We start from the raw sequence: 72,089 nt of genomic DNA on the forward strand, positions 1-72,089 counted from the left end.
AGCTGACTTGGCCGTTACTTGTTTGAGATGATATGTCTATGTTATTGTTTTTTTAGGTGATCAGATCACACAACTTTTAATCTTGGTTAGTACCAATATTTGAGTTTTACTTTTGTTTATGTAGATTGAGCTTTTCTTCAAGTGTGATGCTTTTTTGGAACGACACGCATGCACAAGGATGACTTCCCTGCGGTTTCGCTTGTAAGTTAAGTTTCCTTCACAATATATCATTTCTTTTTTTGTTGCACAGATTATTTCTTTCCCTTGTGACTGTTTCGTGTACCTGACCGGTTGAAGTCAGCCAAAGCTGACTTGGCCGTTACTTGTTTGAGCTGATAGGTCTATGTTATTGTTTTTTTAGGTGGTCAGATCGCACAACCTTTACTCTTGATTAGTACCAACATTTGAGTTTTACTTTTGTTTATGTAGATGGAGTTTTTCTTGGAGTGTGATCATTTCTTTTAACGGCACGCATGCAACAAACATTACTTCTCTGCGGTTTTTCGCTTGTAAGTTTAGTTTCCTTCACAATATATCATTTCCTTTTTTGTTGCACAACTTATTTCTTTCCCTTATGACTGTTTCGTGTACCTGACCGGTTGAAGTCAGCCAAAGCTGACTTGCCGTTACTTGTTTGAGCTGATAGGTCTATGTTATAGGTTTTTTAGTTGGTCAGATCTCACAACCTTCACTTTTGGTTAGTACCAATATTTAAGTTTTACTTTTGTTTATGTAGATGAAGCTTTTCTTCAAGTGGGATGCTTTCTTGGAACGACACGCATGTAACAAACATGACTTCCCTGCAGTTTCGTTTGTAAGATAAGTTTTCTTCTCAATATATATACTATCTTTTTTTGTTGCACAGCTTATTTCTTTCCGTTGTACCTGTTTCGTGTACATGACCGGTTGAAGTCAGCCAAAGCTGACTTGGCCGTTACTTGTCTGACCTGATAGGTCTATGTTATAGTTTTTTTAGGTGGTCAGATCGCACTACATTCACTCTTGGTTGATACCAACAGTTGAGTTTTACTTTTGTTTATGTAGATTGAGTTTTTCTTCAAGTAGGATGCTTTCTTAGAACGGCACGCATGCAACAAACATGACTTCTCTGCAGTTTTTCGCTTGTAAGTTAAGTTTCCATCACAATATATACTTTCTTTTGTTGTTGCACAGCTTATTTGTCTTTCCCTTGTGACTGTTTCGTGTACCTGACCGGTTGAAGTCAGTCAAAGCTAACTTGGCCGTTACTTGTTTGAGCTGATAGGTCTATGTTATTGTTTTTTTAGGTGATCAGATCACACAACTTTTACTCTTGGTTAATACCAATATTTGAGTTTTACTTTTATTTATGTAGATGGAGCTTATCTTCAAGTGGGATGCTTTCTTGGAACGACACGCATGCACAAGGATGACTTACCTGCGGTTTCGCTTGTAAGATAAGTTTTCTTCAGAATATATATTTTCTTTTTTGGTTGCACAGCTTATTTCATTAACTTGTACCTGTTTCGTGTACCTGACCGGTTGAAGGCAGCCAAAGCTGACTTGGCCGTTACTTGTTTGAGCTGATAGGTCTATGTTATTTTTTTTTTAGGTGGTCAGATCGCACAACCTTCACTCTTGGTTAGTACCAACATTTGAGTTTTACTTTTGTGTATGTAGATGGAGCTTTTCTTGGAGTGTGATACTTTCTTGGAACGGCACGCATTCAAGAAACATGACTTCCCTGCGGTTTTTCGCTTGTAAGTTAAGTTTCCTTCACAATATATACTTTTTTTTGTTGTGGCACACCTTATGTTTCTTTCCCTTCTGACTGTTTCGTGTACCTGTCCGGTTGAAGTCAGCCAAAGCTGACTTGGCCGTTACTTGTTTGAGCTGATAGGTCTATGTTATAGTGTTTTTAGGTGGTCAGATCGCACAACCTTCACTCTTGGTTAGTACTAACATTTGAGTTTTACTTTTCTTTATGTAGATGAACCTTTTATTGGAGTGTGATGCTTTCTTGGAACGGCACGCATGCAAGAAACATGACTTCCCTGCGGTTTTTCGTTTGTAAGATAAGTTTTCTTCAGAATATATACTTTCTTTTTTTGTTTGCACAGCTTATTTCTTTCCCTTGTACCTGTTTCGTGTACCTGACCGGTTGAAGTCAGCCAAAGCTGACTTGGCCGTTACTTGTTTGAGTTGATAGGTCTGTGTTATTGTTTTTTTAGGTGATCAGATCCCACAACTTTTACTATTGGTTAGTACCAATATTTGAGTTTTACTTTTGTTTATGTAGATTGAGTTTTTCTTTAAGTGTGATGTTTTTTTGGAACGACACGCATGCACAAGGATGACTTCCCTGCGGTTTCGCTTGTAAGTTAAGTTTCCTTCACAATATATCAATTCCTTTTTTGTTGCACAGATTATTTCTTTCCCTTGTGACTGTTTCGTGTACCTGACCGGTTGAAGTCAGCCAAAGCTGACTTGGCCGTTACTTGTTTGAGCTGATAGGTCTATGTTATTGTTTTTTTAGGTGGTCAGATCGCACAACCTTCACTCTTGATTAGTACCAACATTTGAGTTTCACTTTTGTTTATGTAGATGGAGCTTTTCTTGGAGTGTGATCCTTTCTTTTAACGGAACGCATGCAACAAACATTACTTCTCTGCGGTTTTTCGCTTGTAAGTTTAGTTTCCTTCACAATATATTATTTCCTTTTTGTTGCACAACTTATTTCTTTCCCTTATGACTGTTTCGTGTACCTGACCGGTTGAAGTCAGCCAAAGCTGACTTGGCCGTTACTTGTTTGAGCTGATAGGTCTATGTTATAGGTTTTTTAGTTGGTCAGATCTCACAACCTTCACTCTTGGTTAGTACCAATATTTAAGTTTTACTTTTGTTTATGTAGATGAAGCTTTTCTTCAAGTGGGATACTTTCTTGGAACGACACGCATGTAACAAACATGACTTCCCTGCAGTTTCGTTTGTAAGATAAGTTTTCTTCTCAATATATATACTATCTTTATTTGTTGCACAGCTTATTTCTTTCCATTGTACCTGTTTCGTGTACATGACCGTTTGAAGTCAGCCAAAGCTGACTTGGCCGTTACTTGTTTGAGCTGATAGGTCTATGTTTTAGTTTTTTTAGGTAGTCAAATCGCACAACATTCACTCTTGTTTGATACCAACATTTGAGTTTTACTTTTGTTTATGTAGATTGAGTTTTCCTTCAAGTAGGATGCTTTCTTAGAACGGCACGCATGCTACAAACATGACGTCTCTGCAGTTTTTCGCTTGTAAGTTAAGTTTCCATCACAATATATACTTTCTTTTGTTGTTGCACAGCTTATTTTTCTTTCCCTTGTGACTGTTTCGTGTACCTGACCGGTTGAAGTCAGCCAAAGCTAACTTGGCCGTTACTTGTTTGAGCTGATAGGTCTATGTTATTGTTTTTTTTAGGTGATCAGATCACACAACTTTTACTCTTGGTTAGTACCAGTATTTGAGTTTTACTTTTGTTTATGTAGATTGAGCTTTTTTTCAAGTGTGATGCTTTCTTGGAACGACACGCATGCACAAGGATGACTTCCCTGCGGTTTCGCTTGTAAGATAAGTTTTCTTCAGAATATATATTTTCTTTTTTTGTTGCACAGCTTATTTCATTAACTTGTACCTGTTTCGTGTACCTGACCGGTTGAAGGCAGCCAAAGCTGACTTGGCCGTTACTTGTTTGAGCTGATAGGTCTATGTTATAGTTTTTTTAGGTGGTCAGACCGCACAACCTTCACTCTTGGTTAGTACCAATACTTGAGTTTTACTTTTGTTTATGTAGATGGAGCTTTTATTGGAGTGTGATGCTTTCTTGGAACGGCACGCATACAAGAAACATGATTTCCCTGCGGTTTTTCGCTTGTAAGTTAAGTTTCCATCATAATATATACCTTCTTTTGTTGTTGCACAGCTTATTTTTCTTTCCCTTGTGACTGTTTCGTGTACCTGACCGGTTGAAGTCAGCCAAAGCTGACTTGGCCGTTACTTGTTTGAGCTGATAGTTCTATGTTATTATTTTTTTAGGTGATCAGATCACACAACTTTCACTCTTGGTTAGTACCAATATTTGAGTTTTACTTTTGTTTATTTAGATGGAGCTTTTCTTCAAGTGTGATGCTTTTTGGAACGGCACGCATGCACAAGGATGACTTCCCTGCGGTTTTTCGCTTGTAAGTTAAGTTTCCTTTACAATATATACTTTCTTTTGTTGTTGCACAGCTTATTTTTCTTTCCCTTGTGCCTGTTTCGTGTACATATCCGGTTGAAGTCAGGCAAAGCTGACTTGGCCGTTACTTGTTTTAGCTGATAGGTCTATGTTATAGTTTTTTTAGGTGGTCAGATCTCACAACCTTCACTCTTGGTTAGTACCAACATTTGAGTTTTACTTTTGTTTATGTAGATGGACCTTTTATTGGAGTGTGATGCTTTCTTGGAACGGCACGCATGCAAGAAACATGACTTCCCTGCGGTTTTTCGCTTGTAAGTTAAGTGTCCTTCACAATATATACTTTCTTTTGTTGTTGCACACCTTATTTTTCTTTCTCTTATGCCTGTTTCGTGTACCTGACCGGTTGAAGTCAGCCAATGCTGATTTGGCCGTTACCTGTTTGAGCTGATAGATCTATGTTTTTGTTTTTTCAGGTGGTTAGATGTCACAACGTTTACTTTTGGTTAGTACCAATATTTGAGTTTTACTTTTATTTATGCAGATGGAGCTTTTCTTGGAGTGTGATGCTTTCTTGGAACGGCACGCATGCAACAAACATGACTACCCTGCGGTTTTTCGCTTGTAAGTTAAGTTTTCTTCAAGATATATACTTTCTTTTTTTATTGCACAGCTTATTTCTTTCCCTGGTGCCTGTTTCGTGTACCTGACCGGTTGAAGTCAGGTAAAGCCGACTTGGCCGTAACTTGTTTGAGCTGATAGGTCTATGTTATACTTTTTTTAGGTGGTCGGATCTCACAACGTTTACTATTAGTTAGTACCAATATTTTAGTTTTAGTTTTGTTTATGTAGATAGAGCTTTTCTTGTAGTGGGAAGATTTCGTGGAACGGCACGCATGTACAAACATGACTTTCCTGCAGTTTCGCTTGTAAATTAAGTTTGTTTCACAATATATCATTTCCTTGTTTGTTGCACAGCTTATTTCCTTCACTTGTGGTTGTTTCATGTACCTGTCCGGTTGAAGTCAGCCAAAGCTGACTTGGACGTTACTTGTTTGAGCTGATAGGTCTATGTTATAGTTTTTTAGGTGGTCAGATCTCACAACCTTCACTCTTGGTTAGTATTAATATTTGAGTTTTACTTTTGTTTATGTAGATGAAGCTTTTCTTCAAGTGTGATGCTTTCTTGGAACGGCACGCATGCAACAAACATGACTTCCCTGCGGTTTTTCGCTTATAAGTAAAGTTTCTTTCACAATATATATACCTTCTTTTTTTGTTGCACAGCTTTTTTTTTTTTTCCCTTGTGGCTGTTTCGTGTACCTGACCTGTTGAAGTCAGCCAAAGCTGACTTGGCCGTTAGTTGTTTGAGCTAATAGGTCTATGTTATACTTTTTTTAGGTGGTCAGATCTCACAACGTTTACTCTTGGTTTGTACCAATATTTGTGTTTTACTTTTGTTTATGTACATGAAGCTTTTGTTGAAGTGGGATGCTTTCTTAGAACGGCACACATGTACAAGCATTATCTCCCTACGGTTTCGCTTGTAAGTTATGTTGCCTTCACAATATATACTTTCTTTTTTTGTTGCACATCTTATTTTTTTTTCCCTTGTGCCTCTTTCGTGTACCTGACCGGTTGAACTCAGCCAAAGCTGACTTGGCCGTTACTTATTTGAGCTGATAGGTCTATGTTATAGTTTTTTTAGGTGGTCAGATCGCACAACCTTCACTCTTGGTTAGTACCAACATTTGAGTTTTACATTTGTTTATGTAGATGGAGCTTTTATTGGAGTGTGATGCTTTCTTGGAACGGCACGCATGCAAGAAACATGACTTCCCTGCGGTGTTTCGCTTGTAAGTTAAGTTTCCTTCACAATATATATTTTCTTTTGTTGTTGCACAGCTTATGTTTCTTTCCCTTCTGACTGTTTCGTGTACCTGTCCGGTTGAAGTCAGCTAAAGCTGACTTGGCCGTTACTTGTTTGAGCTGATAGGTCTATGTTATAGTTTTTTTAGGTGGTCAGATCGCACAACGTTTACTTTTGGTTAGTACCAATATTTGAGTTTTACTTTTGTTTATGTAGATGGAGCTTTTCTTGGAGTGTGATGCTTTCTTGGAACGGCACGCAAGCAACAAACATGACTACCCTGCGGTTTTTCGCTTGTAACTTAAGTTTTCTTCAAGATATATACTTTCTTTTTTTGTTGCACAGCTTATTTATTTCCCTTGTGCCTGTTTCGTGTACCTGACCGGTTGAAGTCAGCCAAAGCTGACTTGGCCGTTACTTGTTTGAGCTGATAGGTCTATGTTATTGTTTTTTTTAGCTGATAGGTCTATGTTATTTTAGACTTATGTATACTAAATTTAAAATGAGGATTCAAATATATATGTATGTATTTTAATTTATTTGCATATAAATTCATGCAACAAATATAATGCCACAAAACATAAGATGTGTGTGTATCGTTCAGTGACTTTAGTACTTCACAATATATTTATATATGTTTTAAATGAATATAAAGTGCAACCAATTTATTTCTAAGGTCTTTTGTTTTAGGACTTTAAAAAATTACAAAAAGTGACTAATGAATAAGTTGTGCATTACCAAAATACATTGCATTTGATAGTGCGTTACAACTCAGTGAGATGATGATGTGGCATTAAAGCTTCTTTAGTCCGACGGTATAATGAAGATACTTTAGTCCCACATAGGGGTGAGTAAATCGCTCATAACTCGTGAGCCGCTCATAACTCACTCATTAAAAGTTCGCCTAAACTCGCTCATTTATCCGCTCATTTAAACTCGCTCATTAACAACTCGCTCATTTACTTAATGAGCGAGCATGAGCATGACCCAACTCGCTCATAACTCGCTCATTAAGAATTTTTCCACATCTAATCCCTGTCACATTTAATCCTATGTAATTATGTGTAACATCAACCTTGTCTCATTAAGATTGATAGATAGTGAGCATAGTTTCATATTTAATCCTGTGTAATATAGTGAGCATAATATAACATTTAATCTTGTGTAATATACTAATATTCATAGTTTCATATTCATTTCTTTTTGTAAATTGACATAACCAAAACCTCCGCATAAAGCCCAAAACAAGTAATAGTCATAATCACTCGCTCATTTAAATGAATTATGACAATTTGTTGGATTTTTTTATGATGACTTTTAACAAATTTTGTTATGTGTGGGCACACTATATAATTTTGTTATGAGTTATAAGTCATAACTCGTGAGCCGCTCATAACTCGCTCATTAAAAGCTCGCTCATTTACAACTCGCTCATTTATCCGCTCATTTAAACTCGCTCATTAACAACTCGCTCATTTACTTAATGAGCGAGCATTAGCATACCCTAACTCGCTCATGCTCGCTCATTAATCACCCCTAGTCCCACAGCACTAATAAATAAAATGGAACTGTTTGAGAGCCTATAAAAGGCGCTGGGAACTAATGAAAAAATTACTTGACCGGACCAAGTCTGGATGAGTAATTTATGGGTTTTGGATCAGATCCGACATGGTTGGTCTGATTTTGATCCAAAATTTTATTTAATAATTAATAAATATTTTTAAATGGATTGCATAATACAGCGGACCGAATAGCCATATCTTATGTGGTTGCTTACCGGATATGTAGGGGGTGGCAATGAGTTGACAATGAGCTGCTAAAGAGTAAACTAAGTCTCACTCATAATTAGTTTTAAGTCTCATTCATAATTAGTTTGTTTGTGAATCAAATAATTAGTTTGCTTATGAATCAAGTCTCACTCATAATTAGTTTGTTTGTGAATCAAACTGAGAACTAAGTCTCACTCGTAATTAGATTGTTTATGAATCAAACTGAGAGAGCGAGTTGAGATTTTAGATCTCGAGCTAGAAAGAAATGTTATTTATTGTTGCCACGTGCACAACACATGATTTATAAGGGGACAGTACAGCTTGGGTTTTTCATTTGAAATGGTCGAATTGTTCGATCAAAGCTGTTCCATTCTTATCTTTCGAGTGAATGAAGCACATGATATGTTATCGTGGGTTTAATTAAGTTGCACGGATAATTTCATGATTTGTTTGGATTTAGTGCATATGAATTTTGGTTCTGTATCCTTTCAAATCATCTGACTCAAGCAAATTGAAACGGATGACCATTGGCCTAGAAAAATCCCAGTCGGGATAACTTCATTCCGGTGCCTATAGAGACTGTACAAATCTGTTTTGAGATTTGCACCAGGTTAAAAGAATCATCTGATCGTAATTGTCTCTCATTTCTCCTCACTTCATTCCTCTAACGTAAAGATCATGTTAGCTCTTTGGCAAGTTTCTGTTTGGTGGCAGGTATGTGGGCCCATGGTTTGAAGAAATTGTACTTGATTTTTCGAAGGACCTACCTATATACGGACTGAGTTTCATTTAGCTGCTTCATTTCAGGTCCTTTTATATATATAATGAAATTATGTGGTATGGCAAATATGGTACTTGTACTAGCTTGGTTATACTAATCTTTGTCCAAATACCTCGGGTTGTTAGCTGTGGATTTGCACATTGAGGTTGCATTAAGGCGTAGTTGGTCAATTCTAAAATAACACAAAATTGGTCAAGTTAAGAATAATTGATCATTAATTTCCCAATTGTTGCTATGATACAAATTTTGTCGAATCAAGGCTTAATTTAATTCAATTTAGAAAAAATGGTAATGTCATTGTGCTAAACTGGATTTGCAGAAAGCAATTAAGCTTTATTGCACACTTGAGATGTGGTTACATATAGTTAAATAAACTATTCTATTATTAACTTACACATAAACAATAACAATAATTGGTTTAGGGCATCAGTAAGCGTGTGTGATATTGATTGTTACGTTGGTCGCGACAGCCATACCTGTGAGGGCCATAATGCCTTGATTTTGAGTGTACAGTCTTGCCATATGCCGTTCTTGTTGCTAGGAAGGCCCCCCCTCCCCTTTGAGAGTTCTGTATGCAGACGCATCACTTATCACCATCGTTCTCTTTGCTTTCTTGTGCTATTCTATCTCCATAAGGTTCTACGGACAGTTTGGTTTCCTCGAGGAAATGACGATAATAACCCCATGACGGTTGAGTATGTTTGTGGGCTTTTGGGAAAAGGGTTTGATCTGAATACTATTGGAAATAGACTGTTTTTTGTTGCCATGCCCCTTTTGTTCTGGATTGTGGGTCCCATTTTGGTGTTCTTGTGCTATGTTTGCTTGATGGTTATATTGTATAATGTTGATGTGGTCACAGACAATAAAGGGGAAAACTAGGGCTAGAGCCTAGAGGAGAGTTCATGGAGAAAAATTGCTTCACAGGTGCTGTGTCATGTGTGATTATTATACACTTGCAATATTTTAATTTTACAATTTCTTGCAATTGGATCAAATTAATTTAAGACAGGTTTGGAATTTTTCTTTTTCTTTTTCTGAGGATATAAAAGTAATGGAAAAATTTTCATTAGGTGTCTAGTGTGTGGGGCCCACATTGTAAATTTCATACGCTATTCTATTATTAACTTACACATAAACAAGAAAATACTCAAATTTAATTTTCTCGTTCATAATAAATGCAATTACAGAAACATAATTAATTGTATATATTTATGTCACAAAATGTATTCAATAATTCAATTACATTATCATAATTGAATTATTTTAACTGAGCAGTTTTTTAACAAAGCAGTTTAACATAATTGTTTTAACAGAGCAGTTTTTTTACTTCATGCAGCGCTCGAACCATATGCAGCTATGTTTTTATTCTACAGTATGTGCGCTGCATGAAGCCAAAACTGGTCTATTAAAATCTTTACCCAAATATGAGCATTATCTTGATCTCATATTATAGCAACTCAAATCAACTAAATTATCATAATTAAATCCATAAGCCGTAATTACAGGATACCTCCAGTTTTTTATTGATAAATTTATTATTGAGATCAAGATAATGCTCGATCGTGCCCGATTTTTGTGGTTTTGGACGGATCTCCATGAGAAATGAGAAAGGTGTCTGTGACATCTTCTATAGACCTCCTTTACTCAATGCTTTTGCCTCTCATCTAATTTTATTTACTTTATGTCAGCATTCTTGAGAAAAGCCTGTACGTATCTCTCCACCTTCTCATCGACACGTACCGTATAGGAATAAAACCTCCTTAACTACAACATCAGCCATCTCAGCTTAATACTCTTCCTTAATACCCGTGCAGTGCGGAGCTGGAGCACTGCCTACAGCCTATTGCTTTCCAATTTGCAATTTGTGCTGGAAGCTCACGTGGCAGGAGAGGATACGAATTGCCTAATACAATTAAAGCCTGGTAATTAAGGTCATGGATTTGGCCTGGAATAATGATCAAGTCTGTCTCAGGCCTAGCTATATACTTGTTAGATACAACAAAAGACCTCAACAGCTCATAAGTCATAATGCAGAAAAAAAAATTTAATATAATCGTTTCAGAAATATTTTATTCTCATTCTGTTATGCCTAGGGGTGTTCAAACTGTTCGGTTTGTTCGATTTTTAACTAAACTGAAAAGTTTCGGTTTAAATGGTTCGGTTGAATTTTTGAATTATTTCGGTTTAAATAGATCAGTTCGGTTTAGACTTTTCAATACTGACTAAACCTAACCGACTAAATTATATTGGTTCAAGTATGATTTATATTTTAATTGGTTCAATCATCATTTTAGTTTAAATATTTTATAATATCTATATATTTTGTATAGAATTGAACAACTTGTGTATAAACATGTGTAATTTTTGTTAATAATGACACTAATATGATTACTTTGGTTTGAACCAAGCAAACTGAAATTTGTTTCGATTTGTTCAGTTCGGTTCTTAATCGGTTTATAAGTTTAATCGATTTAGTTCAGATTTATTTTTGAAAACTGAAAAAATTTAATTTGATTATTTTAGTTCAGTTTCAACTGAACCGATCGTTTGAACACCCCTAGTTATACCTACCTCATCGGATGACGTAACGTATTTAATAATGCAAAAATGTTATTTTTTATGAATATAATGCAAAATTGTAAAGACTCCATCAAAGTCAAAAATTTTCCGTCAGAACTGGTCGAAATGGAAAGACACGTAATGCGGTTGATCCGATTGATGTCTGGTGATCGGGTCAACCAAGAAAATAAGGACTATCACTAGGACAGATACCAATCAAATCACATAAAAAGAAAAAGTATTTCCGAGAAATGTATACATTTAATTATTTGCTTATTCCAAGTATTTTCGGTTTGCATGCTGTGTATATTTCTAAAATATTAAAAATTGTGTGGCTTTTGTTTTATTTACATTTTCCTTTGTTTTATTTTTAGGGTAGATCTTACTGCTTTTCGTTTTCTTTGGTTATTTTGGAAGCTCATTATCATGAGCTAAAAATTGCTTTTTAAATTTTCATTTGTTACAAACCTTATGCATGTAATGGATATTATATCAATAAATGAGGGCTTCGACCTTACTTATCATAAATAAATAAAAAATATTAAAATTTTGCAAAGCATGTTTAAGGGGTAATATCGGGATGTAAAACATCATGCTGTGATCAGATACATCACGGTACGATATGGCATGTGTGCTGGTTATGTATTGTGATTTTCGTGTTCTATGTTGTGATTATTCGTATCATGTGATTATCTTTTTTTGTTTTTAAATTAATACGTCACAACATATAAACTGGTCTAAACATCATCATTTATATACGCGACTAACGTGTTGGGACCATTTCTCTAAACTCAATCGCAGCATGACATATAATAATCTGACTTGATCACAACACGACACGTGCCTCAAATCGCAACATAGGTACGAAAATTTACATCCTAAATCAATAAGTAAGATATTTTTCACTCATAAAATTAAGAAAAAAATATCTATACCCTCAAATCTTTCAAATCTCATTTCATACTCTCCAAACGAATGCCTGAATAATTCTGAATTACCTTTTTTTTAGCGAAAATACTAAATTACTTTAGGACTTCAGGTTTTGAGATGAAACATTCAGCGTTTCCACCTCTAAAGCTGTGCTCCAATTGAGGAGAAAAAGGGCTCATTAAAGGGAAGGAACGGGAGAAGAGGGAAAAAGCCAACAGACCGGATTTGCCTAAGATCGTTACCTTGCTCTAGAAGAATAAAATCAGAGAGAGAAAGGAGGGAAGACGCTACTGTAGCAAGAGTAACACTCAATACAAATCTTTCAACTTTATATCTCCCAAATCAGGGTATAAAAATCACTGTAACGAGAGGAACCGCGGCTATCTCCTTCCTTTTCCTTTTTGTTCCTCTCCGTGTGAGTTTTGTGAAACACAGCCTAAAAGAAAATGTCGAATAATTCATATTAGTGATATAATCATTACGAAGAAAGAGGCAAATACAGAATAAATTTACGGTAATGAAATGCAAAGTAGATGGGACAACCGGCGGGGAGCTTATTATGGGGTAGCAATTGATGGTGGTGATTGTCTAATCGAAACAGGTTACCTTTTTATGGGCTAATGATAACATCTATTCGGTCCTTGAAAATTTCCAAATTTGTTCAAGTGTCTTCTAACTAAATGTCACTTTTATTCATCAATAAATCCATCAATTTCATGCTCAGTTAGGGCTAGGGGGAAAGAGCAGAATTATTGAACGTTTTTTCTTGAAGGGCGAAAATGCTGAAAAATTAATATATTCACTTAAAAAAAATCTAAAATGCTGAATATATATATAATATTTAATATTGCAAAATAAAATCAGAGTAGTGTAAGAGTTGGGTGGAAGTGTTTTTGTTTTTGTATTCGTACTCGTATGAATTAATCTTACTTGTATTCTATCATTTACCTTTATTAACGGATGTCAAAACAATAACGAAAGTTAGTAATAAAATTGATGAGTTTATATAATTTAATAAAAAATATAACAAATAAATAATATATGAGGAGGGTTAAAATGTCTTATGAATTTTGTGTCCATTATGTTCCAACATCATTATTTCTATTTTTAAAATTTAAACAGTCGATCCGAACCACTCAATATGATCTTCATATTAAAATGTACTTGGAATGTCTTGGATACAAAATATTATATTTATATTGAAAATATTTTTGCTATTTTTTAATATAGATATAATATCACTATGTTTATGAGAGTCTGGACCATTTATTTTGTATCTCTCTAAACAATTAGTTCATATTCATATTCTTATCCGGACTTTTCTTATTTATACTCTTATCAATAAATTAATGATTATTTTCAAATTAATTCTCAACATCCTGAGAACTAGCCTTTGGTCTAGTAGCAAAGACACATGGTCTCTATTTGAGATGTCATGGGTTCGAAACCCAAATGGGGGAAATCTTTTGTTGTATTACAAGGATATTAAATAGTTGATTGACTTGACCTCCAATCTTTACTCAAAAAAAAAAATTCTCAACATCCCTAATCAAAGACCTTAGGACTATATTTGCTAGTCTCCTCCTAATTATACTGGAAACTCTGTCCATGTTCCTTTTCTGTCCTCTCTAATTTTTTTTCTTCTGAATTTCAATTGTTTTTCTTTCTTGATTTCATATGCTGAAAGCTAGTGTATTTATTAAATCTGGGCAGGTCAAACCCAGTCCGGTCTGCCCGTGCCCGTTACCCGATCGGACCGTGCCTGTGCCCCGGGTATGCATGGGTATGAGTTTGCAACGGGCTGGTCACGAAATTTAAGGAACAAACCCGTGGGAACCCGAACCGAACTACACCCGTGCCCGCCCGGACTGGTCCAACCCGGCAGGGTTTACCCGTGAACCCATGCCCGTGCCCGGGTACCCCTCACTACCTGTGACCCTTTTTTTTAGATTTTTTTTGTAAAATTCAAATTTCATACCCCATTTCCCCATAACAAAAGCCTACCCGGACCCCTACCCGGACCCCTACCCGGATTTGACCCGTACCCTACCCGATTTGACCTTTTTTTCAAAAAAAATTTCAATTTAAATTTCAATCCCTCCAAACAAAACTCTATAAATAAACCTATCATCCCTCACAAATTTTCACATCTCTATCTCAATATTTTCATCTCTCATTTTCTCAATCTCAATCTCAATATTTTCATTATTCTCTAATTTTCTCAATCTCAATCTCAATATTTTCATTATTCTCTAATTTTAATTTTATTGTTAAAAAAATATAGTTGTTAATTTAATTCATTTTACAAATACGCAAACGAAAACGGAATTACGAAGGCATTCTCCAAGATTTTTCCGTGAGATTAAAGATCACATTTATTTCATGTTACATTAAATTTTGTTAGATTAAATTTTGCTAGATTAAATTTTGTTAGATTGAAATATTGAATGTTAGATTTATTTTTGTAGAGTAATTTAAAATTTAAATTTGATGTTAGATTTATTTTTGTAGAGAAATTTATAATTTAAATTGAATGTTAGATTTAGTTTATGTTAGATTTATTGAATGTTAGTGGATTGCTAAAAATGTTAGATTTAAATTTTTGAATATGTTAATTAGATTTATTTTTGAATATGTTAGATTTTATTTTTTAAATCAAATTTATTTTTAATAGGTTAAATAAATAGGTTAGATTTATTTTTTGAATATGTTAAGTAACTACATTTATTTTTGAATAAGTTAGATTTTATTTTTAAAATTTGAATTTATTTTTAATAGGTTAAAAAATAGGTTAAATTAGGCTAAATTAGGCTAATATGCAAAAAAAAGGTTATTCGGGTAAAATATACTCAAATATGCTCAAATAGGCTAATTGCGATAAAAATTTGCTAAAAAAAGGTTAATATGCACAAAAAAACATGTTACTCAGGTAAAATATGCTAAAACAAGCAAAAATATACTTAAATTTGCAAAAATACTCTAATTGCGGTAATAATGTTCTAAATTAGACTAATATGAAAAAAAAAAGGTTACTCGGGTAAAATAGGCTAAAACAAGCAAAAATATACTCAAATATGCAAAAATATGCTAAAATGCGATAATTACGGAAAAAATTTGGACTAAAAAATTCAAAAAAAAATTAAAACTAATTGGTACCTTAATTATCACAACTTCCAACTAATTTGGTACCTATATTAGCACTAATTTTGGTACCTTAATTAATTTATCCTAATTATAACTAATTAACACTAATTACGGTAAAATTTTGGCCTAAACAATTCAAAATAAAAATATAACTAACTTTAGTACCTTAATTATCACTAATTACAAATAATTTTGGTACCTACATCAACACTAATTACTATTATTCGGTACCGTAATTAATTAACCCTAATTATAACTAATTAACACTAATTAACACTAATTAACCCGTAACATATCTAAACTAAACATCTATTTAAGCAATCAACAATTTGATCGAGTTAGGAAAATCAACAACCCGACTTGATAACTAATCAATTTGATCAAACACAAGAAATTTCGAGAGAAGGGTTACCTTTATCCGAGAGAGAGGAAAATCACAAGGAAGGCAGCCCAAACGCGCGGGGAAGAGAGAGCTCGAGTGCTTTCTTCCTTCTCCAAGAAGAGACGAGAGAGAGGGGAAGGATTTTGGAATGGAGGGGGCGGGTTAGGGTTTTGGAATAGAGGGGAAGGAGGCAGAGCAAGAGAGGAGGCGGCTGGGGTTTCGGTGGGGGCTGCGGGTCAGTGAGCAAGAGAGATGGCGGGTTTGCACTTGGAACGGTAAAAATCGGTTTGGCTTGCACTTGGAACGGCTGGGTTTTCACGGACAGAGAAGGCAGAGCGGACGGGTGGGGAAGAAGAAGGGATCGCTTCAAGATCCGTGCTGGGCGTGACTCTTGGCCGTGGATTTAATTTAAACCCTGGGGCGTAGAAAAAATCTGCGGAGCAGAATTTTAATTCCCGGGTGCAGATATTATCTGCGGGGGAATAAAAATTTCCGAGCGCGAATATTTTCTGCAGGGGGTATTTTTAAAATTTTAGTTGGAACATGGATATTTTTAATAAAATAATTTCTTTTTTAGGTATTTTTAAAAAAATCAGCAAAAACCAAATGGTTTGATCACCACTCTTGGACTGAATTTGAAAGAAGGAAGAAGGAATGGTGGGGTCTGAATTTTGAATATTCGGTTCAAGAGGGAGTGATCGAATCAATAGTTCGGTCACTTCATTTTTTCAGTTTACGGTATTGTCATTAGTGTAAAGGTGTAACAAAGGGTGTACCGAATAATTGATTTGATTATCTCACACTGAACTGAATTAATAGTTTGATCCTTATTATTTTTTAAGATAAAATATCGTCAAAAAATTGTTTTTACAACCAATTTCTTAATTTCTAAAAAAATATGCAAGAAACGGATACCGGATCCAAGTACATGAATTTCCTCTTCTAGGAAAGTATATGAAACTTGTAGAGATATTTGGTTTGTTGGGTCCGTTGTCAATCTATCCGACACAATACGCAATGTGGTGGCAGTCTCCATCCCCCACGACAAAGAAAAATGTGATCAGAATCCGCGTCGGATCCTCTGCGGCGGTACTGATTCTCATATCCTGTAGCTAGTCAGCGACCATTCAAGGATCTTCCCATCCTTATAAACCCTACAATTCAGAAACTTGCCACAGCATGTAATTTATATCGGCCACAGACTAGAGGAGACTGAGAGTATGTCCAATTGTTGATTGTGGAGCACTTATATTTAGTGTGGGAAAAATGGGATGGCGGAGCCGGTTCTGTCACGGAACGGCACAGCACGTGTTACTGTTTCGTGCGGTGATTCGCGTGTTGTGTGTCATGTTTATTCGCGTGCTGTGACCACCCCTTGACATTTTGGTCACGGCACGGCACGCGAAAGATCCAGGCACAGCATGGCATGTAATCACGCGAGTCACGTGTAATTAGAACCGTTAGGTCTTAATCAAATGATGAACCTTGAAGAAACTAACTTAAATTATGAAAAAATAGTTAAACGTGAGAAACGTGATTAGTTACGTTTGGACACGGCACGTGAATAGTCACAGCACGCGAGTCACGGCGTGACTCGCGTACCATGACCACCTCTTGACATTTTTGTCATGGCACAGCACAGGCCACTGTTCACTTGGTCACAGCACAGCACGGCATGACACGTTTTTTCCACTCTACTTATATTAAACTTTGCTATGGATTTATAAACACAGGAATTCATACTCGGGGAACTCGCCGGTACCGGACAAGGAAATCTTATAGAATCAGTGAATTTGGACCATTCTTTTAAGTTCTGCACGAATCTTAAAGCACAAATAATATTGGCTTCCTTGAGTTAATATGTAAAATTACGAGTCCCACTGTCCAATATATATACTTGTCCTGAACACAATGCCTTAATTACAACAAACTAATTAAAAATGTACAAAGAAAAAGTTTCAATGGCGCAAGGTGTTTGGTGTTAAAGTAAGATGCTAACTCAAAGGGAACCACAATAGTTAAGAGTTACAAACCAGGCCCTTACTAAACATAGATATGACCTGTAAATTACACTTTTGTTTTTTCTTTCCTCTTTGATATTTTTTGATAAAATAAATTCAATATGTGAACTTTTTTATATTGCAAGAATTGTCGATTAGAATATTGTATTTCTTTAACATACCTTAGAATATTATCCCATTAAATCATTACATTTGAATATTTACCAAGCTAATTTCAAATTTATAAATATTTCTCCAAAATTAGCTTGAAGCTAGTTATGTCACATTAAAATCTCATTATAAGTGTATTGAACATAATTGCTTTGTGCTCTTTTTCTTTAATATTGCAAACACTCTCCTTTGTCACTTTCATGTCAGACCTTGCACAGCTTTGTGATGATTATATATTTTTGTTGGAATTATTTCTATAGTTGTTCTGTCATTAAATAACTGAAAATACATCATTACAGCACAAAAATACATCTCTACCTCAATTATGTAGTTTTTGGCGTCCAGACAATATGAGAGGCATTTGGAAATTAAATTCTATGTCCGATTTCAACATTTTTTTTTATTCTGAAAAAATATTTAGTAAATTTAATACAAGTTCTTTGGTGAACCTAAGACAATGTTTGATGCTGATCTTTCAAATGAATCTAGCCAAGAACTTTGGATTGAGCGGTCCTTGATTGGTTCAAGGTATATGCTTTTCTTAATTTATATTATTTCCATTTTAAGATAAGAGGTATGGGAGCTGTTTGAGGGAAATAAATGATGAATAATATGGTCTAGTATCCAATGTAATTAAATTTGATTGTCAACTTAACAAAATTTTATTTGTTGGATTACTATTTAAATATTCTCCCATCAAATCTTTAAATTTGAATATTTACCCAGCTGAATTTCATTTTTTAAAATATTTCTCAATAATTAGTGTGAAGCTAGTTATTATCATTTTTAAAAAAAGGGCTATAAGCCGTTTGAAGCTAGTTATGTCGACATTAAAATCTCATTATAAGTGTACTGAACATAATTGCTTTGTGATGATTATATATTTTTATTGAAAATACTTTAAAGCAGTTGTTCTGTCATTAAATAACTGAAAATACATCATACAGATTTACAGCACAAAATACATCTCTGACCTCAATTTGAGAGTGGATATATGTTTTGGATCCTAAAGTAAGTCAATTTTTTTAGTTTTGATACGGACTGTTCATTCTGCTTGAACACGAATATTAAAGGGGCACGTGCATTCACCACGGACCGATCGAATTGGTTGAGTTACTTTAGGAGATTCGGACTCGGTATATATTAGTTATTTTGAATTTTGAAACTTAATTTCTAGATTAGATGTCATCCTATAATAGAATTATATATTTTATATAACTAAAGTGATTAAATTAATGGAGACAAATTAAATTTATTAAGCACAGCTAGTTATATTTCGGCCAATTCAACTATTATACTAAAGAAAAATAAAACCAAAATTATAAGAATTAATTGCAAACAAATGTAAGCCAACCACCGGACGACTTTGTGCTTAATTAGCTAGGAATTCTCAAAAAAAAAAAAAAAAAAAACATGTTCAACATTAAATTTTTAATCTTGCTCTTTAGACGTTGCAAAAGATGGGTTTCTAATTTCTTACTTTCCAATCAATATTCAATACAACATATGTAATGGTATGTAACGTGCAGAAGTTGAATTATTTTCTTATTAATAGAAATGCATTGGAGCTCTCCATTCCAGAACCTACTGGACAACCGATTCAACAAAGAGAAGCAGCATGCAGTACTAGCTGGTTCTATTATGATTAAATTGATATCTCTTTAATTATCACAGGATTAATAATGTTACCATCATTAATCTACATACTAATTTTATATTGATTAATTAGTGTTCCTTCTAATTATCAAGTTTAGAGAATTTTTAGAGCATTTATTAATTTTATAAGAGTTTATAAGAGTTTCACAATTGAAGTCCTCAACTCAAATAATTATATATTTAATGATACGATACTTAAGAAAGAAATATTTTATTCACATCGATCCCTTTCTTAATTGTTTAATAAAAAATGATTGATCTACTCCAATGACTTTAGATCAGATCGAATGTGCACCATATTAAAAATGTATTTAATTTTAAGCGCATCTGAATGAACGAAGCTGGCTCAAATCATGTCTATTATTAGATAATTAATAATGAATAGGAACAATTTATTTTGAATTTTACAACCTTCATTACGTAATTCTCTATTAGAACTATATATTTAGAAGATATTTATTGTATATAACTAATTAAGGTGATTAAATTAATGGAACCAACTCATTGTTAAAAGGAAGAGCTAGTAATTTTTGGGCCAATTGATAGATCAATAGCACATATTAATTGGTCTGTACTATAGATCAATAGCATATGGTCTTGATCATGCACACTCCACAATATATCTCCACTCAGTATTTTTTATTATTGTTTGGTAAAGTGCCCATTATGAATTAAATAAGACAATATGCAAGGTGAATATTGGGCCCCGAAACAAATTAAGCCCATAATTAGGTCCAATAAAATTTTAAGCAGTGCTCACTAATTGTTAGTAAAAACTTCATTTTCAATTTCATAGGATCGATGATCCGTTAAACACCATTTGGCCCAAGCAAATTGCCAACACCTAATTTCGTTAGAGTACAATAATAAATTTATTATAAGTTTGTTTTTTATTTTTATTGCAAGAACTTCAGCAAAATGCGAACTTCATGCGGACGGATCCAATCTGAATCCTTTATTTACATTTTGTTGAAGGTAGCTAGATGTTGATTGGCTTCCCTTTCTTCTAACATTATTATTAAATGTTTCCATGACAAGCATCAACTACAAGTGATACAATTTGTGTGATGTATCTATTTTCTGGGAAATTCCTTTTATCTCTTGGAAGAGTCTTCAACTCGGGCAACCAATACGATACATAATCCCCATCTTCATCATACGTCTTTGCCTATATATATAACAGCAATTAATTAAATCCTTAATTAGTTACTATAATTCTACCATATCTCATCGCTTTTATCTCAAAAAAGCTTGATAACATATAAGAAGCCTCTTGTTGCCTGCTTAGGGATGCTGAAATAATGATTTTCTCTTGGGTCATTACCATAGAAGGAAAAATTGGTATTGGTATCGGGATCGATCCCGGCCTATACCGATTCTGAATCGGTGTACCGGCCGGTACCGGCCGATTTGGCTCGAAAAATAGGACTTTTTGGCCACAAGCTTGTTTTACAATATAAAAATAGAAAAAAATTGATAATAAAAATAATTTGTCAATAATTTATGTTTAGATAAATGATTACAATCAATTAATCCACTAATACAATATAATACAAGCACTAAAACTATAAACACACTCTTTCACTGCCAAAAACTATGTTGTGCTGGCTGGATCACTTCATCGTCGTCTATATTATGATAAAAATGGAAATATTATTATCCGGAACCAAAAAAAGAAGACATTGTAGACCAAAATGAAGGATTGTTAATATCTTCATATCTATATGCATATGGTGGCTGATTATACCCCCCACTAAACCCTATGTACTCAACATCTCATCATAAGAACTAACATTTTAACGTCTCGTTAGTTCATTAATATTTTAAATCGCATTTCTCTTAGTTCAATTCTTGAGGTAGGGCCCTGTGGTTGTTCTCTGTGCTGATTAATCATGAGTTTTCCTCTATTTAATCACGGGTTCTCCACTATTTAATCATGGGTACACAGTGGATGTGCATAGTTCATTCTGTTTAAGTCGAATAATAACCAATATCAGACCAGAATGGCAGAAATTGGACGAAAAACGCAGAATTCGCAGTATCGGGCCAGTATCGGATCGGTCACGGCCGATACCGATACTTCTCCCCAGGAAACCATAGAGGGGAAGGAATTCTCTTATGTAATCCCAATGAAGCCAATCAAAAGCTTTCGCTAGATTCACTTTCAAGCAAAATTCCGAGTTATAATATTTTTGCTTAAAAGAGTGAAGCACCTCCTTGAAGAGAATCACATTCTCAGAGATATCAGCGATGAGATGAAAGCGCATTGAGAGTCAGAGATCAGTGATGAGATGAAAGGTCTCATTCGGTTTGACAGAAATTTAGAGATAGCTTGTAGGTCACATTATAGACAGAAATTGGCTTGAAATGGGAGACTTGCAATGCACTCTCGGTTTTGGGTATTAAGATCAAATTAGATCTAGCTACAAGTGAACTCTTTGAGCCTCTTTGAAAAAAAGCTGTTACTTCGGCCCTAATAGCTGGCCCAAAATCCTTCCACCTATCTTGCAGCAATTTCCCATTGAACCCGTTTTGGTATTCTAAATATGTCAAATATGTTTACATGTTTCAAAAGCAAACAAATATAAAAATTAGCATATTTTTTCCAAATTGAGATAACCAATTGATCTTTGAAAAAACTTGTATGATTACATGATAACTAGAAATATAGAATTAATGTTAAAAAAATTACCTCATATTTGACATATTTAGAGGATCAGAACATGCCAAACTATATATTTGTCAGCTTCTGATCAGCCTATTCACATAAGAAAACAAATACCTGTTTATGTTACAAATGAAATACTTGAATCCCCATATCTTCAAATCAAACGAAAGACATGGTATTAATTTATACTCAAAGCGAGAAAATTTTCATTAAAAACCTCCAAACGATAGTTTTTTTTATATTCGGCCGAATATATTTTTCCGCATATTATCTATTCAGCCGAATATTTTCAAATAGAGAATAAGAATCCGAATAAAAACCGAATATAAACCGAATATTTTCGAATAGAGAATAATAATCTGAATAAGAACCGAATAAGTTATAATTTCATTTATTTAAATTTGAACTTATATTTTATTTATGTTTATTTGTAGTTTTGTAATTTGTACTGTGGATTGTTAACTTATTCTAACTTTTGTTATGTTTTATTTATGTTTATTTGTAATGTTTATCTATGTTTATTAGAGTTAATGCCTATGATTTTTCATTTGAAAATCCAAATATCTGGCCGCATACTGTATATTCAATATTCGGTGGCTTTCCGAATATCAAATAAGAACCGAATATTAAAACACTGCTCCAAACGATAACATATAAGTCGTCTGTGAGACAATTTAAGAAAAATGTAAAACAACAAACACGAAAACCAAATATTGCAACTTTTAGAATTCACATCTAAAGCAAACAATAAATTTCAAAATGAAAACCTTGTCTTTTCACCAGTGGAAAACTTAGAATTAGTGTCGGCTGTTTATGGGTATTAGTGTCGGACATTGGGCGACACTAATGGAGCTGATACTAATACTTTGTAAATGACCGACACTAAAAGTAAGGCATTAGTGTCGGCTATTTAATAAAAAGCCCACACTAAATGTTTTTTAAAAAAAAATTTAATATTTTGCCAGCATCTCCACTAGGCTTTCTATCTCTGATTTCTTTGCAGATTTAATCAGAGTACAAATAAGCTAATAAACAAACTATCAAAAATTCTTAAATTATCTTAACAAATATCTGGAACTGTACCAGTATAGTTTTTACAAACCAAATATACCTGACAGTACGCAAATCAGCCCCTAAACTTTACCAAAACAGCCTGACACTAAGCAAATCAGCAAACTATATGTATGTCATATTGTCGTACAAAACAATTATAAAATACCTTTGGATATATGCCATGTTCATTCTGGGGACAGTTCTTGCTCAAGGGCCCTGATTGTTTGCAGATAAAGCAGCTCGCAAATTTTGTACCACCTAGAAACAGACCATTGCATCATTACACAGCAATCAAACCTCTTAATAATAACAATTTTAACACAAACCTTATTTCTCTCCCACTGTCCTTCTTGGGGCAGAGCTTGGTGTCGCCAGATAGAGGGGCGGAGGTGCAATGCGCTTGGTGTCGCGAGAGAGAGAGGCTGAGGTGCGATGCCTGGTGTAGTCACTCGGAGTGGGCACGAGAGAGAGACGGAGAGGGAACCCTAAGTGAGCGGCGCAAAATGAGAGAGAGAGATGGAGAGGTAATTTATTCGCGTAGGAATGGAGGGAAGGAGAATTTGACTTATTAGTGTCGGCTGTTTATAAGGAGCTGACACTAATAACTGACAATTAGTGTGGGCTCTTTATAAACAGCCGACACTAAAGATTAGTGTCGGCTGTTTATAAAGAGCCCACACTAATTGTCTGTTATTAGTGTCAGTTCTTTATAAACAGCCCACACTAAAGTATTAGTGTCAGCACGAGCCAGCTCGGTCGTTAACGAGCTATTTAATATACATAGTTTAATAGTTTAATCGGATCCGTTCACTTCAGATTGGGGATATTATGGTCTATGAATGTTATAGCCAATATTATGGCAATTGCACTTTGGACTGTGTTTAAGTTGATTGGTAATTTTGTATGGAATGTGTGTGAATTAATTATAAGCAATTAAGTTACTTTATATGAATTTGTTTGATTTGGTATGCATGAATTTAATCTGTAAATATGTTTGTATGAATTTAAAATTTTGATATATTTGTATGTATGAATTTAGCTGTAAAGTTAATTTATAGTAGTTGATTTGTATAATTACAATTTAATTAAGAGTATTCCTCAGTAATTAGTCATATAAATATTATTTTATTTTAGTCATAATTAATAAGATGTGTTATGAAAATTTAAGATATAGCAGAAAAGAAAATATACAAATTTATAAATCTGCCAAGCTAGTAACAAGCTAGGTCGGCTCGCTCGGACAAGCCAAGGGTCGGTCTTGAGCAATAGTTTTAGCTTGGAACGTAAAATCCAAACTCGCTTGCTCAGCTTGATACACCAACAAGCCGAATACGAGTGTGACCTAGCTCGCTCTTTAACTGCTCGTTGCCACCTCTAGTACTGAATCCTTAAGAGCTTAAGGAGCCTTAATCTTGTCTAGCCGAACCGGGTCTATAAGCCTATCAGCTATATTATATATGATAATGATACCACTCAATTGACAACTAGAATACTACGGACGGTTACTACACCATCTATCAGAGTGCGTATAATCCTCTGAGATATCTCAACTTTGAAGTCGCACCAAGGGACGCTAGTTGCCAAAAAAGATTATCGTTGATGTAATTCAAACTGTCTGATCCTAATCTAATGGTAAAAATGAACCCCGCAAGGATCCTCCTGATCTGGCACTTGTAGAGGTTTCTTTACCAAGAATTGGAAACTCACCAAAATGAATTCTGGACCTGATCGGTTGAAATTGTATAGATTTTATTCATTTAAGATTTGACGTTTTAATTAAACTGGACAGTATAATAATTAATAGTCACTGCTTGTCCATGTGTCTGATTTTATTTTAAAAAATGATCTAGTAAAACTATTTAATGTTTATTAAGAGGGTTTAAAGAGTAAATATATTAACAATGTTGTATATCTTATCTATCTATCTATCTAACTGTCAATTCACCTTCTTCCTCTCCTCTTTCTAGCAAAAAAAAGAAGAAAGACTTGTATATATATGCTCGATGATTGAATTGTTTATTTTCGTAAAGCAAACGGCAACTCGACACAAATGATCTATCTTACCTATCTATCTATCTATCTATCTATCTATCTATTTATTTGTCCATTCACTTTCCTCCTCTCCTCTTTCAAGCAAAAAAGAAAAGAAAGGCTTGCTATATATATGCTCGATCATTGAATTGTTTATTTTCGCAAAGCAAACGGCAACTCGACTCGACTAGTTATATTATTAAAAACAACATTTAGACAATAGCAAAATCAGATTTTAATATTATAATTTAATTAATTCGTACAAGAGAGAGTAAATTAAATTAATATAAGACTTTTATACGCTACGATATGTGTTTTCCTTTCCACCAACCAATGCATTAATTTTATCTGTACGAACTACTTAATTAATTAAACTTCTCAACCTGTACGTGCCTGTGATGAGAAATCGAAAAGAAAGGATCAAGTACATGAATTAATTAAGACCAAAGTGAATGACAATCAATGTATACAATTAATATCGATGTATTTAATTATATGATATAGATTTATTATTAAATTAATATTAACAAATCAATGCGATTAGTTTTACCTGGACTGGACTGGAGAGAATAAAATCTTTAATTTCCAGAAACAAACCCCTGGCCCTATATCTTGTTAAAGGAGCTCCTAGCTAGCGCTTTTTTCAAGAGACGATTACGGTCCGCATGTATGTTATATTGTTTCTATATAAGGGTGGCAAAAAAAGCTCGTGGCTCGATCGTAATTCGCATCTGACTCGCTTGCTAATAACTTGCTTGTTATTGGACTGAATTGTTAATGAGCCAGCTGACTACTAACTCAGTCCAGAATTAACGAGTTCAAGCTGAGGCCTAGCTTGCTCGCCAGCTAGATCGGCTAGGCATTAATTTATAAATTTGTATGCATTTTGTGTGCATTTTATACTGTATAGCTTAGTTCAGCTCGATCCAAAAAGTTTGTAGAATTTATTTTCTTCTTAAAAAAAGATCCAGACAGAGTCAGCTCATCAGCTCGCGAGCTAGCTCAGACTGACTTGTCATGAGTTCAAGCTTAGGTTTTAACTCGGATGCTCTAGGTTTAGCTCGCTAGATTATAGCTCGGTCCATAATTAACAAGCCGAACTAGGGCCTAACTTGGACCGAGCTAGCTCGTTGACACCCTTATTTCTATACATAGTTGCAGAGAATAAGGATTCATGCTATGTGATGTGATACATTTCAGGAAATCTAATAGTTACTTGCAATTTTCTTTTTTAAGGGATCCCATATATGATCATGATCCCATCCCCCATCTTTTTTGCAGGGCTGAAAAGTAACTAAACATTTCTTCCTTATAAATTATATATGCATACTAAACAATGAGCATACCGAATTAAAAAAAAAAATGAAGCTATATATGATCTTCAAGTTTTGAAATTAATCAAAATTGAATGGAGTTCAACAATCATAAAATGCGTTAGTAGGATAATTCATTTCCACTGTTTATTCCTTTGAGATGAATATCAACATGTCTTGGATTACAGTTTAAATCGGATACCAAGTAAACCAAATATTAGCAAGTTTCTTTTTGGTGTTAGTATTAACACGATTCATATCTTTGTTTTTAAAATTCTATTGAATTATAGTAACAGGATTCATATTTGTTAGGTAGTTGGAAAATCACTCCTCTTGGATGGTCCAGAAATTTTTTGTTTCTAATTGCCTAAAAAGATAGTAAAAATATTTCGAAAAATATAAAAGTTGATCTTTAATTATATTTTCATATGGTAGTAATGTTGAACGGTTTAGATATTTAAACTTTGATAATGGAGATATGAAATCAATTCACATATCAATCCGCACATTGCAATGTACTAAAGATCGATATTGAGATTCTTTTTTTTACTTACACATTTCGCTATATTGGGAAACTTTACAAACTAATACTTTTGAAAAAAAATCAAACAAAATACCCTCTCTAATTTTCTTGACAGAATACCGCCCTCTCTCTCTCAATTAATGTTACCCTTAATTATTTTATTTATTTAAACAAAGAACATGCAATTACCAAAATTTACTAATTAGTTTGTGAAATTACTATTAAAAAACTAATATTCACGGTGCATTTTTTAAAAGTATATATACAAAACATCTAGTTATATCTAGTATCAATACATTATTTTTATATATTTTCGTTAAAGTCTACCCACTGTTCAAACTAAAAAGAGAATAAAAAATTATATTAAATATCAAGTTTTACATAATTTTTAAATTAAAAGATGTTGATGCAAAAAAAAAAAAACTGAGAAATTACTTACTTTTATTCCCAATCTAAAAAAAAATTATAATTAATATATAATCCAAATAAATTCTAAATAAAAACTGGAACATTGGTGCTTTTGTAGATTTATTAGTGAGTTACTAAGATTGTATCGAAATCGAATAACTTAGAAACATGGCCTATAAAAATTAGTCTGCTTAATTTATTGAAAAAACAGCGCTGAAAACATTGGTTGAAATATTTTGAGATATGTAGTTGTGATTTTGTTTGTTTGTTTGTTTAATTATGTCGGATTTGATTGTGTAGAGATTTAGTTTACAATATTTAGGTGACTGATAAATGACTTTAATGCATAGACTAGCGGTAATAAAGCGAAAACAAAATCTTCTCCCAAGAAATCAAGAGAAGGTAGCGTGTTAAATAAGTCACACATTCTTTTCTTTTCCCAAGAAATCAAGAGCAGACTTGTTAAGAGAGAGCTAAGCCTAAGGATCTCGTACTCATTCCTGGGATGGGAAGTTGAGGTCACAAGGCAATTAAGTCTTCTCTTCTCTTGTGAAAATATCTCAAAGGGTTAGTATTCCTTTGGATGTGTGCACAATAAAAATGAGGCAGCTGCAATTCTTTGAGGGTACGGGGTAGGCTCAGTTAAAACGAGTTGTTAATTAGTCATTTCACATTCCGTTCAATTTCACTTTCAGTCATAGTAACAAGATTCGCGTTTAATTTGCAAATAAAATGTTTTCAGGAGATTTCTACACTAAACATCAAACTATTTGATTAACCAAATCTTTGACCGAATAAAATGCAAATTTTACGAATAAAACACGAATTTTACAAATTATTCGTGTTTTTTAAAGATTATTCACGATATTTAAAGAAATTTCATTTTTGTGGGCCACTGTAAGTGCCCAATAGGCCATGAGTCTCCTCTTGAAAAGATGACTCGTTGAGGGCGTGTTCGGATGTCAAATTCCTACAGGAAATTTTATGGGTTTTGGGATGTTCCTGTTATTCCCATTTGAGGGTGTTCGGCAGACCATTTTTTTACCCAAATTTTTCCTGAGGGAATAACCCACTCTTCCCATTTCAATGCATTTTTGGGCCTCAAAATTCCCGACCTCAGAGTGCATTTTTTTGTTCCCATCTACTCCCTCTCCGCTGACATGGACCCCCTAATTAAAATATTCTCTCTTTCTCCACGTGACACATGAATTTTTGACTCTCCTCTCTCCTCTCTCCTTTTTCCATCATGTTCATGGGAGATGGATATATATAAATGATGCCTCTTCTTCTTCAAAATTGATTGTGGGACTAACCAAATTGTGGAACCGGATTTTTTTTTCTTTTTTGCAATTGCTGAATTTATAAGTTGTTTGTAAAACAAATCACAAACTGTTAAAACTTTGTTCGGTGAATGTTTATTTTTTTTAAATGATTTTAATTGTTGTTTTCTTATTTTTTAATTATATATTTTTAGTGTTTGTTTGTTTTCAAATTGGTTGTTTATATATTTTAAGTGTTTATTTGTTTATAAATGTTTAATATTTTTAAATGTTTTTAAATATTTATTTTTTGTAAATGTTTCTAATTGTTATTTTCTTATTTTTTTTCAAGATTTACATATTTTCTTATTTTATATGTACCCATTTTAGGAATAATTTTTATTAGATATGTTTCATCTATTTAATATTATTATTTAATCAAATTTATTTAATTACATTATTATAATTTTATTAATAAAAATAATTGTATAATTTTAAAAAATAAGCAAACGAAAATATTGTATTAATCGTCCACAATTATATTTAATTTCATTAATATAATTTTTTTTAAAATATGTTTATCAAATGTTACAATTTACAACTCATTAAAATATTAAATTTATAGTATATTATTGGTCTAAATAAATAGATGGTGGCACGGCAAATTTGTTTCATTGTAATTTTATATTTAATTATTTTCTTATATTAAGTTAACTTTAATATAATTTGTTAAAATCAATACAGAACATAATGCTATACTATTCACAAAAAATCATTTATAACTAAACTAAACTAAAACAATCAAATAAATATACATATTTTAAAATAAATAAAGATTTCTCACAATTAATCCCATGATACAAACGAACACTTATTTTCTCATATTCTCATAATTAATCCCGTGCATTCCGTACCTGTGGATTCCCACTTTTTCAAAAGTGAATTCTCATTCCCATTCCTATTCTCATTCCGTAATCCCGTGACATCTGAACACGCCCTAAACCTGTTCAAATTGTACCTATTCTTATGCATCCCAACCTCCTATCAGAGGCAGAACTATAAAATAGAGATTGGGGGGGGGGGGGGGCTGAAAAATCAAATATAGTGTAATATCATTTTATAAAGGGGGCTAAAAGATATTAATGCATATAAAAATTACAAAATTTAATGGACCAAACTATAAATTTTCAAACTATAGAGGGTGCTTAGCACCCTTTCCCCACCACTATGTTCCGCCCCTGCCTCCTATTATAGGAACTTTAGCGCTCTCATCACATTTTTTCTTTCATGTGGGACTAGGCTTGCGCAAGAAGCAATATAAACTGGATAAGGTTTTTGCTCCAATTTTTCAAGACATTTATATTGTTTTTCATGAGTTGGCAGAAGCTGCCAAATAAAATTTTATTATACAAAAGTAAATAATTACACGCTGCACTGGTTTAGGGGGATTTATATCCTACACACACTGCCATCCTTCAAGGCTTTTATATTGATAGCCTAATTTCATAGAAAAGGAAGTTCAAATTCTAAAACTTTTATGTCCACATAATTCATATGGTTTAAATTCCAAATAAAACTATTTGTTAATTGATTAAGAAAATAAATTATCCACTAATCCATATATATTCAATGGTTACTGCTTTTATAGTGATGTAAAACATCTCATCAAATGTTTTAAATTGTCTTTTTTTTTTTTTTTTTTTGGGAATTAAGATTTTTGATCTGAACATAATGTATAATTTCCGAATTATATCCGAATTATACTCGAATCATGAACTTTTGACCTCACCGAACTAAACTCGAATAATTCATTTGTCACTATGCTTCCAGTTGCCTCATTCATTTATGTGGACCTCCGGACTCATCTAAGCTAGTTGTGAGCCCTCCTGTCTGTGATGGTTGGTTAAGGTGGGTGCTACACATAGCATAGAGGGCCTCCGTGCAACGGCTCAATATTTGAGTTTTTTAAATTCTAATGGTCGATCCAAACCATTCAACATGATCTCCGTATGAATATGTACTTGCAAGCCAAATTTTACATTTTTTAGAATTTTTTTTACTATTTGTTTAGATAGGTAGAAAATCATTTGATCTGAATTTTCTTAAATTTTTGCAAAAGATATTTTTGTTAAATAAAATTGAATCTAAATAAACGAATTATTTTGGTAAATTTGTGTTTCCCTCTCTGTCAAAATTTTTTATTTGACCCTCTGCCAAAAATTTAACTCTTCTCTCTTTCTTGCTGAGTACCAAAATCTCAAAATTTCATTCCCAAACCTAGCCACCACCTCCGCTGCCCACTCTCTAGCGGACCAACTATTTTTGTCCAATCAGGTAATAAGGCAGTAATTAATTTGAAAAATTACTAGTTTTATATTTTTTGGTTTAGCACTGTTGGTTAGCATTTGAATTGAAGACTAACCAAACATAAACTCTTGGTTGAAACATTTTATCAAATAGCAAGAAAGCATGACAATTTTGAACCATTTTGATTCAGGCATTTCATCAAATTAATCAATATATAGTTCTATTGTAGGAATATGGCCAGTATCGCTGAGATAAATCAGTGAGATATCAAAATTGTTTATGATTCAGTTTAGAGAAAGCACAAGCATCTCATATATATACATGTCAAGAAGGTTTTAGGGGTTTCGCTGCAAAAATTAACTGAAGAGCAAGCATCACTATTGGCTGGTATGTAGTTATACACACATGCTCATACTCTCTGAAATTGCAATTTGTCTCAGTTGACTTCCATGAGCAAATTACCTTGATATTGGGTAATTTCTTTATGTACTGTTTTTTTAGAAAACAGAAAATGACTTGATAATTTGAATAATATTGACTCAAGTTATATTAGACATGATATTTTTAACTTAAAAGAATGCTGGCTCCTTAGGCATGATATTATGTTAACAAAGAATGCTGGCTCCTTATATCTACACAACTCAGATCCCTTATTCCCTGTCAAATTCTAACTACATGAACTGCTCCCAATATTTACCTTTTCATTTGCTTCTGATATTTATTTTAGAATCGCATAAAGCACAATAACTGTAGATGTAATTAAAATTCGTATATACTGGTTTTTGATACTTAGACAAGTTAACTTCCTTGATGTCTCTTTTCTTTCAACTAAAATCCCTTAATGATAAATTGTCAGGTACTGAATTGATTGGTACAGTTTCAAAACACTTCCAGATATGCAAAATGTTAACATCTTTATCAGATATATGAATTTGTTGTGAAATTCTCTGCTTAACCAGACAACATCAAACGTGGAAAAGGAACCAGGCAATTCATGTATGAGTCCCAATAAGAGAAGCATGATCTCGCATATTCCAAATAGGAGTTATTTGTATTGTGTTTTTATTTTCTTATTTGAATACCTGTGTCCTGTGAAGACTCTTAACCTTTCTATGACTAAGTTGACAATACATTATCGAATTTTATTTGTTGCTCTCTTGATAGGTTGATAGTTTACCTTGACCAACTACTCAAGTTAGCACGAGAAAAGATAAGGAACATAGCATTGCTAGTTCTGGTAAACTTGTCTTTTTGTTTACTGGGAATAACAGGAACAATGTCATCAAAATCAATGCCATCAAGTTGTGATTTGACATCCGAACATCCGAACATCCCAAAACATCCCAAAACATCCCAAAACAATGCCATCAACTCGTTGTTTCCTGGCTTCTTTCAATTAGATTTGCAGTTTAGCTACCTTCAAAATCAATGCCATCAAGTTGTGTTTCTCAGCTCAGCTGCCGCGGACTCCTCCCATCAAATATTCCCTCAGCTTCCTTCAAAATGTCACAAGAAAAGCCCTTAAATTAAAATACAACAAAAAGTGAATTCAGTTGAATGGGATGATAAAAAAAAATAACTAACAAGTCACGGCCAATTCAGCTTTAGTTGACTTCTACGGGTCAGGTATATGAAACTGCACTTCTAATGGGAAGCAAGCAGACAAGCCAGCAATTCCTTAGCTATCTAATGCAATAGAAAGAAGGTAAAAAAAAGTAAACAACAATAATTGAAACGTCCCTTAAATAAAATATGGCAAGAATAATACCTGAATAAAACCAAACAGATTTGCAGTTTAGTTACCTTCAAAATCAATGCCATCAAGTTGTGCTTCTCAGCTCAGCTGCCGCGGACTCCTCCCTTCAAATATCCCCTCAGCTCCCTTCAAAATGCCACAAGAAAAGCCCTTAAATTAAAATACAACAAAAAGTGAAATCAGTTGCATGGGATGATAAAGCAGAAATAGTTAACAAGTCACGGCCAAGTCAGCTTTGGCTGACTTCTACCGGTCAGGTACACGAAACTGCACATCTAATGGGAAGCAAGCACGTAAGCCAGAAACTCCTCAGCTATCTAATGCAATTGAAAGAAAAAAAAAAGTAAACAACAATAATTGAAACGTACCTTCCATAAAATCTGGGAAGAAAAATACCTAAATCAAACCAAACAGATTTGCAGTTTAGTTACCTTCAAAATCAATGCCATCAAGTTGTGCTTCTCAGTTCAGCTGCTGCGGACTCCTCCCTTCAAATATTCCCTCAGCTTCCTTCGAAATGCCACAAGAAAAGCCCTTAAATTAAAATACAACAAAAATTAAATTCAGTTGCATGGGATGATAACACAGAAATAACTAAGAAGTCACGGCCAAGTCAGCTTTGGTTGACTTCTACCGATCAGGTTCACGAAACTGCACATCTAATGGAAATCAAGCACACAAGCCAGCAACTTCTCAGCTATCTATTGCAATAGAAAGAACGTAGAAAATAGTAAACAACAATAATTGAAACGTACCTTGCATAAATTCAGGCAAGAAGAATACCTGAATCAAACCAAACATATTTGCAGTTTAGTTACCTTCAAAATCAATGCCATCAAGTTGTGCTTCTCAGCTCAGCTGCCGCGGACTCCTCCCTTCAAATATCCCCTCAGCTAGCTTCAAAATGCCACAAGAAAAACCCTTAAATTAAAATACAACAAAAAGTGAATTCAGTTACACGGGATGATAAAACATAAATAACTAAAAAGTCATGGCGAAGTCAGCTTTGGCTCACTTCTACCGGTCAGGTACACGAAACTGCACATCTAAGGGCAGGAAGCACACATGCCAGCAATTCCTCAACTATCTAACACAATAGAGAAAAGGTAAAAAAAAAGTAAACTACAATAATTGAAACTTACCTTTCATAAAATATGACAAGAATAATACCTGAATCAAACCAAACAGATTTGCAGTTTAGTTACCTTACAAATCAATGCCATCAAGTTGTATATCTCACCTCAGCTACCGCGGACTCCTCCCTTTAAATATTCCCCCAGCTTCATTCAAAATTCCACAAGAAAAACCCTGAAATTAAAATACGACAAAAAGTGAAATCAGTTGCATATGATGATAAAACAAAAATAACTAACAAGTCACGGCCAAGTCAGCTTTCCCTGACTTCTACCGGTCAGGTACACAAAATAGCACATCTAATGAGAAGCAAGCACACAAGCCAGCAATTCCTCGGCTATCTAATGTAATAGAAAGAAGGTAAAAAAAAGTAAACAACAATTCTTGAAACGTACCTTCCATAAAATCTGGGAGGAAGAATACCTGAATCAAACCAAGCAGATTTCCAGTTTAGTTACCTTCAAAATCAATGCCATCAAGTTGTGCTTCTCATCTCAGCTGCAGCGAACTCCTCCTTTCAAATATTCCCTCAGCTTCATTCAAAATTCCACAAGAAAAGCCCTTAAACTATAATATAACAAAAAGTGAAATCAGTTGAATGGGATGATAAAACAGAAATAACTAACAAGTCACGGCCAATTCAGCTTTAGTTGACTTCTACGGGTCAGGTATATGAAACTGCACTTCTAATGGGAAGCAAGCACACAAGCCAGCAATTCCTGAGCTATCTAATGCAATAGAAAGAAGGTAAAAAAAAGTAAACAACAATAATTGAAACGTACCTTAAATAAAATATTGCAAGAATAATACCTGAATCAAACCAAACAGATTTGCAGTTTAGTTACCTTCAAAATCAATGCCATCAAGTTGTGCTTCTCAGCTCACGTGCCGCAGACTCCTCCCTTGAAATATTCCATCCGCTTCCTTCAAAATTCCGCAAGAACAAAAAGTGAAATCAGTTGCATGGGATGATAAAACATAAATAACTAACAGGTCACGGCAAGTCAACTTTAGTTGACTTCTACGGGTCAGGTACACGAAACTGCATATCTAATGAGAAGCAAGCACACAGGCCAGCAATTCCTAAGCTATCTAATGCAATAGAAAGAAGGTACAAAAAAGTAACAACAATAATTGAAACGTACCTTTCATAAAATCAGACAAGAAGAATAGCTGAATCAAACCAAACAGAATTGCAGTTTAGTTACCTTCAAAATCAATGTCATCAAGTTGTGCTTCTCAGCTCACGTGCCGCGGACTGCTCCCTTCAAATATTCCCTCCGCTTCCTTCAAAATTCCGCATGAAATGCCCTTAAATTAAAATACAACAAAAAATGAAATCAGTTGCATGGGATGATAAAACAGAAATAACTAACAAGTCACGGCCAAGTCTGTTTTGGCTGACTTCTACCGGTCAGGTTCATGAAACCGCACATCTAATGGGAAGCAAGCACACAAGACAGCAGCTACTCAACTATCTAGTGCAATAGAAAGAATGTAAAAAATAGTAAACAACAATAATTGAAACGTACCTTACATAAAATATGGCAAGAAGAATACCTGACTCAAACCAAACAGATTTGCAGTTTAGTTACCTTCAAAATGAATGCCATCAAGTTGTGGTTCTCAGCTCAGCTGCCGCGGACTCCTTCTTTCAAATATTCGCTCAGTTTCCTTAAAAATGCCACAAGAAAAGCCCTTAAATTAAAATACAAGAAAAAGTGAATTTAGTTGCATGGAATAATAAAATAGAAATAACTAACAAGTCACGGCCAATTCAGCTTTGCCTGATTTCTACCGGTCAGGTACACGAAACTGCACATCTAATGGGAAGGAAGCACACATGCCAGCAATTCCTCAGCTATCTAATGCAATAGAGAAAAGTCAAAAAAAGTAAACAACAATAATTGAAACGTACCTTTCATAAAATATGGATAGAAGAATACCTGAATTAAACCAAACAGACTTGCAGTTGAGTTACCTTCAAAATCAATGCCATCAAGTTGTGCTTCTCAGCTCAGCTGCCGCGGACTCCTCCCTTCAAATATTCGCTCAGCTTCTTACAAAATTCCACAAGAAAAACCATTAAACTAAAATACTACAAAAAGTGAAATCAGTTGAGTGCGATGATAAAACAGAAATAACTAACAGGTTACGGCCAAATCAACTTTAGTTGACTTCTACGGGTCAGGTACTCGAAACTGCATATCTAATGAGAAGCAAGCACACAGGCCAGCAATTCCTAAGCTATCTAATGCAATAGAAAGAAGGTACAAAAAAGTAAACAACAATAATTGAAACGTACCTTTCATAAAATCTGACAAGAAGAATACCTGAATCAAACCAAACAGATTTGCAGTTTAGTTACCTTCAAAATCAATGCCATCAAGTTGTGCTTCTCAGCTCAGCTGCCGCGGACTCCTCCCTTCAAATATTCGCTCAGCTTCTTTCAAAATTTCACAAGAAAAACCCTTAAACTGAAATACAACAAAAAGTGAAATCAGTTGAGCGCGATGATAAAATAGAAATAACTAACAGGTCACGGCCAAATCAACTTTAGTTGACTTCTACGGGTCAGGTACACGAAACTGCATATCTAATGAGAAGGAAGCACACAGGCCAGCAATTCCTAAGCTATCTAATGCAATAGAAACAAGGTAAAAAAAAGTAAACAACAATAATTGAAACGTACCTTTCATAAAATCTGACAAGAAGAATACCTGAATCAAACCAAACAGATTTGCAGTTTAGTTACCTTCAAAATGAATGCCATCAAGTTGTACTTCTCAGCTCACGTGCCGCGGACTCCTCCCTTGAAATATTCCCTTCGCTTCTTCAAAATTCCGCAAGAAATGCCCTTAAATTAAAATACAACAAAAAGTGAAATCAGTTCCATGGGATGATAAAACAGAAATAACTAACAAGTCACGGCCAAGTCAACTTTAGTTGACTTCTACGGGTCAGGTACACGAAACTGCACATCTAATGAGAAGCAAGCACACAAGCCACCAATTCCTAAGCTATGTAATGCAATAGAAAGAAGGTACAAAAAAGTAAACAACAATAATTGAAACGTGCATTTCCTAAACTCTGACAAGAAGAATACCTGAATCAAATCAAACAGATTTGCAGTTTAGTTACCTTCAAAATCAATGCCAACAAGTTGTGCTTCTCAGCTCACGTGCCGCGGACTCCTCTCTTGAAAAATTCTCTCTGCTTTCTTCAAAATTCCGCAAGAAATGCCCTTAAATTAAAATACAACAAAAAGTGAAATCAGTTGCATGGGATGATAAAACATAAATAACTAACAAGTCACGGCCAAGTCAACTTTAGTTGACTTCTAAGGGTCAGGTACACGAAACTGCACATCTAATGAGAAGCAAGCACACAAGCCACCAATTCCTAAGCTATCTAATGCAATAGAAAGAAGGTACAAAAAAGTAAACAACAATAATTGAAACGTGCCTTTCATAAACTCTGACAAGAAGAATACCTGAATCAAATCAAACAGATTTGCAATTTAGTTACCTTCAAAACCAATGCCAACAAATTGTGCTTCTCAGCTCATGTGCCGTGGACTCCTCCGTTGAAATATTCCCTCTGCTTCCTTCAAAATTCCGCAAGAAATGCCCTTAAATTAAAATACAACAAAAAGTGAAATTAGTTGAGTGGGATGATAAAACAGAAATAACTAACAAGTCACGACCAAGTCAACTTTAGTTGACTTCTACGGGTCAGGTACACGAAACTGCACATCTAATGAAAAGCAAGCACACAGGCCAACAATTCCTAAGCTATCTAAGGCAATAGAAAGAATGTACAAAAAAGTAAACAACAATAATTGAAACGTACCTTTCATAAACTCTGACAAGAAGAATACCTGAATTAAACCAAACAGATTTGCAGTTTAGTTACCTTCAAAATCAATGCCAACAAGTTGTGCTTCTCAGCTCACGTGCCGCGGACTCCTCTCTTGAAATATTCGCTCTGCTTTCTTCAAAATTCCGCAAGAAATGCCCTTAAATTAAAATACAACAAAAAGTGAAATCAGTTCCATGGGATGATAAAACATAAATAACTAACAAGTCACGGCCAAGTCAACTTTAGTTGACTTCTACGGGTCAGATACACGAAACTGCACATCTAATGAGAAGCAAGCACACAAGCCACCAATTCCTAAGCTATCTAATGCAATAGAAAGAAGGTACCAAAAAGTAAACAACAATAATTGAAACGTGCCTTTCATAAACTCTGACAAGAAGAATACCTGAATCAAACCAAACAGATTTGCAGTTTAGTTACCTTCAAAATCAATGCCAACAAGTTGTGCTTCTCAGCTCACGTGCCGCGGACTCCTCTCTTGAAATATTCCCTCTGCTTTCTTCAAAATTCCGCAAGAAATGTCCTTAAATTAAAATACAACAAAAAGTGAAATCAGTTGCATGGAATGATAAAACATAAATAACTAACAAGTCACGGCCATGTCAGCTTTGGCTGACTTCTACCGGTCAGGTTCACGAAACCGCACATCTAATGGGAAGCAAGCACACAGGCCACCAATTCCTAAGCTATCTAATACAATAGAAAGAAGGTACAAAAAAGTAAACAACAATAATTGAAACGTAACTTTCATAAAATCTGACAAGAAGAATACCTGAATCAAACCAAACAGATTTGCAGTTTAGTTACCTTCAAAATCAATGCCATCAAGTTGTGCTTCTCAGCTCAGCTGCCGCAGACTCCTCCCTTCCATTACTCGCTCAGATTCCTTCAAAAATCCGCAAGAAAGGCCCTTAAACTGAAATACAACAAAAAGTGAAATCAGTTGCATGTGATGATAAAACAAAAATCACTAACAAGTCACGGCCAAGTCAACTTTAGTTGGCTTCTACGGGTGAGGTACACGAAACTGCACATCTAATGAGAAGCAAGCACACAGGCCACCAATTCCAAAGCTATCTAATGCAATAGAAAGAAGGTACAAAATAGTAAACAACAATAATTGAAACGTACATTTCATAAAATCTGACAAGAAGAATACCTGAATCAAACCAAAAATATTTGCAGTTTAGTTAACTTCAAAATCAATGCCATCAAGTTGTGCTTCTCACCTCAGCTTCCGCGGACTCCTCCCTTCCAATACTCGCTCAGATTCCTTCAAATTTCCGCAAGAAAGGCCCTTAAACTGAAATACAACAAAAAGTGAAATCAGTTGCATGGGATGATAAAACAGAAATAACTAACAAGTCACGGCCAAGTCAACTTTAGTTGGCTTCTACGGGTGAGGTACACGAAACTGCACATCTAATGAGAAGCAAGCACACAGGCCACCAATTCCTAAGCTATCTAATGCAATAGAAAGAATGTACAAAAAAGTAAACAACAATAATTGAAACGTACCTTTCATAAACTCTGACAAGAAGAATACCTGAATCAAACCAAACAGATTTGCAGTTTAGTTACCTTCAAAATCCATGCCATCAAGTTGTGCTTCTCAGCTCACGTGCCGCGGACTCCTCCCTTGAAATATTCCTCCTTCAAAATTCCGCAAGAAATGCCCTTAAATTAAAATACAACAAAAAGTGAAATCAGTTGCATGGGATGATAAAACATAAATAACTAACAAGTCACGACCAAGTCAACTTTAGTTGACTTCTACGGGCCAGGTACACGAAACTGCACATCTAATGATTAGCAAGCACACAGACCACCAATTTCTAAGCTATCTAATGCAAAAGAAAGAAGGTACAAAAAAGTAAACAACAATAATTGAAACGTACCTTTCATAAAATCTGACAAGAAGAATACCTGAATCAAACCAAACAGATTTGCAGTTTAGTTACCTTCAAAACCAATGCCAACAAATTGTGCTTCTCAGTTCATGTGCCGCGGACTCCTCTCTTGAAAAATTCTCTCTGCTTTCTTCATAATTCCGCAAGAAATGCCCTGAAATTAAAATACAACAAAATATGAAATCAGTTGCATGGGATGATAAAACATAAATAACTAACAAATCACGGCCACGTCAACTTTAGTTGACTTCTACGGGTCAGGTACACGAAACTGCACATCTAATGATTAGCAAGCACACATGCCACCAATTCCTGAGCTATCTAATGCAATAGAAAGAATGTACAAAAAAGTAAACAACAATAATTGAAACGTACATTTCATAAAATCTGACAAGAAGAATACCTGAATCAAACCAAAAAGATTTGCAGTTTAGTTACCTTCAAAATCAATGCCATCAAGTTGTGCTTCTCAGCTCTGCTGCCGCGGACTCCTCCCTTCCAATACTCGCTCAGATTCCTTCAAATTTCCGCAAGAAAGGCCCTTAAACTGAAATACAACAAAAAGTGAAATCAGTTGCATGTGATGATAAAACAGAAATAACTAACAAGTCACGGCCAAGTCAACTTTAGTTGGCTTCTACGGGTCAGGTACACGAAACTGCACATCTAATGAGAAGCAAGCACACAGTCCACCAATTCCTAAGCTATTTAATACAATAGAAAGAAGGTACAAAAAAGTAAACAACAATAATTGAAACGTACATTTCATAAACTCTGACAAGAAGAATACCTGAATAAAATCAAACAGATTTGCAGTTTAGTTACCTTCAAAATCCATGCCATCAAGTTGTGCTTCTCAGCTCACGTGCCGCGGACTCCTCCCTTGAAATATTACCCCTGCTTCCTTCAAAATTCCGCAAGAAATGCCCTTAAATTAAAATACAACAAAAAGTGAAATCAGTTGCATGGGATGATAAAACATAAATAACTAACAAGTCACGGCCAAGTCAACTTTAGTTGACTTCTACGGGCCAGGTAGACGAAACTGCACATCTAATGATTAGCAAGCACACAGACCACCAATTCCTAAGCTATCTAATGCAATAGAAAGAAGGTACAAAAAAGTAAACAACAATAATTGAAACGTACCTTTCATAAAATCTGACAAGAAGAATACCTGAATCAAACCAAACAGATTTGCAGTTTAGTTACCTTCAAAATCAATGCCATCAAGTTGTGCTTCTCAGCTCACGTGCCGCGGACTCCTCCCTTTAAATATTCCCTCAGATTCCTTCAAAATTCCGCAAGAAATGCCCTTAAACTGAAATACAACAAAAAGTGAAATCAGTTGCATGTGTTGATAAAACAGAAATAACTAACAAGTCACGGCCAAGTCAACTTTAGTTGGCTTCTACGGGTGAGGTACACGAAACTGCACATCTAATGAGAAGCAAGCACACAGGCCACCAGTTCCTAAGCTATTTAATACAATAGAAAGAAGGTACAAAAAAGTAAACAACAATAATTGAAACGTACATTTCATAAACTCTGACAAGAAGAATACCTGAATCAAACCAAACAGATTTGCAGTTTAGTTACCTTCAAAATCCATGCCATCATGTTGTGCTTCTCAGCTCACGTGCCGCGGACTCCTCCCTTGAAATATTCCCCCTGCTTCCTTCAAAATTCCGCAAGAAATGCCCTTAAATTAAAATACAACAAAAAGTGAAATCAGTTGCATGGGATGATAAAACATAAATAACTAACAAGTCACGGCCAAGTCAACTTTAGTTGACTTCTACGGGCCAGGTACACGAAACTGCACATCTAATGATTAGCAAGCACACAGACCACCAATTCCTAAGCTATCTAATGCAATAGAAAGAAGGTACAAAAAAGTAAACAACAATAATTGAAACGTACTTTTCATAAAATCTGACAAGAAGAATACCTGAATCAAACCAAACAGATTTGCAGTTTAGTTACCTTCAAAATCCATGCCATCAAGTTGTGCTTCTCAGCTCACGTGCCGCGGACTCCTCCCTTGAAATATTCCCCCTGCTTCCTTCAAAATTCCGCAAGAAATGCCTTTAAATTAAAATACAACAAAAAGTGAAATCAATTGCATGGGATGATAAAACATAAATAACTAACAAGTCACGGCCAAGTCAACTTTAGATGATTTCTACGGGTCAGGTACACGAAACTGCACATCTAATGATTAGCAAGGACACAGACCACCAATTCCTAAGCTATCTAATGCAATAGAAAGAAGGTACAAAAAAGTAAACAACAATAATTGAAACGTACATTTCATAAAATCTGACAAGAAGAATACCTGAATCAAACCAAACAGATTTGCAGTTTAGTTACCTTCAAAATCAATGCCATCAAGTTGTGCTTCTCAGCTCACTTGCCGCGGACTCCTCCCTTGAAATATTCCCCCTGCTTCCTTCAAAATTCCGCAAGAAATGCCCTTAAATTAAAATACAACAAAAAATGAAATCAGTTGCATGGGATGATAAAACAGAAATAACTAAACAAGTCACGGCCAAGTCAACTTTAGTTGACTTCTACGGGTCAGGTACACGAAACTGCACATCTAATGAGAAGCAAGCACACAGGCCACCAATTCCTAAGCTATCTAATACAATAGAAAGAATGTACAAAAAAGTAAACAACAATAATTGAAACGTACCTTTCATAAACTCTGACAAGAAGAATACCTGAATCAAACCAAACAGATTTGCAGTTTAGTTACCTTCAAAATCCATGCCATCAAGTTGTGCTTCTCAGCTCACGTGCCGCGGACTCCTCCCTTGAAATATTCCCTCTGCTTCCTTCAAAATTCCGCAAGAAATGCCCTTAAATTAAAATACAACAAAAAGTGAAATCAGTTGCATGGGATGATAAAACAGAAATAACTAAACAAGTCACGGCCAAGTCAACTTTAGTTGACTTCTACGGGTCAGGTACACGAAACTGCACATCTAATGAGAAGCAAGCACACAGGCCACCAATTCCTAAGCTATCTAATACAATAGAAAGAAGTTACAAAAAAGTAAACAACAATAATTGAAACGTACCTTTCATAAACTCTGACAAGAAGAATACCTGAATCAAACCAAACAGATTTACAGTTTAGTTACCTTCAAAATCAATGCCATCAAGTTGTGCTTCTCAGCTCAGCTGCAGCGGACCCCTCCCTTCCAATACTCGCTCAGATTCCTTCAAATTTCCGCAAGAAAGGCCCTTAAACTGAAATACAACAAAAAGTGAAATCAGTTTCATGTGATGATAAAACAGAAATAACTAACAAGTCACGGCCAAGTCAACTTTAGTTGGCTTCTACGGGTCAGGTACACGAAACTGCACATCTAATGAGAAGCAAGCACACAGGCCACCAATTCCTAAGCTATCTAATACAATAGAAAGAAGGTACAAAAAAGTAAACAACAATAATTGAAACGTACCTTTCATAAACTCTGACAAGAAGAATACCTGAATCAAACCAAACAGATTTGCAGTTTAGTTACCTTCAAAATCCATGCCATCAAGTTGTGCTTCTCAGCTCACGTGCCGCGGACTCCTCCCTTGAAATATTCCCTCTGCTTCCTTCAAAATTCCGCAAGAAATGCCCTTAAATTAAAATACAACAAAAAGTGAAATCAGTTGCATGGGATGATAAAACAGAAATAACTAAACAAGTCACAGCCAAGTCAACTTTAGTTGACTTCTACGGGTCAGGTACACGAAACTGCACATCTAATGAGAAGCAAGCACACAGGCCACCAATTCCTAAGCTATCTAATACAATAGAAAGAAGTTACAAAAAAGTAAACAACAATAATTGAAACGTACCTTTCATAAACTCTGACAAGAAGAATACCTGAATCAAACGAAACAGATTTACAGTTTAGTTACCTTCAAAATCAATGCCATCAAGTTGTGCTTCTCAGCTCAGCTGCAGCGGACTCCTCCCTTCCAATACTCGCTCAGATTCCTTCAAATTTCCGCAAGAAAGGCCCTTAAACTGAAATACTACAAAAAGTGAAATCAGTTTCATGTGATGATAAAACAGAAATAACTAACAAGTCACGGCCAAGTCAACTTTAGTTGGCTTCTACGGGTCAGGTACACGAAACTGCACATCTAATGAGAAGCAAGCACACAGGCCACCAATTCCTAAGCTATCTAATACAATAGAAAGAAGGTACAAAAAAGTAAACAACAATAATTGAAACGTACCTTTCATAAACTCTGACAAGAAGAATACCTGAATCAAACCAAACAGATTTGCAGTTTAGTTACCTTCAAAATCCATGCCATCAAGTTGTGCTTCTCAGCTCACGTGCCGCGGACTCCTCCCTTGAAATATTCCCTCTGCTTCCTTCAAAATTCCGCAAGAAATTCCCTTAAATTAAAATACAACAAAAAGTGAAATCAGTTGCATGGGATGATAAAACATAAATAACTAACAAGTCACGGCCAAGTCAACTTTAGTTGACTTCTACGGGTCAGGTACACGAAACTGCACATCTAATGAGAAGCAAGCTCACAAGCCACCAATTCCTAAGTTATCTAATGCAATAGAAAGAAGGTACCAAAAAGTAAACAACAATAATTGAAACGTGTCTTTCATAAACTCTGACAAGAAGAATACATGAATTAAACCAAACAGATTTGCAGTTTAGTTACCTTCAAAATCAATGTCATCAAGTTGTGCTTCTCAGCTCACGTGCCACGGACTTCTCCCTTGAAATATTCCCTTTGCTTTCTTCAAAATTTCGCAAGAATTGCCCTGAAATTAAAATACAACAAAAAGTGAAATCAGTTGCATGGGATGATAAAACATAAATAACTAACAAGTGACGGCCAAGTCAACTTTAGTTGACTTCTACGGGTCAGGTACACGAAACTGCACATCTAATGAGAAGTAAGCACACAGGCCACCAATTCCTAAGCTATCTAATGCAATAGAAAGAAGGTACAAAAAGTACACAACAATAATGGAAACGTACCTTTCATAAACTCTGACAAGAAGAATACCTGAATCAAACCAAACAGATTTGCAGTTTAGTTACCTTCAAAATCAATGCCATCAAGTTGTGCTTCTCAGCTCAGCTGCCGCGGACTCCTCCCTTCCAATACTCGCTCAGATTCCTTCAAATTTCCGCAAGAAAGACCCTTAAACTGAAATACAACATAAAGTGAAATCAGTTTCATGTGATGATAAAACAGAAATAACTAACAAGTCACGGCCAAGTCAATTTTAGTTGACTTCTACGGGTCAGGTACACGAAACTGCACATCTAATGAGAAGCAAGCACACAGGCCACCAATTCCTAAGCTATCTAATACAATAGAAAGAATGTACAAAAAAGTAAACAACAATAATTGAAACGTACCTTTCATAAACTCTGACAAGAAGAATACCTGAATCAAACCAAACAGATTTGCAGTTTAGTTACCTTCAAAATCCATGCCATCAAGTTGTGCTTCTCAGCTCACGTGCCGCGGACTCCTCCCTTGAAATATTCCCTCTGCTTCCTTCAAAATTCCGCAAGAAATGCCCTTAAATTAAAATACAACAAAAAGTGAAATCAGTTGCATGGGATGATAAAACATAAATAACTAACAAGTCACGGCCAAGTCAGCTTTGGCTGATTTCTACCGGTCAGGTACACGAAACTGCATATCTAATGGGAAGGAAGAACACATGCCAGCAATTCCTCAGCTATCTAATGCAATATAAAGAAGGTACAAAAAAGTAAACAACAATAATTGAAACGTACCTTACATAAAATCTGGATAGAAGAATACCTGAATTAAACCAAACAGATTTGCAGTTTAGTTACCTTCAAAATCAATGCCATCAAGTTGTGCTTCTCAGCTCAGCTGCCGCGGACTCCTCCTTTCCAATATTCGTTCAGCTTCCTTCAAAATTTCACAAGAAAAGCCCTTGTACTAAAATACAACAAAAAGTGAAATCAGTTGCATAGATGATAAAACAGAAATAATTAACAAGTCACGGTCAAGTCAGATTTGACTGATTTCTACCGATCAGGTACACGAAACTGCACATCTATTGAGAAGCAAGCACACATGCCAGCAATTCCTCATCTATCTAATGCAATAGAGAAAAGGCAAAAAAAAAGTAAACTACTATAATTGAAACGTATCTTTCATAAAATCTGGGAAGAAGTATACCTGAATCAAACCAAACAGATTTGCAATTTAGTTACCTTCAAAATCAATGTCATCAAGTTGTGCTTCTCAGCTTAGGTGCCGCGGACTCCTCACTTCAAATATTCCCTCAACTTCCTTAAAAATGACACAAGAAAAGCCCTTTAATTAAAATACAACAAAAAGTGAATTCAGTTGCATGAGATGATAAAACAGAAATAACTAACAAGTCACGGCCAAGTCAGCTTTAGCTGACTTCTACCGGTCAGATGCACGAAACTGCACATCTAATGGGAAGCAAGCACACAGGCCAGTAATTCCTCAGCTATCTAATACAATAGAAAGAATGTAAAAAAAAGTAAACAACATGGCATATAATTAATGTAGTAATGATACTTGAGTAACCTAGAATTATATGATACAAGAAAATTACAAATCAATGTATACCTGGAAGATGACCAACTTCGCATCATATCTCTGTCCTATTTTTTTAAATATTGAGCCAAAAGAGCAATCTGCTGAATCAGAAAAAAAAATATTTACTTGACTTAAAAGGAAAAAAAAATGATTCCCTGACTTGCAAACTAAAACTAATACAAATGACGTACCACTCGAGAAGAGATGACATTCAATTGACAAGGTCTATTCAAGGTAATCAACTTCACATTGGCAAATTCTTCACCTAGTATAACATACGGATAGCAATTAGAGCAATTAGAAGTTAATCACATTGAATCATAGGGTGCAACCTAAATTGAGTTGTCGAATTTACATTTGTTTTATCGCTTCTTGAATTTATATTTGAATCATACGGTGCAATTAGAGCAAATTCTATTCGTTTTATCACCTTATTGGCTGATATTTATTTAGCATAGGGTGCAAATAATCTAAATTGAGTTGTTGAATTTAAATTGATTTATACTATGTAAAAGTGCCAAAATTTTGAGTCAGTAATAATTTCTAATTACTAGTAAATGAAAATACAATATAATGTACCTTACTCTATGGTCATAGGTTCAGATTGAAGACTGAAAAGATTAGTTGTTCAAGCTATTAAACAAATTTATAGAAGTTATTAAAATATTTATAAAATTAGCATTTGTTGAAAAAAAATATAAAACATAAACTTTATCTTTACCTGAAATCTCAATGTCCTTTATAGAAAGTACAAATATTTAAAAAATATATTAATTACCTAAGAGAAGTATGGGAAAGAGATAAGATAAAAAGGATCAGTACAAATTCCAATAGCAAATTAGTTCTAAAAGGAAGCAAAACCGATTGTGAAATGTATCTGTACCAGCCAATTTTTTTTTACCTAATTGAACTACACTTAACAGAATTTGTTCAAAAATCTTACTAACTAGATGCATGCCTCGCTTTGCTTCGGTATCGGGTGTTGAGGCGAAAAAGAAAAATAAAAGATAGTTAGAAAGCGAGAACAATTGTACTGAGATATAACTAAAACTATATCACAAAGTATTAGATTATTATGCTACCTGAGATAAATTAACATCAACTTATCAGTTGTGTTTGGAATTGGAAGATGGATAAGCACTATGCTATATTGCTATGAGATAGCATGCTAACCTTTTGTTACTATACTGCCAAACACAACTATTTTGTACAATGTTTTATCAAAAATGATTTCAAGTGTTTTGAACACAACAATATTTCCAATTAACAAAATATGTGAAATTGTTTGTATGATGATACAATATTCACTTTCTTCTCTTGCTTTGCTCCTTTTACTGCTGTAAAATGGAGAAATAAACGTGTTAGTTTGTTTTGTGGAGTCCAAGTAATGTAACAGGATATTTGGATTTTAGCATGCTTTTAATATTTGTATAAAATGTGTTTGTTTCCTTTTTATGCCTTGGTTGCGGAAGTACAACAAATGTTGAATAAGTGTGTACGAATATAGTGAACTATCATATCATTATGCTAATGGTGTTGCTATTGCTTTGGCTAAGCAAAATGCAAAGTAAAAATGGTACCATAGTTTGAAGGTTATTTCTGTCAACAAAAATTTCACAGAAAGCATTATGTTTTTACAATTAATATCAAATTTCATTTCAGTGAATGTCAAAAGAAAAGTGCCATGAAGGAAATTGGTTCACATTTTTTTTTAAAATAAATAATTGGTGCATGTAAGAACATAAATTCCTATTTGGCCTATTTTCATTTTAAGAAAAGCATAAGAGTGAAGAAAGGGAAAGAAACCAGAGAGTTGTATTTTAAACAAAATGAATATAAGCAAGCATACCTTGTAGTTTGCTGTACTTGATCAGATATCAAGTGGCTTTCTGGTGGTCTATTAAATAGATAAACTTTCTGATTGCCCCCCTGTTGGAAAGAGAATTGTCACGGAGGAAGTTGGTTGATGTTCTTTCTTTTCCATGTATCAAAGAAAAGAGTGTATGCCATTTCCTATTTCGAATTCAAAAAGTCTTCAGTTAGTCATGAAAGATATGTCTAATCTGGTTTAACATAGACTTGCCCAGTATAGACTTGTTACACATAAACCCCTATGTGGGCTATATTTTGTTAATGATGTCAGAAATGAGCATAATACCAGATTGAATGTATAATTACCATAATACAGCTTTTTTTTATAATTTTGTTAATGATGTCAGAATTCCTTTTCTCTATCAACTATGTAGGGCTTAAGGTCAGTATATCAATGAAATCTTCTTCAATTTAGAATTTTCATATGAGAAAGTTGTTTTTATCTAGTTTTGAATGAGATTTAGTGAGAAAAATGATAAGAGCATCAAGTGAAAAGGAGAGAATAAAAACAGAAATAAACATGGCATTAATAGGAAGCTTTTATATCAATATCAGCAATGTTACCGCTTACCACCGTGACTATTATTTCGACTAGCTTAACAAATAGACCGGTTTATACGGTTCTACATCAATATCAGCTTAACAACTGAACTAATTTCTAAGAGATGGAGAGAGAGAGAGATCAGTTCCTGCCAACATTTTCAAAGAGAGAGAGGATACCTACTGTGGAGGAGATGAGTGAAGGGAGCTCGGAGGCGGCGGTGGAGCGGAGGCAGAGGATGGGACCACCGGAGAGGAGGAAGAGAGAACGCGAAGAGAGGAGAGCATGGCCTTTGGACAGATCGGTGGAGGAAAGGGGTTGTGATTTGGTCCGATTTGGGAAAGAGAGTTCGGGATTGAAGGACAGGAGACAAGATTCGAGAGCTGCTCCAAGCGGAGGAAGAAGACACTATTTATTTTACTGTAGCACGCCATCAACTATTAAGTATATAGAATAGATTTCCTTTCCATTTACAGAAAAAGATCTCAAAAGATGGCGATATCTCGAAAACAGAATATTTGTTATAAATGATGTGGATTCGATTTAATTTGATCTGGCGTGTAGAGCAAGCCACCACCATCAGCTCACTTTTATTTCACTAACAAACGGAATTCAGTAAAAATGTGTATCGTTTGTAAAATAAAATTTATAAATGTAAGCTCACGTGCCAGCCATGTATCCGAAATTTTTATTAATATCATTTAATAAAAAAAACATCTCTGAAATTGAGGAATTCCAAAAATATTCAGACTGCCAATTCAATCTGCGGCACTATTCTTAGAGAGCACAGATTGAATTAGAGGTCTCCAAAAACCCTAAATATCATTATATTACAATATATTTTTGAATTTTTAGAGGGGCCTCCAATTAAATTTGCAGCCCTGTCCGAATGGGACCGCAGATTGAATTGGTGGCCCGGGTATTTTTATAATTCTCCAAAAAATGTGGTTTTTTGGTTAATTTGTTTTTTTGGAATATGGTATAACTAAAAATTTCGGTGCATAATTGCTTTAAGAAAAATATAATAATCGTCTTAAATTCATCTTTTTCATATCATATACATACCATAAAAGCTTCAGACGGTCATTATTATGGCATCATATATATATATTTTTCATAATCACATTGTGTAGTTTCTATTATCATTCTTACTCTAATATTTTTTTTACCACGATCACCTCAGGCACATTCTTCTTTTTTTTTTAAATATCAAAATAAAAGACACCCTCACAAAGATTTTCATTCATTTTCAAAGTTCAATTAACGACGTAGAAAATATAAATAATAGTAAATTAGCAAGAGAATATGATAATTAAGTTTAGTGGATTGTTAGTATATATATATATATCACCTGAGCACATATCCTGTTTATAAGTGGATCATTGAATACTCTTTTTGTCTAATTAGTAAAATATTAATGAATATTTTATGTTGATAGGAGCCTTAATATTTCTATTATTGGTAATTGCTACAAAGATTCTGAACGTACTGATGTGATTATTTGCAATAGAAAAATAAAAGTACTGATAGCACACAGACAGGTGCGCCATTAAATATTATTAAGCTCAAAAATTGGTTGGATTTATTTCACACGGCAAACTCAAACTATTGAAACTAATCTATTTGGTGAATGATGTGTTTATATGTAAAATTTATAATTATACTTTTGAACTAATTTAGTATAAAATCAAGTAATAAATAAATATATCAAATTTAACTTATAAATTTTCTTCTTTATACCGCTTGATTTTATACTAAATTAATTCGAAAATTAAAAATTTTCATGTAAGTATGTCATTTATAAAGTAGATCGGTGAGTAAAATTTAACTTGTTGACAAAAAAAATAAAAACTGAAACACCAAATTGTAAAATGCATGTATTATTGAATGTCCTTCAAACAATGAGTGGAGTGGTCTGATGGTATTGGTCTAATGTTCGATCTGAACAGTTTGATTTGCATTAAGATTTATCGGATTGATTTTGAACTACAAATCTATAATGCAGAAATCAATTAATTTCAGTAGTAATGCTCTTACATGTTAAATCTATAAATTTTTGAATTAATCTATTTATTTATTTTTCATTATTCTTTGACTGCTTGACTTATACTTTATGTAAAAATTAATCACTATTTTTTAATGATCCATAATATTCTAAGAACATTGATTTTGTATCTATCTTAAAAAATAGCAAAACAATTTTAAAAAATATAAAATTTTTTATCCGAGCACATTTTAATATGGAAATCGTGTTGAATTGTTCGGATCGATTGTTTTAACTTTGAAAATAGAGATAATAATGTTGGAGTATGATGGAACACAAAACCAACGAGGCATTTTAATCCTATTCTTTTATCTAATGTTAAAACTAAATTGTTTGATATGTGCTAAGATTTGTGTGGGAGATTTTTTTTTTCTTTTGATAAATGTAACACCCGAAAATATTTAAATTTTCTAATACTTGTTTTGGACTTGTTTGTAATATTTGATAAAGTCAAGGTTTAAAATTAAAAAAAAAATGAAAAGGGCCAACGTGGCACCCATGCCACGCGGCTTGTTTTGGCTATCCACGTAACCCTTATAAAAGGCCTCCTTTTCTCGCTTTTGTAAAGAAAAAAAGAAAAAAAATAAATAAAATCGAAAAATAAAGGTAAATGGAAACAGAGAATGGAAGAGAGAAAAAAAAAATGAAGGAAATATTGTGATAAATATGTGGATATTTGATTTTATATTCGATTGAAATTCTGATTATGTTGCGTTGAATCCGAATAGCTATTGTATCTTGAATTGGATTTTTGAACTGATCGCTAACAAGTAATCAAACTTCTTTATAATGTGTTTTCGATTTGTATGGTTGATTGGGTACTGAATTGGGAAATAACTGGAATATGGGATCTAGATACTGAAATTGTTTTTAATGGATTGGAATACTGGGAATCGCATGTTTAAGGGATTCCAACTAGAATGAAAATGTTTTTATTTAAAATCTAGACCCAGTTGATATTACCGGTTAAATATGCATACGTAATTTGATATTTAATTGTATGGATTAATCCAATCCTACTGAAATGGTTGTTTACTTTTATTAAGCCAATTATAAAGAAGCTGCATCGTTAAATAACTGGTTACTCGGCTTTGTTGCTGACTCCGTATTGTTTCTATTTCTTTCTGTTGCGACGTAGGTTGACAGGACGGCGGATGGATGCGAGAATGCCATTCTGTCATGTCGCGTGCCCGGTCTGGCCGCCGGGGTGTGACAATAAATATATTCAACCTCGTACAATCTGAGCCGTCAATGTGAATTTTGACGATGATCAGATGTTTAAGTCCGATTTGGATAACGCTTGATTCAAAGTCCTTTAAACAAAGGGGAAATTAGTTCCATATAACTCCAAAATGGTGAATTTAGAAAAATACCACTCAAAAATTTCTCTTTTGCTAAATATCACTCCAAATCACATTATTAAGAAAATTGCCACAAATACCATATTAATGTTTAATTTTAAATAAATAATTTACAGTATAAGTGAACTGACCGAAATAGCCTTGATCTTCAAAATTTCCATCTGTCTCCTTCCCAACAAAATATATAATATATTTATATAAATAAAAAAATTCTGCAGGGCTGCAGCTCTCTTGAATTCCATATCTCCGGAGGTAACAAAATATTTCTGTTTACATCCGAATCATCTGATTAAAATCTAGATCGTTTGCTATAATTCTAGATTATGATGGGTATATATATAAATTTCTCTTTCTTTTTTTTATGGGCTTTCAGAGAATAAAGCTTGTTGAGACGACTGGGAGACAAAGAGATGAAGAGAGGAGATGAATTTCTGATCGGACCAATTAAGGAAAGGAAAGAGTTAGGGATTGAGGGTATTTTTGGAATATACGAAAATACTCAACATATTATGTTTATTTTTAATTACAAATGTATAATAATATGGTATTTGTGGCAATTTTCTTAATAAATGTGATTTGAAGTGGTATATAGCAAAAGAGAAATTTTGGGGTGGCATTTTTCTAAATTCATCATTTTGAGATGGCATGGAACTTATTTTCCCTTAAACAAAATATATACATGCAATGAAAACTCAAATTTAGGTATTATTTAATACGCATAGCCAGAATTTTTATCATGGTTAAGCAAAAAAAAATATTGATGCAACTAGCGGGTTTCAGACAATCATAATTTAAGTTTAAAAATAGACAAAATTTTCTTTAGAGTTAATCAACAATTCGATTATATATAAAACTGCCTAATCTGATTGATTGTGGCTCCGCCATTGATTTATCCCATTAAAGTTTCCTAAATTGCGTAAATTTTCTAAAAAATAGTACTACAAGCATAAGCACTACTTCGTAACACTTATTTAATATTTCTCTTGTAATTGCCTTTACAGATACCCCCAATATAAAAAATAAAAAAAAAGCGTAAGTCAATTTGGGTTCAATTTTTTTTTTTTTGTTTAGTTATTCACAGGAAAAAAATGTTAAATGTAAATTGTTGGAACTTTTAAATCACTTTTGCATGGAAAATACGATTTTTGAATTGGCTTTGTGTTGGCATATATCAAATTCATTCCAGTGTCTATGAAGACTGTAGAGATTCATGCCAAGTAAAAATAACAGTCTGGATTTAACACTTGCACCTCATGTACCTGAGGTGATACCGATTCGTACGGTACACCTTTTTTTTTAATCTTTTTAGGTGAGATTTATATTTTGGTTTGTTTTGTTCTATATTTTCGTGTGAGAAGGGCAGTACCGAATCTTTTTTTTTTTTTTGTAAAAACAAAAAATCAATTTTTTTCTATAATTTTTTTTATTTAATTATGAAAGATGAACAAAAATTGTGATGAGTTGGGCAGTAGAAGGAGAAAGGTCTTTCTGAGATGGTGGGTCCCACCTTAGGCAAGCAAATTTAACCTTTTATTTTATTTTATTTCCTTTTTCTTCTTTCTTCCGGTAATTCGATTTGATGTCTGATTTGATTTCGTTGAATAAGATTTATGCTTTTAATTTAATACACAATTCGCAATGCAACCAATAAACACTGTTTTAAAATTTTAATGAACGACCATAGTAGAGAGGGTTCATCAACTATTGTCAGATATAAAAGTTAACCAAATTTTTAGCAACTTTAATTTCAAAATTTATTGAATTGTTTTCAAACAAGGATCTGAATCTGCTGAAATCTGGGACCAGTGAACGACCTTGTATTTTTTATTTTTTGAAATCATATATAATTTTCTATATAATACTATAAAATTGATCAGTACAAAAATTTTATATGATTAATTTACATTTAAATTTGACCCTCATTCTTTGGACATCTGACTCGGCCCTAATATAAATACATAACTCGATAAAACCTATTTAAATTGATCGTTTAAAATCATTTTAATAGATTTGAAACTAAATTCCTCAAGAATTCTTTATGATTTCAAAAATATCTTAGATCTACTCGTTTGTAATTCTGACGCATGCTACATGCACAATTTAAATTGGAATTTAACAGGGAGAGAGCCCAACAGCTTTCATGGATGCATAATTGGTTGACGACGTGGGGATAGCAAAAGCAAATAGGTAAAATGAACTACATGCATGTATTTAATATTTGAGGAGGGATCTACTTGTAATGTTTTTGGTGACGTCATATTATACTTTGTATTTTTTAAGTTTTCAAAGTTCGAACAGTCGATGCAAATCATTCAACATGATAGATATATTAAAATATGTTTGCAGATCAAATTTTACATTTTTTTTTTTCTATTTATTAAGTATTTCATAAAATCGTTGTTTTCAGACCATTGAATTTTTGTACCCATCTTAATAAATAGTAAAAATAAATAAATAAAATGTAAAATTTGATCTGCAAGCACATTTTAATATATCTATCATGTTGAACAGTTTGGATTGACTGTTTGGACTTTGAAAATATAGGGTATAATCCGCTGTCACTAAAAAACGGTGTAAGTGGATCCCTCCTCTTAATATTTATAAAATTAATTATTACTTAAATTAGAAAATAAAATTGTAAATGTGTTTATTATTTGTAAAATAATTTTGAGCGAATTTGAAAATATTAGGTTTCTATCAAACAATTTAAGTTTTTTTTAGAGTAGAGGATTAATTAAATTTCAAATTGATTCGATCTGATACACATCCTCCATCCGAATAATTAAAAACATGTCAACTATTTTTAATTTTAATTTAAATAATATTATTTATTGAATAAATAAAACCATTTCAAAAGTTGAACAAGAAACAACATTATGCTATCCGTTTGTCACATGCCAGCTATGTATCCGTTTGTCACATGTTCAGCCCACATTTATAAATTTCGTTGAGATTTTTTTTTTTTTAATTTCAGTAAGGATTTTCACAAATAATGTATTAAATCGGATAAAATTTTACTGTTAATGACATGCACTGAAAATGCTTATATATAGATCAAATGGATCTACTAAATTATTGATTTTATGCGAATAACGAAGTTGTAAATTTTTTTATTATTAATAATTGTCATCAAATATACTTGCAAATATATTTTAATAGATAACGTCTACAAAGGATTTTCCAAACTATTATTAAATCTCTAGCAAACACTTTCTGATATATACTTGTCCATAAAGCAAACTTCTGATTTCAATTCATTATTAAAAAAAAACACAACATCTAGAAATATAGTTAATATAGACTAGAGCTTTTAATTTGAAACATTTCATTACGCGCGAAGAGGACTCCGTAATTTATCATTACAATTTTGCACTATTTATGGAGACTAGAGTTAGTGTAACTTTTCTCTATACAAATTATTAGATTTAGAATTTTTTTAGAAGAAAAAACTCAAATTATTTTTTGTTCTTCTTGAACAAAAAATTAGTACATAACAAAAATTAGACTTACTAAGTATCAGTAATATGGACACTTATACAATAGGAACATATTTAAAGACTATATATGGCGAGGCCTCAGTGAAAATTATCTTTAAAATAAAATAGTAAATAAAAACACAATTCAATCAATACCCATGTTTCGTTATTATACTTTTTTTTTTTATACCAAGAGAATAATATAATATATAATATAGGGCTGAAATCGGCCTAATTTTTATTTAATTACTTAATTAAAAAAACATAATAATAATAATAATAAATTAAATGAGCAAGTTTAAGACATATTATTTAACGTTCGGATACGGATATAGATACATATAGATATGGATACTTTTAAATGCCAATTCAGATAATTTAATTTTTCACATTTGCGAATATCCGCAAAGCTATTAGTAGAAATTAATGTGTAGTCGCTACCCTCCGACGATTCGTTTTGTTTTATTCCTTCTCTTACGCTACCCTCTGATGATTCATGATTCTACTGCACAAGGCATTAATTAATTGTATTCACTGTGTCCTCCTTAATTACACCATGTACATCAAAATCCCAAACACCTAAAGCCTGACACTTAGAACCCACAATTCTCCGATTTTTTTTATTTATATCCAAAAAATAAATAAAATTTAAAAAAAATATCTAAATCCCGACTGAAATTCGAAAACTATCCAAACCAGTTATCCAATAACCGGAAATATCCATTCTTTCCGGTCCTCCAATTCCCGGAATTTGAGAATTAGACCTGTTAATGATTAACCAGAAAGAGGGGAATTTCCGGTTGTTGGTTAACCGGTTTATGTGTCCGGTTAATGGTGCACTGGATTTGTGGATTTTGCATTTTTTTTTAAACAAAAAAATGTGTACGCATATTGCATAATGAAACTTTCAATTTTATCAATTAGTGTTTTTTTTAGATAGCTGAATGTGTACGCATGGATGTATAATGAATTAAAACTTTTTTATCTTAAATTTATTTTATTTTAGATGACGCTTAGACGACGAATGAAAACCGCAGAAAGCAAAGTAGCAAAGTGGAATTTTAAGAGGAACGATAAGAAGAAAGAGTTTGAAGATTGTACGTACAACATTCTCAAACTAGCTTTTTTAATTTATATCCACACAAGTTCAAGCAAATCAACGAAACCTTAATTAAATATTGATGAGAAAAAATATTACCAACTGTATAAAGACTACAGTTTAGATTATTATGCACAAATAAATTGGTCCCCGCAATAATTAATTCATTTATATTTACCTTTTTGCAGGTGATCTTTTTAGAACTGTTGCGGTTAAATAGTGCTATGATTTTTATGCAATTTCATCAATCTTCCATTCAGGAGGAAAAAAAAAATTCTGCATAGTTTGTTAATACGGACACAGTTCTTTTTGAGGGTCTTGTGAACATAAACATTTATTAAACAAAAAAAAAACTAAGTGGAGAACTCTACTTCATCCATCTATAGCAGTGTTGTAAATAACGGTATGCGGTCATCGGACGGACAGATTACCGCCAAGCGATTAATCGAGAATAATCAAGAATACTCGGCCATAATAAAAAATAATCAGTTGATTAGCCAAAAAAATTCACGACGGTTTGATCACCGCCAACAACTAATCAGTCTATTAATCAGCCTAAACAGACGTTCTTTACAACACTGAACCATAAAATACTAATTTTATTATTTATTATTAATAAACCAAAGCTAAAATTTAAAAAGATAAAAATACTAATTTTGTTATTTATTATTAATAAACCAAAAAAAAAATTTAAAAAGAAACTAAGTTTTCAAAACTATCCGTCAACCTTTTATCTATCCAGATTCAACAATTAAATCATCTATATATTATCAAATCGGTCAATCTATGTCATTTATTACCTGTGGTAACGGTGACAGTCACGCCTCTGCTAACTCCTAAAAAAAAAAAAAAACGGTGACAGTCACAGTGAAAGAAATTTGCAGCTCTTAGAAGGCTTGACGGTCAATCTAAATGTTTTAAATGTCATTTATTACCTTTTAAAAGGCTTTATTATAAATATGTGGTGAAATTGCAGCCCTCATTAATTTGCAGTTTTTGTTGGCAATCATTCTGTTTTTTCTTTGATTTTACTAATACTTTTTTAAGAATTTTTGTGGCAACAACTCTGTTTTCAGACATAAAGAGATTAACCTAAATATTATTGACATTTTTTAAACAATGGTTTTCGACATATCTAAAGATATAACAAACGAATTCTAAAAAATACAAAATTTATTTATCTCCAAATTATATATTTATATAAGGAGGTCGTGTTGAGTAGCTTGGATCAACATTTTGTATTTTATAATAAAAAAAATATAGATGTAAAGTACGGACAGCTTCATACTAGTAGAAAATATTGTTATATATTTTTTTTCTTAAACAATTGTTTGAATTTGTATTTAGTCCTTGATAGCGGAAAATATTGCAAACATAATGAAAATTTAGAAAACAAAAAATTATATTGATAAAATAGTAATGATACAAGAATATTTGTTGAGGCCAATCAACTGAAAGATGACTCACTCAATTTTAAAAAAAACTCGCTCACTCAACAGAGATCTAATGAGAACTCACTCACCTTAAATTTAGCACCACACTAAGACAAAAAGAAAAAATGACTCTAGTTTGTCTCTTCTCTAATTACCAAAGAATTTATTTATAATAAAAAACTAGCAATTATAGAAGTTTGCAAACATGACAATAAATCCGACAAGATTTAAATGGATTTCACTAATTACTATGCATGATATCCTCTTTAATTGATGTTTTATTATTGTTATTCAAATTATTTAATTATATTTCTCACTTGTGATTTTGTATTCAAATTATTTTACAGCCGGCAGTTCATTTACCACAACAATTATAGTTCTATAATTCTCACACAGACAACGACAGTGAAAAAAAGAAAGCAAGCATGAATAATGGAACTGTGAACTACAAGGCCGAGAATGACAATTATAAGGCGAAATTCACAATCGGTGTTTATTTTGATTTTACATTTGCACAAAATCTGATATATTTACATTTTCAAATTTAATTAGTGAAAAAATATTTACGAAGCAGGCAAGCTCACCATATTTATCTTATATATTGATTTATTTTACAAGCATTGGTTCATCACAAAGATCCAATAATAAAGATCATTGCACCTATTTTTGTAGATGAAGAAAGATAATGTCATGCGCTATAAAATAGTTATTAGTTCAAATAGGTATGACAAAGGTATTAGTTTATGTCGGATCAGTTTAGAATCAATTTTGATTTTCCTTTCGTTTTTTTTAATTTTTTAATTTTATTTTTAATCAATTTAGGATCAATTTAGTAATTAACTTATCAAAGGTTTCATTGATTTAGTTTTCTCTAATATCAAGATTCAACAATTGAACTTACCAAAGGTTTCATTGATTTATTAATTTACCAAAGGGTTCATTGTATTATTTTTATTCATGCTAGCAATTAATATACAAATAATTGTCTGATTTGGAAGCAATCTCAACTCAACTGAGGGAAATTCAAAATCGTCGGTATATATAAAAGACGAAGTAGAGCCTTGAACACCTCAGCTTTCATGTCATGGATCTTCATGACATATAACAATAAAAGACACAAGCGAGAGTCTTTGGAGGTCATAACATAGATTACTTATTGATTGCGCTGCATGTATATATGCCTGTATGGAGATTAGTTTGACTTTCTCAAACAGCGGAATATGTTATATGATGCAGACAGAAATTTGCTCAAATAGCTAATTATGAGGTTCCTACATAATTCAAGTTCCTGCTCATCTGTTACCTCTTAAAAACAAATAAAAGGTTCCACTCATCTGTTGCGGGCAAAATATTTTATTTTTTTACCCATGGCTCGAGTCTTGGAGGCTTGTGACAATATGAGGAAAGTGAGACTAGAGCGTAGTAGTGTCACAATATTTTTTTACTATTTGTCAGAATTTTTGAAAATCATCACTTTGCTGAATTTTTGTTATTATTGTCTAGTTTAATCAAAAATTATGAAAAAATAGTAAAATATTTTCAAAAAATGTAAAATTTGGTCTCCAAGCACATTTTAATATGAAGAACACGTTGAAAGGTTTGAATCAGTTATTTGAACTTTGAAAATGAAGATATAAAGAACACGTTGGACTTGTATTGTACCCACCCTACTAAATGCACATATATATACAAGGAATGATAAAATATCCTACAGACAGAGACTAACTAAAGTCATACTCATATCTACTTTATTAAATAAAATTATGTAAACAAACAAATTTAGATGGGCCCCAAATTGAAATCAGTTGGGCCTATCTTTAACATAACGTTCTGAAATAATGATTTAGATTCCAGAAATTAAATTGCGTATTTATTTTAGTATATATTTTTCGGAGAACTAATTTAATTTTAGTATGCCAAATTACTTCAACAAAAGTGCCGAAATATATCAACTTATTATATTAAAATATAAAATTAAGTTGTATATATAATAGAAGAGGAGGGTTCAAATGCCTCCATGTTTTTGTGCCTCCATCATGCCTCCAACTCTCTCCATTATTTTCAAAGTTCAAATGGTCGATCCGAACCGCTCAACCTAACCTCCATACTAAAATATGTTTGGAGACCAAATTTTATATTTTTAGGAATTTTTTTACTATTTTTTTAGATAGGTACAAAATCAGTAAATCTGAACCATCTAAAAACAGTATTTTTGTACCTATCTAAAAAAATAGTAAAAAAATTCCTAAAAATATAAAATTTGGTATCCAAACATATTTTAGTATGGAGGTTAGGTTGAGCGGTTCGGATCGACCGTTTGAACTTTGAAAATAATGAAGAGAGTTGGAGGCATGATGGAGGCACAAAAACATGGAGGCATTTGAACCCTCCTCATAATAGAAATGGGCATCGACCTAGCATTCAAGAAGTTTCAAGAATTTTGTGTATTATATTTGAGACCTCATTCCGGATGTAATTGAGTACACAACATCAAAAATTGCATTAACGAACTGTAAATAGAAGCATCCAATAGACCGCAAATAGAACCATCCAATAGACCACAAATAGAAAAATAACATACTTAACAATCTTGCATGAAAGTCAAATAAACCTTTTTAAATTTAACATGCTAACTTTATCTAAAAGTTATAATGAATAGTAATTTAACAAATTAGAAATAAGAGTGATGCTTCTGTGCATACAAGGATCTATTTGTAAAATGAACATATTTTTATTTTCAAAGTTCAAACAGTCGATCCGAACCGTTCATCTTGTTCTCCATATTAATATGTGCTTGGAGACCAAATTTTACATTTTTCTGAAATTTTTTATTATTTATTAAGATGAGTACAAAAAATATCAAATTCAGACAATTGAATTTTGTACCCATCTTAATAAATAGTAAAAAAATTCATAAAAATGTAAAATTTGGTCTCCAAGCACATATTAATATGGAGAACAAGTTGAACGGTTCAGATCGACTGTTTGAACTTTGAAAATAAAAATATGTTCATTTTACAAATAGGTCCTTGTATGCACAGAAGCATTTGCCTTTTTCTTTTTCTACATGTACAACCCCTTCATATAATTTTAAAAATTTTAAGCACTGAATGTAAAAGTTACAAACCAAACTCTTTTTTGATGTGACAGCGCTTCAGTTTCCGAGTCTGTACTATGAAGAAAACGGAAAATATCACTTTCTAATTTTGAAAGGTCAAGCATAAAAGATTATTAAAAAAAAGTATACAACGAAAAAGATAAATACAAAATCTTTAATTCTCTATTTTTCGGAGTAATCAAAATCCAAACAGTAAAAAGAACAAAAAAATGTTAAAGAAAAAAAAATCCATCTTCCGCCTGAAGCAGAATTCACATCTCCAGTGTAGCATTGTGAAATTAACATACATTTTGAAATTAGTTCGCTCTTTAAATTGAAGTTTGTATTTATTTATAGGCAAATGCTTCTGTGCATACAATGACCTATTTGTAAAATGAACATATTTTTATTTTCAAAGTTCAAATAGTCGATCTGAACCGTTCAACTTGTTCTCCATATTAATATGTGCTTGGAGACCAAATTTTACATTTTTATGAATTTTTTTACTATTTATTAAGATGGGTACAAAATTCAATGGTCTGAATTTGATATTTTTTGTACTCATCTTAATAAATAGTAAAAAATTTCAGAAAAATGTAAAATTTGGTCTCCAAGCACATATTAATATGGAGAACAAGATGAACGGTTCGGATCGACTGTTTGAACTTTGAAAATAAAAATATGTTGATTGTACAAATAGGTCCTTGTATGCACAGAAGCATCACTCAAAGAAAAATTAGTTAACTACCAATATATCTGGTAAAAGAATTTCGAACTCTTGGAGGTTGGATTAATTAGCCACCCCTATTGCATACTGAATTCGCATCCTCTGAGATATCTCGTATTTTGCGTGATTTTTTTGGAAAATTACAACTGTTCAAATACATTCTGCATGAATCTAAAAGCTTGCCTCGACACTATTCTCGAATAAGCACCGGACACGTCGGTCGCGCAAAATATGAGATAGATATTTCAGAGGATACGCACTCGCATGTACTATGATCCAGCACTAAAAGTACAAGTGCCTCATTTAAACAAATTAAAATTTTTATTGGTAATATTTTGTTGTTATGATTTATGAATAAAGGTCAGAATCGATTCTACTCGAAACAGATCAGAATTATATTTATATTTGACCAGCACAGATAAACAGGTCAGAACTATGCTTATGTAAATATTTTTAAGTAATTGAAGATAGAAAATAAAGAAAAAATAGTTCTTAAATTGCATATTGGATATATGAAATTCTCCCATTCTCTTTTGGTGTAGAGACATTAGGAGTGTCAAATGGGATATATGGTACGTATCAGGTATAGGTATTTTCAAATCCATATTCATTAAAATTGGTCTTACTCATATCCCATTCTTATTCATTAATAATTAATCTTACTATACTCTATCTTTACCTGTTAATATTATCGGATAACGAAACAGTAGCGGGTGAATAATAGATAATACTAATATAATAACTAGTTTTATTATATTTTACAAATAAAATATACTCATTATGTTGTACAAATTATATTTTACTCATTACATAAAGATAACCATTAAAATTCCTTTTTTCACACATTATAATATTTTATTGCAAAATTGAGCCACAGTCACTATGAATATGTTATTCACCATTATAATTAGATAAATATTATGAACTTTAATATTTTTAATATTATTTTCATAACTATCTGATCTGATCTGAATTCATATTTATATTCGTCTAATATATCTGATGTTACGTTACGAAATTTTTACAATTAAATTCAAATGAATTAAAAGCAAGAATCAAGCTAATTGTACTAATAGAATGGAAGTTTAAACCTTAATTAAGGTTCCCCTAAATAAGTAAGTTAAGTGTGAATCGAAACCGCGTCGAAATTTCGAGATTTTCAAATTTTATAGGCTCAGTGCGGATGGGATTGACCCGCAGTGCGGGTGGGTGCATCCGCACTCATGCACTTCTGTGTTGGTCTGAATTTTCTAAGTACTGAGTGCGGATGGATGGACCCGCAGTGCGGGTGGAAGGCATCCGCAGTTGGCTCAGACTTTTTCTGGAATTGTGTCTAAAATTGACTAAGTAGTGAGTGCGGGTGAGGGATCCGCAGTGCGGATGGGTGCAGCCACACTCATGAATTTCTGTGTTAAACTTCCTGAAATCGGCTAAGTACTGGGTGCGGATGAGGTTGACCCGCAGTGCGGGTGGAGTTCATCCGCACTAGGCTCGGATTTTTCTTGAATTTGGTCTGAAAACTTTCTAAGTCTCGAGTGCGGATCAAGCCACCCGCAGTGCGGATGGGTGCATCCGCATTCAGGGTAATTTTAACCCTAAAATCCAAATCAAAGCTTCTCTCTCTCTCTCTTCCACCATTCCCCATTTTTAAGTGATTTTCGTCCAAGAGAGAAGAAAAAGAGCCCGTGAGTTTCCGTTTCTTTCAGACTCCCGATTGTTGTGAGAAATCGAATTTGGAACCGAGAAAACAGCCGAGGATCTCTCCGAACCCTCCTATTTGGTATTTCTTTCTCTCCTTCTTTCTTTCCAAATCTCGAATTTTCTCGATTTCTCAGATTCTCGTTTTAAACCCGAGATTTGTGTTCGAATTGCTCGAGGACTAGTTCCTCTACACTCCTTACTAGTTTGTTTGCCAATCTTTTTCCCGATTTCTTCCGATTTATGAAATCTGATTTCTAGGGTTTCGTGCCAAAATTGAAAGTTGGCATAATCGTGATTTGATTTGTTTAACCCGACCAATTAGACTTGTAATCGGTAGGGTTGCCTCCTGATCGTAAATTTTTAGAACATTTAACGACTGATTTGAGGTTTTGACCAAATTAGGGTTAACCAATCGGTGGATTGAATTGAACCGAGAACCAAAGTATTGAAACGGTGATTGATGGTTACCAAATGGAGAGTTTGTATGGTCCAGAGGACCTAGATGAGATTTTGTGTGGTTCTAGAGGATTTTGGTAAGAAATAATGAACCGAACGAATTGATACCAAAAACATAGGAATTGATTAGAGAAGGTATAAGCCCTAGAAGTAACTCGAGTAAACCTCTCGATCCTGAACCAATGTTAAACCAAGTATACGTATAATATAGGTGTAGGCTCGGTCGAGCAAGAACTTGCGAGACAATACGAGACGTCCGATCCTTAAATTAAGCGGTACGCTCGTCATACTAAGGTGCGGGATTCTTGGACTTGTTTGATACTTTATTTTCAGGAATTAAACTGTTTATTCGTTTGTCATGTTGAATGCTTAATTGTTGCATATTTTGGAATTCATGCTGTATATTGATTCTTGCATAAATGAGAATGATTGAATTGTTCGGTTAAGGTTAATTGGCATGTTGGTATGGTTATTATTTGATTAGTTATATTAATTGTTCTTGATATGAATGAATCTGCCAGGCCAACCTGTTTAGGTGGCTGGATAAGGTGACGGTGACCTATCCGTTGACCTGTGTTTATGAATTTGCCAGACCGACCTGTTTAGGTGGCTGGATTAAGGTGACGCTGCTGACTTATGCGTTGACCTGTTCGAATTTGCCAGACCGACCTGTTTAGGTGGCTGGATTAAGGTGACGCTGCTGACTTATGCGTTGACCTGTTAGAATTTGCCAGACCGACCTGTTTAGGTGGCTGGATTAAGGTGACGCTGCTGACTTATGCGGACCTGTTATGATTTTGCGAGACTGACCTATATGTGTGGCTTTGATATATATATATTTGCTTGAGATTTAGCAAAGTTGACCTGTATAGGTAACTTTGATTCCATGTGATTGCATTTGTCAAGTTGACCTGTATTGGTGACTTGTAACCGGACCTTAGGAAATGGTTAAGCCAAACAGCAATTGCAAATGGGTGTCTGATAAAGGGTCCAGCTTGGTTGGCCATCTGTAGGCGTCTGTAACCCTACAGATGTGGGTTTGATAAAGGTTCAGCTCGAAAGAACATCTGTAATTGCTACAAGCCCAAATGAACTGAGTTATGAATCGAGTTAAGCCAAAATACATGTTGTGTTTTGAAACTCATCTTGTAAATTCCGTGAACTGTGTTTCAGGTTGATTAACTGTTGTCGTGCATTGGCATTCTGTTATTTATGATTATATGTATCTGTTTGCATTGTTTATTGTTTGGGTTTCATCTTTGAATATAGAGTTTGATTGCAAGTCCAATAATTCAAATGTGGCAAATTCGCACTGAGAATTTTATTCTCACCCCCACCCTCCCGGTTATTTTACAGGTACAGGTACGACTGATTCCGGAGAGGCACGCGAGTAGTGGGCCATAGTAGCTGACCATCTCAGGACCCTAGATATTTTGTTGTATAGATGTAGGGTAGGCCTCATGGTTAGTATCCGGATGTGATACTTTTGTTGTATTATTACTGTCCAGACTGTGTACTCTGATTATATATTAGAAACTTGTTTTGAATTGCGTGTTGTTTGGTTTGAATTGTGAGTAGCCTTGTAAGCATACACGGCGTTGTATGCTTATGGCGGGAGACTGTTACGACCCGTGGCCGCGGGGTGTGACATCTGATATCCGCTCCGTATCCGTATCCGTATCCGGAAAATGAAAAAAAAAACACTCATCTAATTATTTTTTAATTTACATGAGGATTAAGATTCTGAATTTTAATGTAAGCTAGCTGGTTCTATTTTTTTAATGCTAAATTCAAACTTTTTAATTATTAACACTCGTGTTTCTTTATTAACCATTCAAAGTTTATAACATGTGAACGATCAATCAGAATTAGCTGATATGGTGTGCGAAATGGATTCACTTATATTAGATGGGCCCCAAATTGAAATTAGTTGGGCCTATCTTTAACAGAATATTCTAAAATAATGATTTAGATTCTAGAAATTAAATTGCGTATTTATTTTAGTATATATTTTTCGGAGAACTAATTTAATTTTAGTATGCCAAATTACTTCAACAAAAGTGCCGAAATATATAAACTTATTATATTAAAATATAAAATTAAGTTGTATATATATATAATAGAAATGGGCATCGACCTAGCATTCAAGAAGTTTCAAGAAGTTTATGTATTATATTTGAGACCTCATTCCGGATGTAATTGAGGCACAAAAACATAATTAATTAATTATGCATGATAATTGGCATTTGGCAATCAGTATAATTTTTGATGAAATAATTAGTAATATAACTTGGTAAAACCTTAAAATCTACATTCCTTCTGCTAATAGGACTTATGCATGCAAGACCCCATTGTAATTAGTGCACAACATCAAAAATTGCATTAACGAACTGTTATCCAAACAAGTAATTAAAGAAGACAATTAAAATTGAATTGTCTTGAATTATCAAACAACAAAGTTTTATAGAAAATAAGACAATTAATACATCATTCTTTTAGATAATTTGGTGGCAATAAATTTCATATATGTAGTTGTCAATTATGATGTAGTTGGTGTTGTAGTTGAATATGAATATGAACACTAGTGCACTAGTATGAACAAAATATTCAACTACATATATGATGTACTAGTGTTCATATTCAACTACATATATTGTATCCGCATTTACTATGATATATAGCAAATGTAGTAAATTGTGCGAGATTTGCACACAGTGAATCAGTATGACCTAATGCAAACAAATTAAAAAAAAATTGTGAATTGAAATTAAGAAAAATAGCACTAGGCAGCATTTATCTAAACAGTTCAAATACCCTACTACAGATTCAAAAGAAAAATTCAGTTAAATCCCTTTCACAAAATTTGGTTGTTAAACTGAACAAACCACGTACTTTTACTCATTGTTTTTTTCCCAGTATACCAAACGTCTAAGCGGCCGTGGGTTACAATCCACCTAACTCAAAATTGGTCAGAATATATATATAATTAGGTTTACATCAACATGCACATATATATAACAGGTCAGAACTATTTAGAAAATGACCTGACAGGACCAACCAAATCTGGAAAATGGTGCTTTCTATTTTTCTATTAGCTATATATGATTGGTGATAGAGTTGGTTTTGGTTCTCATTTTTCACAAAAAAACTACTCAATTCCCATTCCCATTCCCACTACATCTATTTTAATTACTTAACAGATAGAGGTAAGCGGGTGTGGTCGTATATAATAATGGTACCCGAACCATCAAGGTCAAAAACTTAATTATATACCATTACCAACCAGTAATCTATCATCTAGTGTTTAAACGGATAAGGTCAAAAGATATCGATTAATCCATCGGGCTATATATATAGATCATGAATTAACACTCCTAAGTCCTAACAGAAATTAATAATGCATTAGACACAACACAGGGCAATTTATAAAGCCAAAATATTCTCCAACTCTGTTTTACGGCTGGCTTTGCTTCCTTTTCAATTGCAAAACCTAGCAAAAATAGAGATATTTGTGCTGTCATTCAAACTGGCAACAAATTATATTGAGTTCAACAAACTTTTGTCTCAAATAATTTAACAAATAAATTTATATCATAAAATAAGATCTTAAAGAAAATCGAAATAAAGAATTTTCTTGAAATATATGGTATGTAATTATTAAATCGAGTTTCAAAGAAGGACCAAGTCAAAACTTCCCAATCACATCACATTTCGATTTTTTTTTAAGTAGATTAAGCCTAACTTAAGTATAAACTATCCAACAAGCAAAAAAAGAATTAAGTTCTTCTCAGGTTCATATAAAAAAAATTAAATATTCAAAATATTAGTAAAATAAAATAAAATTTTTAACTAGTAGATCTTATTAAATATAATAAAAATAGGTGTTTTTCTAATACAAAAAATTTCAACTTCAACCAATAGTTTATACTCACTTTTTTTTATTGTTGCCTATTACATGCCACATTTTTTAATTAAGAATAATTTAGGTGAATATCAAATAATTCATAATATAATTTAATTTGATGTTTTATAAGAAACCAACAAGACATTACTTGTTAATGGAACAATGAAAAGATTATAGTTTGTAACTTATATAGAACACAAAAACATTTCATATAGTATGTTGTTAGTCTCAAAATTCACAAATTGTATTAAACTTTAGTCTATGGCGAACACTTACATATGTTTACGGTGGCACAATTTTTTCTTTGTAATTCATTGTTATCTTTATTTTTCTATGTGAAACAGGGTCCTTAAAGAGCCCCAATGGCAAAAGAGATGGAGACACTGCACTAGGGGTGGCAACGAACCGAACCGAACCGAACTTACCTTAGGTTTGAGTTTGGTTTGAATTAATTTCGAACCGAACCTGGTTTGATTCGTTTCGAACCGAACCTGGTTTGATTCGTTTCGAACCGAACCCATTTCGAACTACACATTTTTCGAATCGAACCCGAATCGAATCACGAACTAAATTATTTTTTAGCAGTCCTAGTTATATCGGTAGTTTATACATTAATTTTTTCTCGCAAGACAATTCACATGACTTCTTTTTACCGGTATGAACTATGAAATGAGTGTTTTTAAGTTGAAAAATTGTTCATGAAAAAATACATCAGAGACGGCTTTCCTGGTATGAACTATGAGAGACGACCGAAGAGAGAGGAGAGACAGTAATCTAATCCGGAGAGAGGAGTGACAGCCGGAGAGACAGCCAGTCGCCGAGAGTGTTAGCTAGATTTTAGAGCTAGAGGGAGAGTGAGTTAGGGAGAGTTGGAGAGAGAACTAGGTTATTGAGATTTGAGAGCGAGAGAGTGTCGGCTAAGTTAAATTATGACTCTCTATCTTAGATTTTAATTTCATCAGGTAAATGGACGGCCGATGTTATTATGAGATTCGAACCATAAAAATGATCGAACCCATTTCGATCGAACCAGGCTAGGTTTGGGTTTGGTTTGAATTAATTCCGAACCGAACTTGACGGCCGATGTTATTATGAGATTCGAACCATAAAAATGATCGAACCCATTTCGATCGAACCAGGCTAGGTTTGGATTTGGTTTGAATTAATTCCGAACCGAACCTGGTTTGGTTCGTTTCAATTCGAACCCATTTCGAATCGAATTAAACTTGAATCAAACCCGAATCAAACCCGAATCGAATCACGAACCTCGAATTTTTTTGCCAGCCCTACACTGCACCACTCAATTTTGTTACCTAAATACAATAGCAAAATTGAGAGGTATCCCTCTCTACGGTATTTGAAGAATGGGGCCTAACGGCCCATTCAGCTTCCTTTCAGTTCATTGGAGAACAAGCTTGGTTATTCACCTTTGGTTTCACCCTTGTTCTACAAGTAGGAATTTAGGATTCATCTAGGGTGTTTTGGGTGTAGCATTAGAATTGCTCGCATTTTTTTAAAATTAACTGTATTTTTTTTTTCCTTTGTTTATTTTATTCTTATTGTTTGCTTTAAAATTAACTTATTTATTTTAGGACGATGATAACAGTCCCCGCACCCTCCACCCCGCAAAAAACCCCGCAGAAAAGGACAAAAATAACATGGGGGGACCGTCCAATCATTAATGAGCGTTTAAAAAACTGCGGGTATTTAACTTGAAGCATTAAAGTATTTACCTTGAATTTGTCAGGTATTAAACCCTATGCAATAATCTCTATTTATGAAAGAATAAATCAATCCATTAATTGTCCCCGCACAGTTGGGGACCATTAAACATGGGGGGACCACTCAATCATTAATGAACGTTTAAAAAACTGTTAGTATTTAACTTGAAGCATCGAAGTATTTAACTTGAATTTGTCAGGTATTAAACCCTATGCAATGATCTCTATTTATGAAAGAATAAATCAATCCATTAATTGTCCCCGCACAAAATTTTCTTTTTTTTTGAATCGTCCCCGCACAACTGGAGACCATTAAATAAACAATCCCCTCACCCAATGATAAATACTCTGAAACATAATGATAAATATTTTATGTTACATGGGTAAATACTTGACATTATATGGATAAATACTTTATGTTACATGGATAAATATTTCTCAGGCATACTTTCAACTTTCAGTAAAACATCAATCGTAAATACTCTCATGCATAATGATAAATACTTTATGTTACATGGATAAATATTTTGTATTGCATAGATAAATACTTCTTAGACATAATTGCAACTTACAGTAAAACATCAATGATAAATACTTTCAGACATAATGATAAATACTCTATGTTACATGGATAAATACTCTATGTTACAAGGGTAAATACTTCTCAGAAATAATGATAAATACTTTTTTGAACATCAATTAACAGATAAACATTTATTAACAGTGATTGTTATTAGATAACAGTATAATTAATGCGCAGATTGTTTTTAAAGCAATAATTAACGCGGGAATTGTTATTAGAGGAATGCATAATTAATGCGGGGATGGGAGTGGGGGGTTCTTATAATTAGTGGGGGGATAAAAGGAAACTTTTAGGAAAATTAGTGGGGGGATATATGGCATTTAAGGAAGAGAGAGAGTGCGGGGAAAATGGGGGGATGGGAGTGGGGGGTTTGTTATAATTATTCTTTATTTTATTCTTATTGTTTGACATTATACTAAATTAGTTCAAAAATTTATAAATTTGACATGTAAACGCATCTCTTGTAAAGTAAATCTGATAAGTTTTTGAGTCAAGCGTACAAAAGAACTTGGTGAAAAATATATCATAAGGTATATACCCTAGTTCTACTCGTATGAAAAATATATATCATAACGTAGACATTATACTAATTTTATTATTGAAACATCATAATTTTATTTTATTTCTCATTTCACATGAAATTCATGGGCTTGATATACATGCAAATTTTAACTCGTCACAATTCATTTAATATGTTGACCCTACATAAGTTTATTTTTATGGAGCACACATCAACTTACTAGCCATCATTTCAGGCTACTTGTTGTATCAATTAGATCAGAAACATACATAGAAAATGAAATCCATTAATTAACACTTGATTTCAGAAAGAAAACTGAGCTAATTTCACCCTAGCTAAACCATAGATAATTGTTAGTCAACCACCATTAATTTGTTGTCAATTTCGCCCCTAGTCCATTGTTATATATATTAGTCAAAAACACAAACTCCAAACCCTCATTTGACCAAGTTAATCATCATGCAAGACCTAGTAAATATATACGTCTGTCTTCTAAGCCTTCGTGGCAATGGCAATGGCAATGGCAATGGCAATGGCAATGGCAATGGCAATGGCAATGGCAATGGCAATGGCAATGGCAATGGTATATGCATGTGGATGATCAGCATTCAGCACCGTCTAGGAAATTAATTAATAGACCGATCGAGTCCAATGAGGTATTTTTTGTTTTACTCTCCGAAATTACAATTGGTCAAATACAAATGACACCAATCTAAATATAATTTATTCCTTTAGTATATTTTGATTTTTAGAAACTTTTATAATAATATTTTTTTTTTGTTTTAAAATTCTAACAACTCTGTATTTATTTTCTAACGGATTCATTCAATACACTGTAGGTTTATTTTGTATTTTTTACAAAATAAATTCAGCTATCTAAATATATTAGTCAATCAAAATAATTAATGAATGTGTTAAAATAAAAAAAAAATATCACAGAGTCGTTAAAATTTTGAAATAAAATATTATTGTTAAAAGTTGTTGCAGTAAAGTAGAAAAATATAAAAATGTAAGTATATATTGAATGAATTTCTTCTTTTCATCCTGGCTGTCAATCAAAAATAATAATAATAATTTGTAAAGCCTAAACCAGCATTAATTAATTTGCACAATCAAAGTCCAAAAAGAAAGTTGTAAACATTCTAGCTCCAAGTTATTGTTTTGTGTTTAATAATTAAGAAATCTAAATTTACAGATATGAACTGACTTGTGCCAACTATAACTAAGCATGCATGCATGGTCTGATT

General features: G+C 33.4%; 2 long non-coding RNA genes across 2 annotated transcripts; both read right to left on the reverse strand.

The window, feature by feature from the left end:
- Nucleotides 1–34,355: 34,355 nt before the first annotated feature.
- LOC144573016 (uncharacterized) lies at nt 34,356–35,586 on the reverse strand. The gene is made up of 4 exons (XR_013517860.1): nt 35,508–35,586; nt 35,121–35,223; nt 34,758–34,836; nt 34,356–34,479 (listed from the first exon to the last, which is right to left on the reverse strand). It is a non-coding gene; the product is annotated as an uncharacterized LOC144573016 (long non-coding RNA).
- A 660-nt stretch (nt 35,587–36,246) lies between these two features.
- On the reverse strand, nt 36,247–37,132 carry LOC144573066 (uncharacterized). The gene is made up of 3 exons (XR_013517875.1): nt 37,019–37,132; nt 36,668–36,769; nt 36,247–36,389 (listed from the first exon to the last, which is right to left on the reverse strand). It is a non-coding gene; the product is annotated as an uncharacterized LOC144573066 (long non-coding RNA).
- Nucleotides 37,133–72,089: the final 34,957 nt, after the last annotated feature.

Source organism: Carex rostrata, chromosome 21 (genome assembly GCF_964058835.1).
Source record: "Carex rostrata chromosome 21, lpCarRost1.2, whole genome shotgun sequence".
In the NCBI taxonomy this organism is placed as follows: Eukaryota; Viridiplantae; Streptophyta; class Magnoliopsida; order Poales; family Cyperaceae; genus Carex; species Carex rostrata.